This window comes from Rhineura floridana, chromosome 2 (genome assembly GCF_030035675.1).
Source record: "Rhineura floridana isolate rRhiFlo1 chromosome 2, rRhiFlo1.hap2, whole genome shotgun sequence".
Lineage (NCBI taxonomy): Eukaryota > Metazoa > Chordata > Lepidosauria > Squamata > Rhineuridae > Rhineura > Rhineura floridana.
Window position 1 is genome coordinate 140,177,935 of NC_084481.1, and position 68,205 is coordinate 140,246,139.

Genomic DNA, 68,205 nt, shown 5'->3' on the forward strand with positions numbered 1-68,205 from the left:
TTTCAGCGCAGAGGCAGCAACAGCTGGAAGCAGAGCTGTTAGAGGATCCTAATGTGCGGTTTGAACGTTGAGGACCGTTAAACCCAGCTACCCTCCTGCCCGAGTTGCCTCCGCCCTTCCCGGACCATGACTGCGTAGAAGTTTTGCAATCCACCTTGCAGATCAGACCCGATCTGTCTGATGAACCACTACCGGAATCAGATGTCATTCTCTTCATGGACGGCAGTTCCTACTACCAGAATGGGGTAAGATACACAGGTTTTGCAATAACAACACAATGGGATGTCGTAGAGGCGGCAGCGCTCCCAGGACGGTGGGGAGCGCAAGCAGCAGAAATCTACACGCTGGCCAGAGCGTGTCAATTGTCAGCAGGTAAAAAGGTGACCATCTTCACAGATAGCAGGTATGCTTTCGGGGTTATACATTGTCACATTCATTTGTGGAAATACAAATGCAGGGGGTAAACCGATCCAAAATCTGGAACTCGTGCAAAAGTTGTTACAAACTATTCTTGAACCTTTACAGCTAGCAGTGGTGCATTGCAAAGCACACACCAAGGAGCAGGATCCTGTGACACTAGGAAATGCCCTGGCAGACCAAACTGCGCACCAAGCAGCACTGCTTCCTATAAGTATGCCAACTTTGGCGCTGGCAACCACTGCTTTTGTCCCGCCTGTATCTGTTTCAATACCCCCACAGGAACTGAAGCGATGGACTGAGCTAGGAGCGATCCTGAAACAGCAGTTATGGACTATGCCTGACGGTCGAGCATGCCTTCCTAGAGCTTTGTACCACACAGCAGCGAAATGGTTCCACGACCATGGGGGCCATTATGGTAAACATCCGCTAATGGATTCGATAACGCGCTTCTGGTATGCTCCCGGAATTCAACCAGTATGTTGTGCAATAGTGAAAGCATGTCACATTTGCCAAGCAAACGGCCCAGCTTTACCAAACAGGGCCCCGCAAGGGGGCAGACCCGTACCGGCTGCACCATTTTTACATCTTCAAATTGACTTTGTTGATCTCCCTAAAGCAGAAGGAAAGAAACATCTTTTGGTCATGGTATGTCCTTTAACAGCATGGGTAGAGGCATTCCCAACCACAAATGCCACCGCCACAACGGTGGCCAAATTGCTGCTGAAAGAAATAATACCGCGGTTCGGGGTTCCAGAGGTAATAGACTCAGACCGAGGAACACACTTTACAGGACAGATTTTGGCAAAAGTCGAAGAAGGTCTGGGAATCAAACATCTATTTCACACTGTTTATCATCCACAATCATCCGGGGCGACGGAGAGACAGAACCGGGAAATTAAGACGGCATTGGCTAAGTATACTCAGGAAACAGGTTTAAGGTGGCCTCAGGTACTCCCTCTCGTTCTTTTCCATTTGCGCACCCGCCCTACCCGAGCCTTAGGGCTCTCGCCGTTTGAATTGATGTATGGCAGGCCTCCCACAAAAGGGGGGAGCTTGCCAAATGTGGATGTTTCACTATTGGGGGGGGATCACATAACTGTATCCCAGTATCTTTCTCTGCAGAATAGACTCCGTGAACTGTGGAAAGCTGCGGGATCCACCAAGACGGTGCCCCTTGAGGACCAGGTGCATCCATACTGTCCTGGGGACTTTGTCTGGGCAAAGAAATTCGTGAGGGGCGATTCTTTGCAGCCAAGATTTACAGGACCACATCAAGTCCTTTTAACTACACAAGCAGCTATCTTCCTGGAAGGATGGAAGTCGTGGATACATCATTCCCACGTAAAGCCTGCTGTGGTAGCGGCACCTCCACCTCCCCAGGTCCCCAAAATACATTTGCAGAGAAACGAAGAAACCGGTCAGTGGCAGGCGGCTCAACTCCCTTTCCAAGACACAGACATCGAGTAAACAACAACGCAGGAATGCTCCGACACGAATGGAGGATGTCTGCCTATTTGTGGGTCGCGGGTGTTTTGATTCACCATGCCTGGCCCTTATGTTGTCCCCCAAATGTGAAAATATGCAGTGACAATGACTATTATTATCTGAAAGATTTTGGACGAACAATTCCGAAAACCCAGGACTGTCCAGATCCCTTCCTGTATGATGCGGACCAGATAAAGGAAGGGATGGTCAAGGCCGACATTGCGGGACGGTTATGTCATAAAGCAGCTGTTATATTGCAACACAATTATACAGGCAGCTGGGTAGTACATTGTATCCGTGTGGAGATTGAATGGCCCATCAGACTCGCACTTCGGTGCAGACAATATTGCCCTATGCCTAACTATGGTTGTCCCCCTAATGTGGATGTAAAGTCCATAAGAGCAGAGTATAACATGCTTACTTTTCAGACACAAGATAATAGAATTACTTTTCAGCCCAGGACAAAAGAAAAACAGAAGTTTTGTGTGGGTATCGGTATACCATCTTGCTATGCGTGGCTGAATGATAAACTGAGCGCTCAGAAACCCGTACAGAAGCAGGTAACACAGGCTACACATAACATAAAGACATTAGGCGGGTTTAAACAAAGAAATACTAAAATAGGCGATGGGTGGGATGGAAATACGTTTGTTGCCTTAATGGAAGAAACAGCTCCTAAGAAGGGCACTTGTTATGTCTGTGCACACACACCACCACATGGACAGGCTGGAGTCCCCTTGACTAGGGCCCCTTTGCCGTTGAAAGAATATATTTCCTTTGCCTCACATTCCAGCTCACAGGAACTAGAAGGGGGGCTGGTTCTATGCGGGCCCATCGCCAGATCAGTCTGTGTAGGCAGCGGAAGCCAGCCAACGGGTGGGATGATGTGTGATGGCTTGATTTACTCTACAAACCCGGGTAATTGGACATTTTTAAATGGAACACACAGAGCAGAGGGCTTGACTTGGTTATCCATCTGGCAGCATCTGTTGCGGCTGACTTTTGCAGACCATCATCTGGTGCCTTTCCTCGCGGACTTAGTGGACCACCAAACCCCAGCTGGACTCTGGTGGCTTTGTGGACACTCAGCTGTAAGGAAACTACCAGTATCAGGCTCTTGGACCTGCACTCTGGGAAGGGTGGTGCCAGGGCTCCGGGTTTCCCCCACACTGCCCACTCTGCGCTGCCGCAACAAGAGAGGCACAGGGGAGGCAGTGTTGAGAGGATTTTTTCCAATGTATGGCGCAGCCAAAACATACCAGGAACTCATAGAACTTTCTCAAGCCTTTGAGCGTTTTATGAATGATTCGGCTATTTCCTTTTCAGATCTTACAAATGAACAAGGACAAATTAGAACTGTAGTTTTGCAAAACCGGCTCGCCTTGGAATTTTTATTGAGCTCTCACGGGGGGGTCTGTTCGTTAATAGGGAGCGAATGTTGTACCCATATCACGGACAGCAAAGCTGACGTCATCAAACACATTAATGATATCGGAAACATTTATCATGAGGTAGAGCACATTGGGAATTTCTCTTTGTTCTCTGGGCTTTCTGACTGGTTTTCTGCATGGCCTGAGTGGCATAAAATTTTATTTTACATTGTTATGGTACTTGCTTTGTTGATTTCTGTTTGCTGTTGTTTGCAATGTATTCCTAATTTGATGCAATTGGCCTCGGTCTGTTTGGGCAAGCTCACATTGTCCTTTTCCCGAAAACCACAACCGACTTACATGGAAATGGCTTTGAGACCGATTTGGCAACCCAAGCAAGGAAATACAGCTACCTGAGAGACTAGTCAGTCTCTCAGGGCTGAAAGGGGGGACTGTTAGGGATAAATTGAAACCCCCAGTGCTTGTAAAACTATAATTCACTTGTCCTACCTAAACCAGCTTGGGCTTCACGGGAAATAGAACCAAAGTGGCCTTTATTTGACTTTTGATATAAAATGTCGGTTTATTTCCTGGTGACCTGACCCTTACCTACATTCCAGTGGCTCGCATAATAAAAGCCGGTTTAAGCTGGAAACTTCCCTACTATGCATTTCTGTATCACATTTATGCTTATGGCCTTGCTTATTGTTACAAATGAATCTTGCATAGAAATGTCAAACGCTATTCCAATGTCCCACAAACCTTGACTTGTAATACTCCTTTGATATGTAAGCGAAGTAATATCATGTCTGTCTCCAGTTTAGGGGGCGCCCGGTTGCAGCTGGGCCTCCCCTTGAATGTTGCCTTTGTCTGTTTCTGCATAGTGCTTATTTCAAGGACATGCGAAGTATGCAGACATAGAGTCTGGGAGATAGTCTTAATGTTTCCACTCTTGTCCTTCCCCCTGTACCCCTTTACCTCCTTTCATATGCCCCAGAGCTATAACAGTTAGCAATTGCTTCTTTTGTACTTTATGACGTGAACCCGATATTGTAAACTTCGGGGTAAGCCTATATAAACTCTTGGACACCAATAAACGAGGTTCCCATGCTGGCCTGCTTCGGCTTGTAAGTATTGGGTCCCCTTTGCAAAGGTTTTTGTCTCGTGTTACTTGATCTCTGATAGTGGGTTCATTTGCACTCAACTCCGCACTCTTCCCGGGTGTAATAAGCGAGTTGGGGTTGACAGGGCGACTTGCGTGTTGGGTTTGGACCTAACACGTACACGGGGTGGCTTCTGACAGGCAGGCTTATGTTGCAAATGGGTCATTCAGATATTGCCAACAGGTTGTTGGGAACAGAATTTTGCATTTTACTTACAGGAAAGAGTAAATACAGATTAAAGGGGTGGTGGAATACATTTTGAAGCCAACAACATCTTTTGGATGTTGCAAAAAACTTGCATGCATAACGAGCACTGATCCCACCTTAAACACCCATCTGCTAGCACTCATATAACCACCACTGTAACAGTATGGATGGAGATTTGGAGGCAGTGCGTTCTTGGCTACACACAATGGCCTTATTCCAGCAAATAATTAGAAGCTGCTGTTGTGATGGGTCTGCATGTGTGAACTAGCTCACAGAGTACAAAACTGATATTGGGTGCAAAAATATAATTAATGACAACCCTGTCCATGCTGAAACTGGTACAACAGTATCAAACTCAACTACTCTTGATTCTGAAAGTGGCTGAAGATTTACATGCACACCTGCCCTTCCCTATAGTTATGGCAATACACGGAGGTGATGCATTCCAACAATGAAATGCTGCTTTTTACTCAAAAGGAGACAGTGAGCTATTCTCAGAACAAATGGCCCTTGAAAAGGTGTCAGCATGATTGTTAGTACTATCTATTATACCTCATATTGTGAGCCTGGTGTGCTGAGTGTCTTCCCGCCTCCTGTCATTTTAATGGACAACTCTCTATTGTGGCTAAACAAATGTCAGTGCCTTTAGGGGAAACTGTAGCAATCTTTTCAGAATGCTATACACCTGACTGACAGGCTGGGATCCAGGGTGGGGGTAGGGTAGGGAGCCAAACGTACATTCATCTTTGAAAGCAAGACATAAGCATAATTTTCAGTAGATCCAACTTTGTACTCTGCAAAGATGACTTCAAGAAGAAAAATGATTTCTGATGGTACTGAAAGAGATATCGCAAAAACATTTGTCTCCCTTTTTTATTGTGTTGCAGCATGACAATATCCTTAAGAAATCTATTGTTCCTAGGCAAAAATACTGTAGTTACTAACACACAGCAATTCATCTTGATGGGCTCATATGTAATCACTGTGAGTAGCAGCAGCATTGTTCTTTCAGCGCGCAGAATGCAAGCATCCTCTCAAAAGCAGCGCATAGTGCAGGTGGTACCTCACCCATAGGGATCGGATCTTTAATCAATGTTCCATAGCTATACTATATTTAAACAGTCAAGATATGTGGGGCAACCCTTGAAATGTCCAGAAATTGAAATTGTGGCAGCAAAGCTGCTGATAAGAGTCCAATTATATAAACATATTTATCAGCTGCACTGACTCCCAATGCATTTTGGGACTCCCAATCATGTTTCTAGTTCTTACTTGTAAAGCTGTAAATGGCTTGGGAATGTGATGTAAAGGATTGCTTCCACCCACATGAAAATACTCGCACACCAAGATCATCATGGTCTGAAGTGCAAAAAAGGGGGATGTGTAATCTGGCCTTTATATCAGCAGTGACATTATAAAACTAATTACCTCACTACATTTGCTAAAGAACATGTTTGTGTTTTCAACTGGAAGGTGAAGCATGCTTAAATATACAGTATGCTTTGTGATAATGGCTGATGCCTTGCTAGTTGCTGTTTTTGTGCAATTATTATTATTATTATTATTATTATTATTATTATTATTATTATTATTGTATATTGTTTGACTGATTTGTATTAGGCATTTTAATATGATTATAAACTGTCCTAGAAAACCTAGTGAAGATGCCAGCTATATATGAGCTTAATAAATAAATAAATTGTAAGCAGAAAATTAGAAGAGGTCATATCATCTGAAGGTTTTGTTGAGGTACAGACCAATGCATCAGACATACACTTTGAAATCCCAGGAATGGTATTGTGTCATGTTTATGCCTTAGTAAAATAAAGTAAGATGAGACTATAAAGGCTGGAATACCTCCAAATTTACTCAAAGGAAATCTGTCCACCCAGAAATTAGTTCTAGCCTAAATGTATGTTACAGAAATTGTGCTAGGGTACAGCATTGGGCTGTGTGCACACTAGTCACTCCAAAAGCAGCGAGAATGGTTTTTCTGGCTGTGTTTTGAAGCAACTCTGCCCTCAGCTGGCCACACCTCCCTTCCCTACTGCTGTCTTCAGATCTTTCAGGACTGCGCACAGCCAAGTGTTGGGCCAATCAATGTCTCTGCCTGAACCTACAGCAAAGCATTTCCATTGGCCACACCTAGAAGGGCAATGGGTTGATCTACCAATCAGCTGAGAAATTTGTGTGAAGCTGAATTTTTAAAAAATGCACTCAAGCTGTTCTTTAGGGTAAAGGGGGGCAGAGTTTGACTAGTGCCGTGTCCCCGTTTAAAAAAATAGAGGTGGAGACGCCTGAAACCAGCATAATAGTAAGTGTGTGTTTACCCTTAGTCTGATTCACTTACTACAGAAAAAGTTAGAGGACAGTACTACAAAACCTAGTTTTCTAACACTACAAAATTAAACTCTTTTTGCTGAATAAAATCCTCTGAAGTAGGGGGGGGAAGCATCTAAGAAAAGATGCTTACGATCTATTTTAAACATCCTATACCAAACACCTGTAATTATCAGACAGAAATTATTTTCAGTATCTAGTGTTTGTCACTATACAGAATATTTCACTTTACAGAGTATGCACATTGTTTCCACTACAATGACTACCTGTATTACAGGTTTGCCACTATTATTGTTGTTGCTGTTTATTAAGGTTTTCTACATTTTAAACATTTTAACATTAAGATGGAAAACACAGAGAAATCATTGGTAACAAGGGAGAGAACTGGATTTGAGAGCTTAAGGAAACTGGCAATGGACTGGTAAATCTTGAAGGAAGATCTCCACAGTCTGTGCCAAAATAATCACAAAGTATGAAAGTCACCAGTCCAGAAACAAATATATAACTGTGTAGGTTGTCCACAAAGTTTAGGAAATGTCTAACAGTTGTAGCCATTTGTTCAAGGTAAGTTCATGTATGGGTCATAAATATTCTTTCACCTAACTTTCTATTATTCACAAGGTAAAGATCCCACATACTTGTCAATTATAGGCCAATATGGTTCATTAATATTGATGCCATATTCTCATTGCAGATATGGTAAAAGGCATTACTTGATCTGTGTTTGATCCTTTCACTGGTTGATGTAAAACTAGGTTGTAATTGGCAGAACCTATTAGAGAAATGAAAGGGAAATTTAAACCACAAGTAGGGATGCTGAATAATCAACACACTGACTGACCAAGATGAAATAAAAGGAAGATGGAAGCAATACACTGAAGAACTCTATAAAACAGATGTAAGGATGACAGATTCATTCACGGAGGAACCATATGATGAAGAACCAGAAATTTTAGAATGTGAGGTGAAAGCTGCTCTTAAAATTCTTGGAAGAAACAAATCACCAGGAATAGATGGCATACCAATAGAGTTGCTACAACCTACTGAGACTGAATCTGTCCAAATTTTGACAAACATTTGTCAAGAAATATGGAAAACTAAACAATGGCCCAAAGACTGGAAGCGTTCAATATACATCCCACTTCCAAAGAAAGGGGATACCAGAGAATGCAGTAATTATCGAACTATTGCCTTAATATCCCATGCAAGTAAAGTAATGCTCAAGATTCTACAACAAAGGCTCTTACCATATATGGAGCGAGAAATGCCAGACGTCCAAGCTGGATTTACAAAGGGAAGAGGCACCAGAGATCATATCGCAAACATATGTTGGATAATGGAACGGAGCAAGGAATTTCAGAAGAAAATCACCCTGTGCTTTATAGATTACAGCAAAGCCTTTGACTATGTGTAGATCATGAAAAACTATGGAATGCTTTAAAAGAAATGGGGGTGCCACAGCATCTGATTGTCCTGATGCACAGCCTATACTCTGGACAAGAGGCTACTGTAAGGACAGAATATGGAGAAAGCGATTGGTTCCCAATCAGAAAGGGTGTGAGACAGGGGTGTATTTTATCACCCTATTTGTTTAATCTGTACGCAGAACATATCATATGGAAAGTGGGATTGGACCAAGATGAAGGAGGTGTGAAAATTGGAGGGAGAAACATCAATGATTTAAGATATGCAGACGATACCATACTACTAGCAGAAACCAGTAATGATTTGAAACGAATGCTGATGAAAGTTAAAGAGGAAAGCACAAAAGCAGGACTACAGCTGAACGTCAAAAAGACTAAAGTAATGACAACAGAAGATTTATATAACTTTACAGTTGACAATGACAACATTGAACTTGTTAAGAATTATCAATACCTCGGCACAGTCATTAACCAAAATGGAGACAATAGTAAAGAAATAAGGGCCAGATTATCCATTAGGCTTAGTAGGCTGAAGCCTAGGCGCCCGGAGCTCTTGGGGGCCTGCGATCCGCAGAAGCAGGACAGGAGCCGCGGATTGCAGGACAAGAGCTTCCGAACTGCCCACCATCCCCCCACTTCACTTACCTTTTTCTCCGCTGTTTTTGGCGGTTTGCCATCAATCAAGATGGCAGCCGAGGTTTCCCTAAGGGGCTGAAGCCTCTGCTGCCATCTTGGTTGATGGCATGCATGCATGCTACACGTGCGCATTGCTGCCATCAACCAAGATGGCGGCAGAGGCTTCAGCCCCTTAGGGAAACCTGAGCCGCCATCTTGATTGATGACAAACCTGTGCACACAGTGCGAGCAACCACAAAGAAAGCAGAAAGGTAGGTGAAGCGGGGGGATGGGATGGGATGGTGGGCGGCTCAGAATCAGCCTAGGGGCCCTCCTCAGCTTAATCTGGCCCTGCAAGAAATCAGAAGAAGGCTAGGACTGGGGAGAGCAGCTGTGAGAGAACTAGAAAAGGTCCTCAAATGCAAAGATGTATCACTGAACACCAAAGTCAGGATCATTCAGACCATGGTATTCCCGATCTCTATGTATGGATGTGAAAGTTGGACAGTGAAAAAGGCAGATAAGAGAAAAATGAACTCATTTGAAACGTAGTGCTGGAGGAGAGCTTTGCACATACCATGGACTGCAAAAAAGACAAATAATTGGATGTTAGAACAAATTAAACCAGAACTGTCACTAGAAGCTAAAATGATGACACTGAGGTTATCATACTTTGGACACATAATGAGAAGACATGATTCACTAGAAAAGACAATAATGCTGGGAAAAACAGAAGGGAGTAGAAAAAGAGGAAGGCCAAACAAGAGATGGATTGATTCCATAAAGGAAGCCACAGACCTGAACTTACAAGATCTGAACAGGGTGGTTCATGACAGATGCTCTTGGAGGTCACTGATTCATAGGGTTGCCATAAGTTGTAATCGACTTGAAGGCACACAACAACAACAATTGTTATAGATTGAAACTGGCAATAGCTGGCAGCATTGACATGTGGGTAAGAGGCAGAGGTAAGACTGTATCTTGGTCAGGAGATGTTTGATATAATAAATTAAAATTGCCAAGCTTGCTCAAATGAATATGGATGGAAACAAAGTAGGGCCTCAGAGCAAATGACTAGGTGCTGTTTAAGACTTCTACAAGGTGGGCTGGCTTCAGACTTATTTAACTCTGCAAGTTAACTCAGTTGCTTGCAATAATAAACTGAGTCTGGCGATCAAGCTTTCATGGCATGCGTCATAGCAAGGTTCATGACTGAAGTCTGTTACATATTCCCATTCATTATATAGGGAGCAGTTAAAGGCGACATCCTGGACTGTGATGTTACCCAGTGTAAAACATCCTTCCTGCTGGCTCATATAAGCAAACTGTTCTTCACTGAGAACTGCAGCAGCTTGATGATAAAAGCTGTGGTTCTTTCTCCATCTCAAGGGGGAGGGATTGTAGTGTAAGGCAGCATCTCTATATTCAATCAAATCTGCCAGCAGATCAAGCTGAAAAGGGCCAAAATGAAGACTGTGAGACCATCCAGATTTGAACATTGTTCCACCAGGACCATCACTCTAAATCAGCCACTTTATCATGCATATTAATATCACAGTCTACAGTTTGGAAAGAGTTATTTCTCCATCTGTAAAGGGCATCCCAATCCATCCCCAGCTTCTATGCTTGTTCACATGCCCCAGAGTCCAGCAGTGACCAGGACACCAAGGTTAGTGCCACTGAATAAGGAGCCAAACTGGTTTCTGGCTCTGACCCAGATGCTAGTGATCAGGAGCCCACTGAATTGGATGTCAAAGCATCAGGGTCCCATGGAATCAGAGCCAGGAGCCTCACCTTAACCTTCCCCTGAGCCACCAAATGCTTCCCACAGTACCTCACCAGTCCAATGGTACAGGGAGTGCACAAGGCAGAAGGCCATGGAATGCAAAACATTGGCCTTTTAAGAGATTCTAATTCTCCAAAATGTGACAAAGCCTAGAATATGTGGGCTCAAAAAGCCTCACTTCACTGCCAACCCTTGTTGGAGCACATTGCTTACTTGGAGTTTTCCATGGTGCTACAACAACCTATCAGAATTGATGCCCCTCCATAGAAACAGAAACAGATCAGATAGTGAGTTTCTCATCCAAAACTTACTGGCGGGAGCATTCAGCCATGAATTTAGATCCAGTTGAATTTAGATCCACAAGAAGACAGTGTAGTGCATTTATTAGTCATTCTTAGAAGATCCTACAAAATCATGCAGAATTACCTCCATTTGGGTGGCAGACGTTTATTAAGAAACTGAATTTGCAGACACTGAATATGAACCCAGCAACCCCAGTTACTCTGATTAAGTGGGCCGCACACCTGGGCCTACTACTGAGGGTCCTGTTCTAATTTCATACACACACCTTTTAAAAAGAGAAAAAAGCCACTCGTGAGCATATTCTGAGAACAAGCTTTAAAGGATTAAGATGGTCTGCCCCCAGAGACTAATGGAATCCACAGGATTCCTGAATGCCCTTGGGAAGTTCCCAGTAGGTGACCCTCTTGAAGCCCTTCTCACGCTGTGGAACAGCGAGGCGCATCGGGCTCTTGACATGGTTGCCCCTGAGCACCTTCTCCGGCATTGTGGAGCTCGGTTTGCCCCTTGGTACACCAGTAAGCTAAGGGCAATGAAACAGGTTGGACGACAGCTAAAGTGCAAGTGGTGAAATATATGCTGTGAGGCTGATCGGGCACAAGTAAAACATCATAACCGTGACTACTGTGTGGCGGTGAGGGCGGTGAAGAAGGCCCACTTCTCTGCCACCATCGCATCCTCAAGTAGCTGTCCGGTGGAGCTTTTCCATATAGTCAGGGGTCTGTTGACATCAACTCCAGGAAATGGAGTTTTAGACCCTTCAGAGGCCCACTATGAATTGTTTGCAAGGCACTTTGAAGGTAAAGTTGCTCGCCTCCATAGCAGTCTTGATGTCCCCTCCACATCTACTGTAGTCCCCAATGAGGTGTCCAGTGCAACATCTGCTGCAACTTCTTGGGAATGGTTTCAGTTGATGTGGCCTGATGACGTAGACAAGGTGCTTGCAATGATGTGGCCAGCAACGTGTCCTCTTGACCCTTGCCTTCTTGGCTTATTAAAGCTTGCCGAGGGGGTTTGACCAAGTGGATCCAGGGTGTGGTCAACGCATCATTGCGGGAGGGAGTGGTTCCAGCTGCCTTGAAAGAGGCAGTGATCTGACCACTCCTGAAAAAGCCCACCCTGGACCCACTGGTTTGTGACAACTACCGACCGGTTGCAAATACCCCCTTTTTAGGGAAGGTGATTGAGAAGGTTGTGGTGCAACAATTGCAAGTACCCTTGGATAAAACAGATTAATTTGACCCATCCCAGTCTGGGTTGAGGCCTGGTTATGGGACTGAATTGGCCTTGGTCGCCCTGATGGATGACCTTTATCAGGAGAAGGACAGGAGGAGTGCGACCCTGTAATTCTTACTCGATCTCTTAGTGGCTTTTGATACCATTGACCATGGTGCCCTTCTGGGCCGACTTGTTGAGATGGGTATTGGAGGCACTGTTTTACAGTAGTTCCGATCCTATCTCCAGGGTCGCTCTCAGAGAATAGCATTGGGTGACTGTCTTTTGGCCCCCTGGCAGTTGTGCTGTGGGGTGCCGCAGGGTACTATCATGTCCCCCATACTGTTTAACATCTTTATGAAGCCCTTGGGAGCAGTCATCAGGAGATTTGGGGTGAGGTGTCAGCAGTATGCTGATGATACCCAGCTCTACTTCTCCATAACATCTGAATCAGAAGAGGTTGTACAAGCCCTGGACCACTGCCTGGACTTGGTGGTGGGCTGGATGAGGGCCAATAAACTGAGTCTGAATCCTAGCAAGACGGAGGCGCTGTGGGTTGGTGGTTCCCGAGTTTGGATAATTGGTAAGTTGCCTGCCTTGAAGTTGGTCTGGAAGTTGCAGCTGGTGCAAAATGTGGCAGCGAGACTGCTCACTGGGGCAGGGTATCGCCAACATGTCACCCCACTGCTGAAAGAATTGCACTGGCTGCCCATTTGCTACCAGGCCAAGTTCAAGGTTCTAGTTTTGGTATACAAAGCCCTATACAGCTCAGGACCAGGATACCTGAAAGACCGTCTTACCCCTTATATATCCAGTCGATCACTGTGCTCTGCAGGTGAGGGCCTCCCGCAGATACCATCTTATCAGGAGGTTCGTTCTGCACAATATAGGAAACGGACCTATAGTGTGGCAGCACCTACCCTGTGGAATTCCCTCCCTTTGAATATTAGGCAGGCGCCATCTCTGCTATCTTTTTGGTGCCTTTTGAAGACTTTCCTCTTTCAACAAGCTTTTTAAGTTGAGACCTCTCCCAGTCTGCGTCTGTGTTAGAATTGCTTGCTAATATTTTTTTTAGTAATGTTTTTAACCCTTTTAAAAAAGATGTTTCTAAAGCTTTTTTTCTTTAATGTTTTTAACGTTGTTTTGTTTTAATGTATTTTAAGGTCTGTTTTTATGATGTTTTAAAGTGTTTTTAGCACTTTTGTTTTCCGCCCTGGGTTCCTGCTGGGAGGAAGGGCGGGATATAAATCAAATAATAAATAAATAAATAAATGTGTGAAACAAATGAACTGTCAAACATTAGGGAGAAAAGAACTCAAGAAGGAGGAAACAGAACAGATTCAACAGATGAAAGGTCAGTGAAAGATAAAAGGGAAATGTGCCCACAATGTATAAAGCATGAGATGTTAAGAACAAAGTAAGAAAAAAGCACCTTTCAAAAATAAGAAGTGGTAAGAGAGAACAAGACCAGAACAAAATAATCAGATAGCATTTTAATGCTATTGTAATTGCACACTAAGGCTGCAACCCTATACACACAGGGGTCTCACTGAATTCAATAGGACTTTCATCTAAATAGAGGTGCATATAGTTGTGCCATAAGAAATGCTTTCTGGAAGAATGCAACTGGGAATCTAAACATTTCCTGGGTTCATAATTTGGTGCAGCAATTCCTTAAACATCCAATGAGTTACATGAAGGATAATATGGTCATTTGTATGGAAACAGGTAGCATTCTATACTATAAATGAAAAGAAAGATGAATCCAACCCAGAGTTCAGCCATAAATACTGTTAATATTTTCAAGTTCAGAGAGTAATGATTAACAAAAAATTTGCTAATGTAAGCCATTTTGTGAAGATCTTTTGCCTTGAAGAGCAGGCTATAAATATTTAAATAAAGAGAAGGGAAGAACATCAAAAGCACAACTCTTCGAATGTCCTTTGAATATTAGGCAGGCGCCATCTCTTGCTATCTTTTCGGTGCCTTTTGAAAACTTTCCTCTTTCAACAAGCCTTTTAAGTTGAGACCTATCCCAGTCTACATCTATGTCAGAATTGTTTAATATGTTTTTTAATAATGTTTTAAACCTTTTTTAAGGTTGTTTTTTAAAATGTTTTTAATGCTGTTTTGTTTTAATGTATTTTAAGATCTGTTTGTATGATGTTTTAAGTGTTTTTGTGCTTTGTTTGCTGCCTTGGGGTCCTGCTGGAAGGGCGGGATACAAATTAATTAATTAAATAAATAATAAATAACTCTTTCAACGTTTTTGCAAAGTTTTGTATATTGTGCTATTAATGAACATTTGATTCTATTTTTTTCTGTGCACAGTACTCACATTTCCCCCTCAGGGCTCTTTTGGAAATATTTCATTTTATGAACACACAAAATACAGTTTTCATATTTGTGAAAATGCTTCATATCTCTTCTTTCTGATACACTGGAGAGTTGAAGAAAGCTGCCATTGCTTTTTTGGGGGGATGTTATTTTTCTTATTTGGAATTGGGGGAGGAATGGCAGTGCTTTAGGATCAGCACTGCTTACGTGTCTCTTCTTCTGCCAGCTGAATCTGGGTATTTGTAAACAAACAAATATTAAAAACCCAACTCTCCAATATTCTTGTAACTCAAGGAGTGAGCAGCACAAAACAACACAACATAAATATGGCAATTCTGCACTAGAAGAAATGGTGGTCTCTCTAGTGTTCAGGACTCATAGCATTTCAAATACAGAAAATATCAAATTTCTTGGCACCTTGATAACAAAAGATGTCCAAAGCTCTAGTTATTATCATCTGATATCACTCAGACTAGTTCTGCCACTTTCTTTCCCATGTCCAGTCTAATAATGTGAAAATATACCCTCAGCTGGCAGTTGCGGACAAGGATGGGGCTGGCTTGTGCAGCTGTGGCAAGCTGAGCAGGCCCTAGCCAGCTGGGGAGGACTAGCCTCAGAGGGAGGCAATGGTAAACCCCCTCTGAATACCACTTACCATGAAAACCTTATTCATAGGGTCGCCATAAGTCAGAATCGACTTGAAGGCAGTCCATTTCCATTTTTCATACACAGTACAGACTGCAGCATTTATTTATTTATTTATTATACTTGTATACCGCCCCATAGCTGAAGCTCTCTGGGCAGTTTACAGTAACTAAAAACATATACAATTTAAAAATACATCTTTTAAAAAACAATTTAAAACACAATTTAAAATTTAAAACAATATGAAGTGGTTGGTGGTACATGTGATGTTCCTATATTAATGTATACATGGTAAGTGGAGTGAAAGAGGGGGAGTGAATGGGCAGTAGAATGCGAGATGATTGGCTGAGTGTTTAAAATGGCTGAGTGTATAAAAGGAAGAGTGAGAGTGGAATCTGGGGGGAAGAAGAGAACTGAGTGGGTTGCTTGGTGGGGTTTAGAGAGTTGTTTACCAGGAGGGAGGTGGAGTTCGGATTAGTATTGAGTAAAACCATATGCTTATGTGCCTTAAGAAGAAATCTTGTTAATCTTGTTAGCTTTGTTATCTGTAATAAATACTTAATTTGGTTTACCAAAGGCCTGATCCTTGGCTGGGGTTTCACAGACCAGAAGGGAGGGTAAGGTAATGACCAAGGCTGAAGGGGAACTGTAAGAAATGGTGGCAGCGGTGAAGAGAATAACAATACCAGTATCCAGAGTCTCTGGGAATACTAGTATTGGGACGTTACTGGTGGTTGCCTAGCAGGGGGATCTGTTGAGATCTGTGCCAGAGCGGATAGGTAAACCATAAGAGAGTGCGGTCTGGACTGGTGGAGTCCCTGGTGGTGCCTAGAGACAGGCAGTAACCACGAGCAGGTAGGAACCTGACAGGGAGAGCCAGGGAAGGACGCATCACAGTACACATTCTCTTGCTTTTGTTTGTGTCACCTCCTTCGCATTCTCTCAGTGTCTTTCCAGCTGTATGCAGTAACTTTTAATTAGTATTCCCTCAAACAAAGCAAGATCCTATTATTAACCACTGGAGGTGTTAATTTGTTTAGGAATCTGGATTGCCATGATCTGTTTCTCCCTTCTCTCTACCTCCATCCTTCTTGCATAAGCAAAGCTCTGAGACAAATTGATTCAATTGGGGTTTCTTTTTCCCCTTGCAGGATCATGTAACAATTAAAGCAAATAAATGCAATTAAAAGAAAATTGAAATCTGCCCTTTCGACAATACGACTTCTGATTTAATTTTTATCCATGCTAGTGAATAAAACATGAGATTCTTCTCGAACTCTTGAATGAATGAAATACACTGCCTGGTACATCATAGAGCACCACCTGCTGGCAGCTGATCTCTCTCATGTTTGCTTTTGTACTTATCTTCTCTACATTTGAGATGTTCAGTGCCATTAATCACTACTTATTTACCATTACTGAAGTACCTTGAAGCATGTTAGAATTTATTTTCCCAGGACCAAGAGATAAAATAAGAAACTCTATAATGCAGTTTATAATCTGAGTTAAGATGAAACACAATGAGTAGTGATGGGGGAGGGGAAGAGAAGGAAGTGTTAAGAGATAAATGAAGGTAGCAGCAACAAGTCCTGCAGTTACTGAGGTCAAACTTACAGCTGAAGAAGGTGTTCCAACAAAACATATTTATTCAAATATATTTTTTAAAAAACTTCACTGACAAAACCCAGTTCAAGGATGAGAAATCTGTGACTCTCCAAATATTGCTGGATTCCAATTCCCATCAACCCCTGCTAACATGGCCAGGTCAAGGATGATGGGAATTGTGGTTCAACAACAGCCACAGGTTCCCCATTCTTGCCTTAGACCCTTGTATAAACTGCATCAAGTTGTCAGCCCTACCAAATTACTCAGATGGCCCCATAGCAGCACCCCCAAACTTAAACAGGGCTAAAGACTAATACTGAACCTGTATCTGTTCTACAGAAACCTAGGGGGAAAAGGAGACAAATTTCCTGGAATAGATGTATAGCCTACGAGGGACAAGAAATCCTGAGCTAGGCAAGTAGGACAGACCAATCCTGTAATGCAACATGCCAGAGACAATCCAAGTCTGTTTATTACCAAACATAAGGTTTGGTGTGTTGGTTTACAACAAACCAGCAGGCTCTGTGATGTCTCAGAATCTTATAAAGTGACACATATTGAGTCTTCCTCAAGCCTGCACCTGTCATGACTTCTGTGATGCCTTCAGGAGTGGGGGGACCTTTTTGGTGGGATCAAATTACCTGAATTGGAAAGTTCTTGAGGGCCGCATTCCAGTAGTGGGTGGAGCTAGACATGTACACAGTCACACACACTAAGTCACATACATATACTTAACACAGATACATGTAATAACACACACACACATTGTAACACAAGCACGCTGCAGTTCCTCTCTGTGGACTGAGATAGAGGATCTCTGCAGGGAATAATCACTTTTTGTCAAAGACGGCACTATGTTCTCTGCCTGGATCACCAGCTCATTTGGATTCCTCTCTGTGCACTGAGAAACAGGAGCCCTTTTTTAGTTCACTAAGTGGAATTCAAGCAAGCTCACAATCCAAACTGCCCCCTGCCCAGTGGTGCTGAGTGTTGTCTTGGCAGTAGGTCAAATCACAACCTAGGCAACAACTTAATGGGATGCAAAGCCATCTCATCTTGAGTGCTGTTGTGCAGTATGTGGCCTAATTGTGTTGCTGGCCCAATGGGCAATAGGATCAGTGTTTAAATTGCATTTGTCCTTCTGCCCCAAACTATGTATCTAGCTGCAGTAATCTCCAGTTTATATTTGCTTTTTACCATCTTCTTAAGATTAATCAAGCCTAGAATGTGTAGGTGACAGCTTATTTCATTTTGGTGTCATTTGTTAGCAAGGACAAGAGCAAGGGCTCCTTGCTTGCTCTCCCCCCCTGCAGCAAACCTAGCAGGATAGCAAAGCTGCTTCTACTGGCCAGCTGCTATAATTGCAGGCATCTCTAAACAGGAACACTGCCATCAGTGCCAAAGGCCTCTAGAATAAAGATGGTGCACCTTCAGTCTTAATTTGGGACACCAGGCTTCTTCATCGTCTCCTGAGGCTATAGTCCCTTTGTATAGGCCATGTCCATTCCCACCTCCCCACACTGGGCCTCCATGCACCCTTGACCTAAGATCACTCAAAGAAGTCTGCGGCTTACTTAGCAGACTACCTTTAAAAGCTTACTTTAACAAAAAAATAGTTGGTGTTACTTTGTTCCAAGATAAAAGGCAAAGAAAAAACTGCCTAGTACATTGTTCACATTTATAGAAACCTTACCTAATAATTCATTATAAATTTTAAGTTATTTTAAATGTTTCACAATAACATCTAAACCAATTTGTTGTTGTAATTAGCATATGTCTCAACCCAATGATTAAAATATACTTTTCCTAATAAAATAAATGCTTTAAATGTATTTGACTTGTCAATTGAACAAATCTTTTTGGATCAGTCAAATGTCCAACCCTATACATAATTTGGATATCTCATGACTATTTAATGGTGTAGTGGCAACCTTAACACTGTCCTTGTCCACTATATAAGTAAAAAGTTTGCTCCTTCCACACTTCCCTGTCTTTTTAAGACCGTAATCTGATGCACATTTACTTGGAAGTAACCAAGACCCTTTGAACTCATTTCTGAATAAATACACACAGGATCAGATTACACACCACATAGATTGTCACAATCTAAATGCAAGGGCAGTGCAGTAAATTGCATGGGATATTTTATATTAAAATATTAATCAGTACTAGTTTTATTAAGTTTAAACTACTGCAGAAAGATCTAGTTTCTTAATAGTATATAATCTGTCTCCATGCCAGACAGTACTTACCCTATCTCCAAAAAGACCACAAACACGAATTATCTGCTAAGTAAATAATTATTGTCTCACTTTGGTAATAAAAGCACCCGGTTGGTAAAATGGCAAACACATTCCTAGAGATGATAAGAGCCTCCAAGGAAAGGGGAAAATATCTATTTTAGCAGAGTCCACCTTAAAAACCAGATCAGTTTATTCAAGATAGACAGGTTTTCCTGGTGAAAATTTCCAGTAACTTTTTTGCCTGTAGGTAAACAAACTTGTATTAAGGAAGTGTCTGAACAAAGTTTTTTTAAAAAAACTTGTATAGGTTTACCTACATAATGAAACACAAATATCAAGGCTGTAATCCTAAACTTGGAAACAAGGTCCACTGATACAATAAATTAATGTGTGTTTAAGATTTGTGTGACCAGCTGGGATTCCCAAAACAGCTGATTTGTAGCCTTCAAAGCTGGGCATACTTCAGAAACAAATGATCGGAACATTATAATTATTCTAAGGCAATACACCTATAAAATAAACTCCAGAGAATACAGTGGGATGTTTAGGCTGCAATTCTGTGCACATTTACTACAAAGTAGTAAGTACCATTGAACTCAGTGGCTCTTACTCTGAGAAAACATGCTTAGAACTGGTAAGCTGGGGGGTTATGGTGTAGTGACTTCTAAGCCATATTGAGTTAAACAGTGTACATTTCACTGAGTGATCTCTAAATTTGCATTCAGTTCATGCATACAACATTATCAGCCACAAGGTCTCATTAATTACTTAGAATTGGATTGTATTACTAAACAGTCCCTACATTCAAATTCAAGTCTTCTTGTCCCTTCTTGCATGCCTTTTTGGGTTCTATGATATCTAGTATTTATCCCATGCATTGTTTATTCAGAAATTAAGTTCAACTGAGTTAAATGAGATCAAGGTTGCAATCCTAACCCCTCTTATCTAGGAGTAAATCCTATTGAATTCAATCTGTCATAGTTCTGAGTAGACATGGCTAGGATTGTGCTGTGTGTTTAGGATTGCAGTCTAAGAATAGCAATGTCTATCATTTGCAGCAAAAAATGCTGTGTCGAATTAAATCCTTTTTTTTTATATAATACTACAGCATTGTTGGTATTCTTAGGATACTTTCCACACAAATACAACACTTTAGGTAGCAATTTAAATTTGTCAAAATAATATGATTCAGGGACAAACCAAATCAGCCAATCATAAAGCATGCAAACTATAAACCATGTGGAAAAATTCATGAGGAGGATTACAACTCAAGGTCTTAGGCTGAAAACACACTAGTCGCCAGATCAAAGTGTTTCTATTAGCCACACCTGGAGGGTGAACGGGTTGATCTTCCAATCAGTTGTGAAATCTCCTTGAAGCTGAATTTTTAAAAAATATGCACTCAAGCTGTTCCCATCAGGTTTTACAGTAAAAAGGGGTGGGGTTTGACTAGTGTCATGTGCCTCTGTTTTCAGAAGAGAGGTGGAGATGCACTGAAACTGGCAGAACAGTGAGTGTGTTCTACCCTTTTACCAAAATCAGGTATTTTATGAGAATTTAGGCTCAGGGGTAATCTAATATAAAAATTCTTATACCCCTAAAAGACCGGTGAGTATGTCCTGACAATTATCCCAGATGGACAGAGAAAGGAAGGAGATTCCTTATGCCCAGGCATTGAATTATGTATGTGGGAACAAATGCAGGAAAGATTACTTAGAAAATTTTGAGAATATAGGGAACTGCCTTATACTGAGTCAGACCAATGCTCCATTTAGCTCAGTATTTACTACACTGGTTGGCTCTCCAGGTTCAAGAGAGGAATCCTGTCCAGTCCTATACGGGGGGATATCAAGGATTGAACCTGGAATCTTCTGCAATGTACAGAAAGCCTGTGCTTTACCACTGAGCTACAGTCTTTCCCCAACATTGGCAGTCTGCACTAACTTCCATGAAACATAACTTAAGTTGATGTCATGATGATTATATAGAACCAATGCAGTGTTTTCTCTCAAATGTTGGAGAGGTTGTGGGTGAGTGGATGCTGGGGGCAGGGGAGCAGTGGTGATTTTGCAGGACAGACCTGCCCTGTGCCCCCTGGGCTAGCCTGTTACCCTAAGGTAAAGCGCACTTGGAGGAAGCGGATTATCTGGATCCATTTCAATCGGGCTTCAGGCCTGGACATGGGACTGAAACAGCCTTGGTCGCCTTGGTAGATGATATGAGGAGGGCGTGGGATAGGGGCGAATGTACCTTCCTTGTCCTCCTTGATCTCTCAGCGGCTTTTGATACCGTTGACCACGTTATCCTCCTGGACCGCCTGAAGAGGTTAGGCATGGGGGGCACTGTATTGCAGTGGTTCCATTCCTTCCTCTCTGGTAGGTACCAAAGAGTGGCATTGGAGGATGAGGTTTCGGATCCTTGGCCTCTCACTTGTGGGGTGCCACAGGGTTCCATCCTCTCCCCGATGCTGTTCAACATCTATATAAAGCCGCTGGGGACTATCATCAGGAGATTTGGGCTGCAATGTCATCAGTATGCGGATGACACGCAGCTCTATCTCTCATTTAAAACTTCACCGACGTTGGCTGTAGAAACCCTGTCCAAGTGCCTGGAGTCGGTGAGTGGCTGGATGGGAAGGAATAAGCTGAAGCTGAACCCTGACAAAACCGAGGTACTGTTTGTGGGAGACAAGGGAAGGCTGGGGGATGTGGACCTGGTGCTCAATGGGGTACGATTGCCCCTGAAAGACCAGGTCCGCAGCCTGGGGGTCATTCTTGACTCCCAGCTGACCATGGAGGCTCAAGTCTTGGCTGTGAGCCGGGCGGCACTGTATCAACTCCATCTGATACGGAGACTGCGCCCCTACCTTCCCAACCATCTGCTCCCACCGGTAGTACATGCCCTGGTCACCTCTCGCCTAGACTACTGTAATGCGCTCTACGTGGGGTTACCCTTGAAAACGGTCCGGAAGCTGCAACTGGTACAGAATGCGGCGGCTCGTCTGATTAAAGGCAGCCGCCGGCAAGATCATCACTCCAGTGCTGAAGGAGTTGCACTGGCTACCGGTTGTTTACCAGGCCCAATTCAAGGTGTTGGTTTTGACCTTTAAAACCCTATACGGTTTTAGCCCAGTCTATCTGAAGGAGTGCCTCCAGCATCGTCAGGGATGCCACTCAACAAGATCAGCCTCAGAAGACCTTCTCTTGATCCCACTGGTTAAAACAGCTAGACTGGTGAGGACTAGAGAGAGGGCTTTTTCAATAGTGGCTCCCACCCTGTGGAATTCTCTCCCAAATGATCTCCGCCATGCCCCTTCTATGATAAGCTTCCGCCAGGCCTTGAAGACCTGGCTCTTCAGGCAGGCTTTTGGGGTGGGTTAGGTTTTTTACTGTTATGGTTTTAAATTTTAATGTTTTAATGTATTGTTTTATCTTGTACGTCGCCCAGAGTGGCTGGACATCCAGCCAGATGGGCGACTAATAAATTTAATAAATAATAATAAAAATAATAAAAGGTGCAGTAGTGGATGCTGTCCCATCAGCAGTGTTGAAGTAACATTCAACTACCAGTAGGGATGGGGGAGAAATTAGATTAAGTTTGCATTTAAAGGCAAAACTACCTAATTCACACATTCTGAAACAGTATGAGAACGGAAACAGACCCATCATTCACTTATCTGAATTTTGCAATGTACTTCTCCCGCCAAGAAATGTGTACAAAAATGCATATAGTGGGGTAAAATTTGCATAAAAATGCATGAATTAATGAAAATGCATTATATTAGGGAACACTGCTTTGCAAGAAGTGTATTAGGGAAAATTGTATACAAAATGTGTTTATTTGGAGAAATTTGCACTAAAAAGTTGATGAATTTTCATGAGGACTTTTTCTTAATTGCAAACTGATGCAGAAATGTGAAGAACATAACTTAAGCCTGGAAAAATGAGAAACAGAGAAAAACAAAATTCACAAGATTTGGCCATCCTTAACTGCCAGTTTGGCAGGTTTCTGTATATGAAATGGGGTGGGAGGTGCCATCTTGTTAGATAATAAGGTATCTTGTACAGACCCTGCCAGCATATGTAAGATTTTTGGACTGCTTTAAAAAGTGGGGATATATTGAAATCTGCAGTACTTGAAGATCCAGAGTAATTCTTCTGTACATCTAGCACTAGATTGTCCACTGTAATTGCGTAAAGCCTTGCAGCTTATTTTTAGCAGCCAAAAATGTACAGGCATGCAAGTGGGAGTTTTCTATTTCACCCTCTTAGAGGTAGGTTTAACAATTTGAAAGTTAGACTATAGCTCTACTCTAATTTGTGAAAAAAAGAAATGCTGAGAGTTTTGATCCCTTTCTCATTGTCTGGCTCCCCTACTGAAAACACCTTGAGAGAAAAATGAAGCCATCACAATATGAATGTGTACTACATTTGTACTACATTTTTGTTGAGTGTCTTGATTTTATTTATACAGATGGATGTGTATTTTCTTTTTGTTTTAAAATCTGCATGAAATTTTGGGTGTTTAGCACATTTCCCAATAAACATAGTATGTTTATTAAAACAGATTTCCCAATAAACATGTGTGTGTGTGTGTGTGTTTTTAAAATGACTCAACTATGCAATGTTTTTTTAAACTGCACAATGGGAAATCAGAAAAAGTTTGTGCTGATGGACAGCGATCCAGTTCTCTCTTTCTCTCTCCCCTCCCCCCAATGTTATCCTCCAGAGATCAGGCCAGAGTATATGGAGATTATCCCCCCCCCTCTGAAAAAAACTGAGATAGGTTTAGAAAGCATGATTAGCCCAAGGTTAGGGATTTAAAACCAAGACTCACTTGTCTGAATCAGACAGTCTGTTCAACATGTAGAGGTAAAAAGGGTGCAGGGCGGCTGATTAGTTTGTATACTTTGTTCAGCGATCTTATGCAAGTAACGTTGCCATCTCTCATGTTTTTCTCTACTTGAAAAGCTCCTGTACCTTCAAATGCTACGTGACGCCCAACAAACTAAGTACTTATATAAACAAATGCAGTGTACACGCTTTGGAAATACAGCGCGGGAAATGGCACGCTTCACCTGTTGAGTTTCTGCTTGAAATGCAACTGATGTGCCCAGAGGCTCAGTCTGCATCGGCAACTCTACTAACACTGATTTCTGTGAAAGAGAGATGCCAAGTGCTATCATAAGAGTAGCGCCTTAATCCTAAACGTGAGGGAAAAGATAGTACTCTGCACATGCTCAGGGGTACTTTAATTAATTCACAGGCTCCAGGACTACAGCCTCATACAGCAGGGGAAGGTGCGTTCAACACTACGCTGAGAGGTTGACTCCCCCTACCCTCCGCTAGCCAGTCTCCGCTTCCCCATTTCTCGCGCCCGACACTCGCGCCAAACTCCTTCCAACTTCAACCGAGCCAGCTCTCAATTACTCCCCCCCTTTCCTTCCCAGCCGAGGAGGAGGGGAAGAAAGAGCAGTGATTGGTTGGGGTAGAAGAACCTCCGAGACCTGATTGGCTTAGAGTTCACCTCTTTGGCGCTCCTTTCTACGCCCACCTTCTCCACTGTCCGCCGCGGGCCAAATTCAAATCGCTGACACGGGCAGAGACAGCGGGACAGCGGCTTTCAGTGCAGGGAAGGAGGTAGGGAGGAAATGGCGCGCGGTTCGTCTGAACGGTGATACCTACACTACGTCTGTGGTTCTCCACAAGGAGACGGGGGGTGGATGGGAAGTAAGACGAAGGGAAAATACAGCTGGCGGGGCTGGTGGCGCCAAACGTTTCAAACTGGATGACGAGAAGCCTCCGCCCCTTCCGATCAAGAGCCAATCGGAGGTGCCATATGCCGAGCGAGTCATGGAGGAGGGAGGAGCCTAGCCCAAACGAAGTAGCGCGGGTGGAATCCCGGGATTGAAAGAGGGGAAAGTCTTGCGTGAGTGTGTGAGGGAGGTGAGTCAAGGGTAGAGAAGACAGAGGAGGGGAGGGGATGAATCTGAGAAATGAGCTCGTACAGGTGTTTTAAATGTTGGGTGTTGCGGGGCGACACTGAGGTTTAGTTTGCAGTGGGTGACATTTTATGATCTGGTTCATTTTTAAAATACCGTTTAATTATTAAATTGTGTTTGCTGGGTTTTTTAAATGTTAAATGTATGTAAGCTTTATGGATCTTTGATGGGTCTACCTGGACACCATTCAGTGCACGTGCAGAAAGAGAGATCGTTATTACATTTTGAAAATGTACTTTAAGCACAAAGATAGATATCTTGCAGGTAACTGCCTATTTTGTCAGATGTAGCATTCGATGGTGGTTATATCTCAAGCTTGTGCCACAATAAGGTTTGTAGTCTTTAAGGTGTCACAGGAGTCTTTGAGTTGTTTTTGCTACAACAGACTTAACACAGTTTCTATTTCTGTGATTTGTAAGAGAGGTCACTGAATTAGACCTCGGAGGTAGCACAGGGCATGTTGGCCAGACCCAGTTCCTCCTATAACAAACACACCCCTGATAGCTTCTGTACATATCATTTCCACATTTGTTTTCCATCAGGGAAAGCGAAATAATGCCATGTTCCTTTTCCATGGACAGAATTGCCAAATACTCTTTCTTTTAAAGTATTGGTATATTATTTCTGAATTTCACAGCCATACAAGCTAAATAAGTAGTCCTCATTTATTTCACAACACAGGCATCCCATAGAAGAGGTACCTTTGTCACACAGCGTCTTTAAGAATTCCGGGAACTGCATGAACAAGGGGAAAAAGCCACTTAGCTTGATAAACAAGTAGCATTCCTTCATATTTTTTTCCAGTGAAGGAATGCTCACCTTTGGTGATTTCAAAGAGGGTTGTATTCTGGGTGATATAGGCAGCAGTCATCAACGTTCTAAGGATATGGTGCAGATTGGTCGTTTTGAATTCAGTCTGCTGAGTCTGTAACTGCAAGAAGGTGGCACAACTCTGCCACGTTGTGTAATCTGACATGATCCATTCTGCCACTATATGGTGGGGGGAGACAAATGTACCTTGTTAACAAGATATAGGCCAACCTTTGCCAATCTGGCACCCTCAAAATGTTTTGGACAACAACTCCTATCAGCTCCTGCCTGCATGCCAGTAGGCACTGATGACAGATGTGGTCTAACATCTAGAAGGCACCAGAATGGTGAAGTCTGGTATAGACCCTCCTTCAACTGATTTGCACAGAAATCCCACACTGCTCTTCCTGACTGTTGTTCCATCCCTCATCCTTTATTAGTTTTCTTTATTATTTTTAATGCTGACTTGGCAACTTTACAATCTCAACTTGGCTGATGCAAGAAACCTGAAACAGGATTAAATGAAACAGTGATGCTAACCTATTCAGTCTTAATGATGTCTCCCCTCCAGCGAATTACATCAATACCCTTCATAAAGCATATATGAGTGTAGGAATATTTATGAATTGGAAAAACTGAGCCAGTAAATGCAGGTGAAAGAAGGGCCATTGGCAGAGCATATGCATGGCATACAGATGTTCCCAGGTTCAATCCCCAGCATCTCCAGGAAAACTGCTGCCTGTCAGCATAGACAATACTGAGCTGGATGGACTGACTCTGTATAAGGTGGCTAGCTTCCTTGGTTCCTTCCTAAGTTATGCCTATAAGAAAATTAGTATTGTCAAAGTATGGGGGGGGATTAAAACAGAATTGAATAAGACAGTGATGTTCATGTAGACACGCACTCAGCCATGGTGCTGGAAAAACTTTTCACAAATTGTGCAATCCTAGGTATGCTTTCTAGGGAGTAAGACCTTATAAGCAACACTTCCTTCTGAGTAAAAGTTGTGTTGCACGTCCAATGAATGAATGTCCAAAGTTTTTTATTCCAGAGATCTTGCATCAGTATTTCTCCATCAATTTTTTCTCCATTTGCAGTAAAACTATATCCAGATTTTTCTTATTATTATATTTATATCCCACCTTCTTCCATAGAACTCAGTGACATGCATGATTCCTCCCTTCCCATTTTATCATCACAACACCCTGTGAGTAGATTAGGTTGAGAGGTGTTAACTGTCCCAAGGTCATCTAGTGAGCTTCCTGGCTGAATGGGGACTTGAAAGCTGTTGTCTAAGATCCTAGTCCAACACTCTAATTACTACACCACACTGACTCTCATCTATTATGTTCTTTTTAAATTGTATTTTATTTTGTAGTGTATTTTTATTCACCTTTGATAACGCACAAATAAGACACACATTTAACTCTAAGAGAAACAAAGAAAAAAAGAACAATTCATGGATGATACAATAAGACAGCAGCATAAGCATCAACAAAAAAACACCGACAATAGCAATAACTATACAGCAGACAAGTATGCATATATGTCAACTACTTCTGCTTTATCTTTCTTTTTCTTCTCATAGAATGCTATTGAAGTTACCCAACCGGCAAAGCCCTTGTAATATTCAGTTCAAGCAAATATGAATAAGAGAAAAGCTTACAGTGGTAAAATGAATGCTGAAGACAAGGTAAAATATTTGAGACAGTTCGAATTCCCACCTTATCCTCCATAGAACAAGTATTGGCCAAAGATACAGGCATACCCCGCTTTAACCGCAATGGGACTGGAGAGTATACTTTAAGCGAAAATAAACTTTAAGTGAAGCAATTGTCTTCACTTGTACTGCATGCAATCACCACTAGATGGCAGTGGCATCATGCCAATAAAGTGTACGCGATCGCGAAGCACGCAAACGTTAAGCGGGGTATGGGGACGTATAGAGCATGTACTTTATAGCGAAGCAACGTTAAGTGAAGCGACGTTAAGCGGGGTATGCCTGTATCTGCTCAGAAGGCTGTAGTTTTCATTCAGAATTGAAGCAACTCTAGAGTTGATGATTAAGAATTACAAGTTACGTCCAAACAGTCATTGTGAGACTTGAGATTTTCTGGGTTTGGTTTAACGATCTGGTTTTACTTCATTCTTGGCATAACCATAAAACAAGAACAGAAGAGGAGTAACTTCATTAGGGTTCAAGCATTTTGTTCTCTGTGTCCCTATGGTGTGGAAAGTAGTGTGGAAAGTAGTGGCAGATCCAGCAATAAAAACTGCCACTCCTTTGACTTTGGAATGAGCAGATGAGGGAGGAAAAACCTTTTCTTCACTTAGTTTTCTCTGTATTTTTTTCACGTTTGTCAATAAAAAGAGTCTCCTGGGGAAAACCCCACTGTGAGAACAGAATGTTGGTCTAGGTAGCCTGTTGGTTTGACACAACAGGCCCTTTTTATGTTAAGTTGTTATTTTCTTCCTTTGTCAGGAACATATTTACTCTTTCCATTTTGTTTCCAAATAGAAAACATGTAATGAAACTTACATGTGTCATAATGTTATGCATTTTCCTGCCCCCACCATTCAAGTTCTGTGGAATGAAAACAGGGAAATGCATAATGTTGTATCATCAAAACAGCAGTAAGTTGTTCATATTGCATGGTGTGGGGCGGCAGCCTTGTGTTTGCTGTAACATATTTCTATCCTGCCCTTCTACCCTACAATAGGGCACACAGGGCAGCTACAATAAAATAGCACACATATATAATAATATACACAATAAAAACACAAACATTACAGTAAATTAAAATGCATAAAATACAATTAAAATACATAAAATGCATTATGCATACACGTACATACAAACATACATACATGTATGTATGTATGTACATACACATACAAGAGAGTGAGAATAAAAGAACTTAAAAGATAAAAATAAAAGATAAAAAACTTAAAACAGTGTCAGGCTGACCCGTCAGTCCCAACCAAAGGCTCTCCAGAACAAAACAGTTTTTACAAGTTTCCGGAAAACCATCAGGGACGGAGCAAAGTGGGCTTCTTGGGGCAGGGAATTCTAAAGTCTGGGAGCCACAATTGAAAAGGCTCTCTCCCACTCACTCTATATATGTTAAAATTTAAGAAATAGGTCCCCAAGTCCACATTTGAACTAAAATTGGCCCCAGGTCTGAAAACACTGAAGACTACTGTTTTGACAACAGGTACTGTATTGCCTTCAACATTATACTGATGGTTTATTGACAAAAACAGCTTTGATTTAATCTTGTTTTGTGCCTAACGCTGCTGATTTTCAGTCACACTGTTTCATTTCTTTTTGGCTCAGGAAAATCAGTCTTTTGAACCACAAGAAAGCACATTGAAAACTCCTCTGAAACAGGCAACTACCTCCAATTGGTTCTTGGCAGAGATCCAGCCTCCTGCTTCTGGCCATCTGACAACACCACCCAAGCCTCATGAAATCTCTCCTGGAGACCCATGGACACCGACGGCTAACCTTAAAATGCTGATCAGCGCAGCTAGTCCTGAGATTAGAAATCGAGAACAGGAAAAAAGATTGTCAGACAGCAGAAGTGAAATCCTTGAGGCAAAACATTTTTGTTATTGTTATAAATGATCTTGGGAACTACTCAAGCTTAAGTATGCACTTGAAAAGTAGCTAAGCTTTGGTTTGTTCCAATCTCTTGTGTTAGACCTCAAATCTGGAGTGCTAGTTATTTTTAGGGTTTATAGCTTATACATAACAGACGTTGCAGGGTAACACTATTATTTTGAGTCTCACCAGCTGTCACCGAGAAGGCACTTGGTATTACTCATTAATCACAAATGCTGTTACTAAATCTGTCGAAGCTTAATATTTTCATATAAGTCATTACTAATTGGTGTTTATATGTTGTTGTTTTCCTGCAGGACCATTTATCAGGAGATGAATATGAAAAATCACAACCAAGCCGTAAAGAGAAAAGTCTAGGATTGTTGTGCCACAAATTTTTAGCTCGCTATCCTAGTTATCCCAACACTTCTAAAAACAATGAAATTTGCCTTGATGAAGTAGCAGAAGAACTTAGTAAGTCTGGGGCTGAGCTCTGGTGTTTATTACTAGAAAAAGCATGACTTGCTTCACTTCACACTATTAAAAATGATCAGTCATTGGTTAAGGTCTTAGTCATTTTTACCAACAACTTCCTAATTTGGGTCAGTATTAGTATCCCTTTATTGTAGAGGGGAGTTGATGTTCATGAGTTGTGTCTTGTGTGATATTATAGACATTAAAACAGTGGGAAGCAATAAAGCTAACTTTTTTCCTTACATTTTTATCCTGCTTTTCTTTCATCAAGGAAATCAAGGCAGCATACATGTAGTTGTTGGTGGTCTCCTGTCCAGGCACTGACCAGACCCAGGCATGCTTACCTTCAGCAGGGTGGTGGCCTCATGTGCTCTCTAACCATACCCTGGACCTTACCCCGTTTATTTAGTATGTTGCTGCTGTCTTGGCCCTAGAAAGCAAAGGACACAACAGATTGAGACTAATGTATTACTAGATATACAAAGAGGTACTCCACCCCTATTTGTGGGTTACACTAGCACAATTAGAGGTGCACAGATAGCTCCTGTCACACCTGCATAACTCCCAATATTGTCATTTGTTCAAATGTTGATATGGCAGAGTTTTGTTTCTGTAATGCTTAAGTCTAAAAAGTGCTGCAGGGATTTAGAGCCTGTTGCCATACAGACCAGCCTCACCACATTAATAACTAATCACCTCATTATATAGGTAATCAATTGCCTGCCTACAGCTGCCCAGGATTTGGAACAGGGGCTTGGTTACACACAGTATAATGAAAAGGACTATGCAGAAAGGGCCTCCACAAAGCTTTCAGATGGATGAGATCATCATGAGAATATATTTGTAGGCAGCAGCCCTGTTATTCTGGCACAGGGGAGCAAGGGGATCAGTGGTGTCCAGTACCCTATGTAACTGGTAGGGCGGAAAATAGGGAGACTGACAGTAAGTGGAGCCACAGCCAGTGATAGGCAGCATCAGAGTCAATCACAACAGAGCCACCCCTGGCCTGGTTGTAAATAAGAAGGCAGGCAGGCAGGGACTGGCTGAGGGCTGACAGATGTTGGTGGGACAGTGCCCATTGAAGGGAATGAGCCACAGATATGCTTGGTTCACAAATCTTAAGAGGTTCCCAAGGGCTTAAAGGAATCTCAAATGTTAGTCTTTGGCAATGGGTAGTGATTTACATGAACTTGTAGAAATTAAAGAGAACTGACTGATGCTAGAAAGCTCACAGGTTTTTTTTGAACTTCTAGCAATATTTTAGTTTTGAACCTCTTAACTAAAAGGACTATGAAATCATTCTAAAAATAATGGATTGATGGGAAATTAAAGATAGTAATTCAATGGTTGTAGTGCTGTGAAAACCACCTAGACTGCCAGACCTGGGCAGACAAAGGAGGAGGATCTCCTCCTCCTTGATCCTTTAGAGCTCTGAAGAAAGAAGGAGCATTTCTTCCTTTTTTTCCTTTTTCTCTTCCAATTATTTATTTTCCCACCTGCACACAAAGGTCACTGAAGCATGGGGTTGGGTTGTTAGTTATTACATAGATTGGCTCCTGCCTGTAAACTAGATACTTCAATGTGCTTGTCTTGCGTCTTCATCTCTCCTTCGTCTCTTTCCCACAAATAACTTAGATTCAGATTGTGTTGTAAAAAAATTTTAAATAAGAATTTGCACACCCATTAACTCTTCAAATTGTCTTTCTGATCTACTTTTTCTGAGCATAGTATATTTTGAAAACTGATGAGAGATACTGTTCTTTATAACTACTTGAACATTGAGAGAGAATAGAAGTAAACTTTGCCCCTTTAACAAAGAATCAGTAGGAAGTACTATAAACTTCTATGAACAGTTGAATGAACAAACCTTTGTATATATTCTCCATAGCTGCAGAATTCTTACGTTTTATTTGTGTTTTAAAATATTTTAATTCTATCCTGCTTTAGAAATATGATGCAATTAAAAGGCAGGTTGAAAATAACCTAAATTAAATATATATATATATCTTTACAGATGTTGAACGCAGGCGTATATATGACATAGTGAACGTGCTAGAAAGTCTTCACATGGTGAGCCGACTTGCCAAAAACAGGTATTCTTGGCATGGGCGCCATAATCTTAAAAAAACACTACAGATTTTGAAAAAAGTGGCTGAGGAGAACAAGTATGCACAGCAAATCGAGCTGATTAAAAGAAAGCAATATGAACAAGAGCTCTTAGGGGATGACCAGAAGATTGAGTTGGTGGCAAAGCAAGTTAGGCCGAATGACCATACAGACATTTGCTTTGTGGAACTTCCTGGGATGGAGTTTCGAACAGGTACAGCTTTGCTTTCTAGGAGCTATATGCCAGTATTTATTTATTTTATTTATTTGTTAGATTTTTATACCGCCCGACTAGCATAGCTCTCTGGGCAGTGTACAACAAAGTGCAAAATATACAATAAAATTCCATAGTAAAATACAACAACAATGTAAAAGAATAAGGAAACTAAAAGCAATTACAACGCATGTTAAAAACTAAATTAAGTTAGATTAAAATGCCTTAGAAAAGAGGAAGGTTTTGACTTGGCGCCGGAAAGACAGTAACATCGGCGCCAAGCGCACCTCATCAGGGAGACTGTTCCAAAGTTCGGGGGCCACCACTGAGAAGGCCCTAGTTCTAGTTACCACCCTCCGAGCTTCTCTATGAGTCGGAACTCGGAGGAGGGCCTTCGATGTAGAACGTAGTGTACGGGCAGGTTCATATCAGGAGAGGCGTTCCAGCAGGTATTGTGGTCCCGCGCCGTATATGTGTATCTTCTACAGTTTGAATTTGTTTTGTTTCCAGTGCTTAGATCTAGGGCTGCATTGTTTAATTAGTTAATCAATCCTTTAATTGGTTTCTAAGGTACCCTGACGGGGCTGCAATTTCTTTTAATCGCATCATTTTAAGTACAAGTAGCTGTAAAAGTTGCATACAGTAAGCTCCTTTAAGAGCCATTTTCCACTTTCTTTCCAATGGTAGTGAATGCCTTTTCTCAAATCATGCTTGCTCCAACACACGTGTGGATCATCTGAAAATAAAGTATGCATTTTGTGTTTACCCAGGCTAAGCCAGCCTGGAGTTGGCATAGTGATCAGGCCTGGCTCAGTCCCTTCCTGCTCCAGATGCCCTGTTTTGGGGTTTTCCACTGGTGGGGAGAATGGGAAGCTTTATGCAGGCAAAATGAAAGGCGTGGAGACTAGCAGAGCTTTTCTGAGCTGGGTGGATGCATGCACACCCCCTGCACACCAGATCAGTGGTTTGAATAGTGCTGTGCATTTTTTCTTAATTGGGTGATTGCCCTACTTAAATGCAAAAGTTGTGGATGTAGATCCACTAAGGCTTCTGGGCAATCTCAGTGCAGAACAGATGGGGAAATGGGCAATTAAAATTTAAATCTGTATTGTTCACCAGGTTTCGCTTGAATGTCAGTTTGCACAGGATTCATGGAGCATTCAGTGATGTCTAGCTGGATTGGATTGACAAAGTTATTACATGTGCTGACCAAAATCAAGAGGGTGTTGTGATTGTGATACCTACTCAGATTCTACAAACAGTATCTGCCTTGTTTGGAATGATAAAGCTGCCCTTTCGGTCATCCACTTGCACCATTCTGTGCTGTGTTTTCTTGCAGGCTATCTCCAATATAGGAGTTACTGTTTAGATTCTTAGGAGTCCATAATCTTACTTTTTAAAGATTAGTCCTCCAGAAAGCCATGCTTCTGGAAATTATATATGTGTTCTGGACGCATATTTCTGTAATGGCAAAATGATCTCAAGAGGAAGAGTTCCAAGTTGAGTGATGCATTACAAAGATAATTGTTGCTGCTCTCTGTTTTAAATTGTTACACTGTTATATTGGTCTAGATTAGGAATTGTTTTATGCTGGTGGTTTTTGTCCCATTTTTTTAACATACTAGCTTTAAAAATATGTCTATAATACTGATTATAAGCCATTTTAGGAAAACTTCTATTTGGAAGGGCGACATATAAATCTTTTAAATAAATAAATGGAGGCTGCATAGCAGCATTTTAATTTTTTTGGATGACCTGCAGCTGAGGTGAGTTAGGAACAGAATTTCACAGTTATGACTTAAGATTACATTCTCCTGCTGATATCTCTTTGCACAGCTTCAGTAAACAGTCGTAAAGACAAGTCTTTAAGAGTGATGAGTCAGAAATTTGTGATGCTATTTCTTGTTTCAACCCCTCAAGTTGTGAATCTTGAAATTGCTGCTAAAATTTTGATTGGTGAAGACTATGTTGAGTACTTGGATAAAAGCAAGTTTAAAAGTAAGTGAGAGAAACTACTATTTGTGTGTCTTCCCCTATACTGTGTTTGGTCTAAGTGTCTGGTTTTTATTTTAATGCTTCTCTCTGTAACCCATTAATACAGAATTATTTTTTAAAATGAAAAAAACAGAAATAGGCTATTGATAATGTAGCTGTTCTACAACTAAGTACATCCTTTGTTCAAAAGTTCCCAAATGGGCTTAGTCAATAACTCTAGTGGCCAGGTTTGGCCCTCACAATGTTGGCCTATGAAACCATTGTTTACTGGACCAAACACAAATCATGTGAACCCATGCTCCCTCCTCACCCCCCTTCCCTTATCTTTGAAGATATCCTGATTTCTTAAATCACAGTTTCCCATGACATCCGAATCAGAAAGCTGTGGTTTAAGAAACCACAACATCTTCACATAAGCCACACACACAAAGGTATGAATGAGTGGCACAAGCACATACCTGCTTCAGGTCTAATAAACTATGATTTATTGGACCTAGACTGTGACACCTGAGCCAGGTCAGTATCTGATGTTGGTCTTATAGATTCATGGACAGGCCTTCCCAGTGGCTGCATTCAGATGTCATGCTGAACTGTGGTTTAGCAAGTCATTAATGAGCCCAGCCTGCTCCACATGCTCCCTGCCCTCTTCCTCCTGCACAGTCAGGAAAGGTTTGGGAGCCTTCACTTCCACTTGGTTAAGTGCAGTTTGTTGTGTTATCCAAACTGATAAACTGTGGCTAACATAAACTATGTTTAGTTTAAAACAGGAACAGGGAATGGTCAAGGATGATGGGAGCTGTGCTGCAGCAACATCTGGAGGGCCACAGGTTTCTCACCTCAGTTTAAAACAAGCCAACATCAAACCCTGGTTTCTGAAGCTAGATAACGTTAACTACCCAGACATCCATGTTTGGATAACACAGCATGCTGCAGTTAACCAGAAACCAGCAAAAGCTTCCAAATCCTCTTTCTAACTATGCATTGGGAGGGAAGACAGAGCTTATGAGTTTGGGAGGAGGTCAGGCTTCTTCAGATTAAACCATCCTTTCCTCGTCCAGTTTCCATCTAACAAAGCAAGTTGTTCTACAGGTTCAAAAAGTTGTGGGTGTGATGTCAGGATGAAAATGGGATCCCAGGTCTGAAAACCGAATTTAGAATGTTCCTCAGTGGGGACACAATTCTTTGGGCCCCTACCACAGTTTCACACTCTGGAGTTCTCTATATAATCACCCCAACCCTTTGTCCTTTACATCCTGAAAAGCATAAACATTGCATTTAAAGCTATTTATTTATTTATTTAGTATATTTGTATGCCGCTTTTCATCACCAGGTGACCTCAAAGCGGCTTCCATAGCAAGAACAAAATAATATGATAAAACAATTCAGAACATTATAATAATAATAATAAACTACAACAGTATCAATAAATAATACCACAAAATATCATAAAACAGGCTGAAATCTCAAATCAATCTAGTCTACAAAATCTACAGAAAACAAATATATACAGAAAACAAATATATATCACACAGAAAACTGTAAACTAGGGGTGGGGAAACAGGCCTGGGGGCCACATGGAGTCTTCCTGGCCTTTTTATTTGACCCTCGGAACCCACCCCACACAGTCCTGCACTGTTCCCTTCTTGAGCGCTTCTGTCAAGATGGAACGTGTCCTTGCACTGTGATGATGTCTCTGGCTTGCTTATTCAATCTGTGAGATGTTCAGAAAAGCAGGAAAAAGCTACTGAGCATATGATTTGATTGAGGGCCAAAAGTGTAAATACCACACTGACCTGAAGCATAAATGATCTTGTTGCTTTTGTCTTGTATGTTTAAAACAGCATTTGGGAAAGAGACTGACCAAGGCTGTCTGACCTTTTAACAATACTGAACTTTTGCTTAATGATGATGTGGTAGTGCTGCATTTTCATTAGTCTTTTCAACTTGTTTCAGCTAAAATTCGGAGGCTGTATGATATTGCTAATGTTCTCAGTAGTCTTGAGCTCATCAAAAAGGTTCGTGTTACAGAAGAGAAAGGCCGCAAGCCAGCATTTAAATGGACAGGACCAGATGTTTTTTCAGAGATTCAAGGTAGGTGGACTGTTTTCTTCTGTGCTCTAGATTTGAATTAGTTGTAATGTTAGAGCTTTCTTGTTCACTACTCCTGTTTCCTACCCTACCATCAAAAGAAGCCTTTCTTTGAAAGGCAATTATAACTTTTATATAGATGTGATCATTTTCTAAATAGTTCTGCCAAAACAAGTGCTCAGTAACAAGTTTGTGCATGATTGATTTATAGCTACACAGCCTGTATCTACACCCACTGTGATTCCTCTATCTCATCCTGTGGAAGGGAAGTCTTCCAAAGAGCATTGTTCCAAGAACCTCTTCCCTACTAGAAGCAAGCAAGGCTTCACACGGCACCCGTCTTTAATAAAATTGACAAAGAGTATACAGAGTGATCAGAGAAAGATTCGGTCTGCTCCAAGCAGCCCGTTCAAGAAAAATACAAGTATGTAGATGAAATATAAACTCTATTCATTGTCTTTCTGGAGATGCTATTAAAAGATCGAATCGTTCTGCATCATCTCTTAGCACAGGAAAAAACCCACTATATGTATGTCTGGCAAACTAAGACTGTAATCTCCAAGTTGTCTGTCCTGAGCAGCCTTCCTAAGCTTGGCTATGCTTTTTCTGGAAGGTATGTAGTATACCCAGGTTGGAAAGACTGAAACATAAAGGAGATAGGTGCATTCATAGTAGGGCTGTGCACAGACCTCCCAATGCTTGCGGCTCCAATCTGGAAGAGGGGGCATCAGGCCAACTCGCCCTGGGGTGATCTGAGGATCACCTGCCCCAGCTCAGCCACTCCCAAATAAGTTCAAGGGTGGGGCTAATGTTTAATTAGGGTTAAAAAAACTCTAATTAAACATTCAACTGGGAGGGGGTGGGGGAAAGATGTTGTGTCAATTCTGCATGGTATCTCTCCCGTTGCTCAACAGCTGATGAGTGGAGGGAATTGTGTGCGGTGCTGGTTTGCAAGGGGTTTTTCTGCAGGAAAGCCCTTTGCAAACACCCCCCATGAACACACATACACCCAACATCCCTCCCTCAGCTCAACAGCTGATGAGCAGAGGGAGCGACGCAAAACACATGCACACCAGGATTGCTCCCTCTGTTCAACAGCTGATGAGTGGAGTGAGTGATCCTGTGAGTACTGCTCAGGCAGGAAAGAGAGCTGTGCCTGCCTCTTCTTGCTACCTGATGCCCCACCCCCCTGACAGCCCTGGGTCACTCTGGGTCTTCCAATCCAACCTGGAGCAATCTGTAGCTGTCTGAATCTGACTTAGCCAAGGCCCAAAAAGATATGAATGAGCCCGATTTGGCTCAGGACTTGGCCAAATCTGGTGTACAGCCCTAATTCACAGCTTTATTTTTGAAGCTTTGAATTGCAGCAGGCTCAATCTGTTGCATTTCCAGTTGATGATTTTGGGTAGTAAGGCTCTGAAAAACCTTGAGCCCTTGGAGATTCAGTGTCAGATAACCAAAATGGGAATAATGTGCTTAATATAACATCTCTATGTTCCTATGATCCTATGATATTCTCTCTCTGTGGCAATAGTTGTGTGGATCCCTCTAATCCAGACTGCTAGAGTTAAAGTTGTTGATCATTCAAAAGCTGCAAAGTAGTCACAGCTTCACAAACAAACAACAACTCCCAGATCTGTAGGTGAGAGGGTCAGCAAACATACTAACTGGACTAGCACAGAGAGAGCCAAAGATTGATTGAAGCATTTCATTAATTAACAAGAAAAATAGACAAACACCTTCTCACACCCTTCTTACACACCCAGAGCTTAAACATGTACAATGGTAAAGCAGAGTAGAAGACATTTTCACCCTTGCAGGTGAGACCTCACATCAGGATTCTGAAGAGAAGACCCCAGTCGTTTCCCCTGCACATAATTGAACAGCCTTTCCCATTGCCCTCGCCAAGCCCACTGTAGCATCACCAGTGAGGTAAACTTGTGGTCCAGTGCAAATTCACATGTCATCTATGACACCAGTTCCCTGTTCTTGTGTGGGTTTTTATTCATATTCAGGAGTGATCTTGCTTTCCTGTTCTTGTGTCTTACATAATACTGACCCAAACCACACTTAAGTTATGCACACAGGTTCACTTGTGTCCATACAAAGTGTTCCAGACATGAACCATCTCAAAACTAAATGGTTTCCCTTTCCTCAGATCCTAGCATGTCAACTCATCTTCTTCTAACCACAATGCCAGATGTATGTATAGGTAGCTTTAGCCTGTCTTTTTTCATTCTCCATTACTATGAGCCATACCAGGATGTTGCCAGATGTCTAATTTATTTTGGGTTCCTGGTCCTTTCTTTTAAGCCTAGAAATAGCACTTTAGCAAAATCTTTCTCTTGCAAATAAACATTTCTACCCATAATCCTTTGTACAACTGAACAATTCAATCAGACATATATATATATCTTAATCTCAAAACCCCCCAATTCTAATATTCCTAACGTGACTAGGCCATAGACTGCACTATATGAGCAGTACCAGTGATGGACTCTGGAAGGCCATAGCATTAAGCTATGCAAACAATATGATGTTAGTAAAATCTCTTTGTTTATCTCTTCTCCAAAAGGTCAAATTCCATCAAGCTTTCCAAGCAAGATGGCTCAACTTGCAGCAATATGCAAACAGCAGTTGGATGAACAGTCAAGGTATGTTTGTAAAAGAAGTGTGTTGCCATCTAATTGATGCATACCAAACTACATACTGAAGGTGAAACTCACACCTAGCCTGCTTACGCCAGTACCTATCACAGTTACTAAGAGTGCGCCTCAACAATTGGACTTACATTAATGTGTTTGATGTACAAAGAACATTTCTTAATGTTTGGCAACACTTTCTAAATAAGCAGCGCCAATTCTGTTGTGTTCTTTTTTCCTTTGACAAAGCAATTTTGGATGAAAGTATTTTAACACTGGATTTCTTTTTCTTAGGGAATTCAAAAAGAGAAAAATGAAATTGGATTCTGCCTTGCCATGCACTCTGGCTTCACCTCCTGATTGTTTGAAACCTGAATCATTCTTGTTACCTTCTCAGGCTGAGATCCTACCTCTGATGCACAGCTCAGTGTCTCCAGGAATGCTACCTCTCCATTCAAATGTGTCATATGCATTATATTTGCATCCTTCACAAACACAGATAATGACTGCGTACAATCCAAGTTTCATGGTACAACCTGTTCACTGTGTTAATGTGATTGGAATTAAGTCTCCTGTGGAGGATAGTTCACAAATAGTTCCTGGTAAAATATTTACTGAAGACAATGGCAGCAATTTAGAAGAAGGTGTTGCCTGTGCTAAATGCCGAGACCTCTGTCTGGAGAAGGAGCAAGAAGGTACAAAGGATGATGTGATGCCTGAGAAATGTTTTAAGAGGCATAAAACTTCTCTGGAGCACAGTCCAATTAGAAAATATATGAGGGACGAAGAGGCACTGCAACATGTGCTAGTGGTAAGCTGTATTAAAATTATGCTTCTCCCAAACATTACATGGGTGGTAGAGACAGATAAAATGCATTGGATAGGATTCTCAAATTGTGTACTATAAAAATCAGTTCATTACTTAAGGGTTCATATGAGTTAGGTTCATGCATGGAGCCTACCTTTAGCGGTGGCAGTAGCAACTTTTTAAAATCTATTTTGTGCTGCTGATAGCAGCAGTAACAGAGCCCGCTGCTGACTACCTGACCATCACTTTCTTTCTACACAAAGGCCTTAAAACAGTGTTATTTTCCCCAGGTAGCATGCCATCAGGTGGTTATAGTGCCACCTAGCGTCCAAAGGCAGGAATGCACAAGAGTCAAGACTTGAGCTGCTCCTTCTGGTCCTCACTCCTGTCCATTCCTGCCTTTGTCGTAGGTGGATATATCTCAGCCTTAGCTCTCTTCAGCTTTGTGAGTGTGTTACTTTGAAGTGTGTGAGTTGTTTCTTGACAGTTTTTTTTTAAAAAAGATCTTTGGTAAAGCGCATGTCTGTGTTGGTCATCCACCTTCTGGTTTTTTTCCTTGTGGCAGCGGCTTTGGCCCCCTTTCCAAACTTGCTGCCATGGCCTTCCATATTTTATGTTTGTCATCCATTTTTGCTGCTTGAGCCAGATCACAGTAGCTTGTGGCTGCAGCTTCAGCTCCATCCCTTTCTCTGGGTCACCTGTTTCACCATTTTCATCACTTAAGCCAGATTACAGTAGCTCATGGCTGCAGCTTCTCCCTAGGGCTGGTTCCATGGCATTTAGACGCTGCAGATCCATCCTGGCAGTGGTAGCATCTTCCAAGGCCCGGCTGAACTTGCAGCTGTAGAGGTCCTTTTTTCCTCCCGTAGCTGACTTAGGGCCTCAGTTTGGTGTGGGGCTTGTTCGGTGGCCTCCATGGTTCTCTTCCTGTGAGTTCCCTCCTCAGCCTTCTTCCTTGACTGCTTTTCTGCCCTTTTTCAGTCTGGTTGCCATTGTGGTTGCCCCTTCGTTTTTGTCTGTCCACCATCCATCATTTTGGATTCTGTAGTTTTTCCACCCTTTTCCCCTGAGTTTCCATTGCTGATTGTTGCAGTTAAAAGCTAAAAAAAAGGCCATGCTTGAACCTTTGCTCTCTTTTGTGTTACACTTTCCTTTTCCTCTGTTCCTTTCTCCTTATGAGTCTTGGACAAGGAGTTAAAGAAAAAACATACTTCATTGGTTCCATTGTCTGAGGCCTCACTGTACACCTCCACCATGTGCATGTTCCTTATTCTATTCCACCGCACCCCCACTACCTGTGCGTGTGTTGAATTTTGGATACCACACCTCTACCGTGTATGCTTATTTCCTGTGTGTGATAACTGGGTGCCATACCCCTCTACAGTATGTGTGCACAGCATGGCTGACCCAGCCTCCAACTGCGACCTTTAATTACCAGTCCTGCGAGGTGATACTGTCCACTTCTCAGTCTTTGGTTGCTTCAGGCCCTAAGGTAAGTAGCACAAGGCATCCAAGCATATCAAGAAGTCGGTTCTATCCGCAAAGCAAACAGTGGCCAGGCGGTCTCACTATTTTGGCTCCTCTAAACCCCAGAGGGAGGAGAATTTCTCCTCAGAAATTGCATAAGAGCAGCAGTGTTTGTTGCATGAGGTTGCTTGTGGTCAAGAGGCCTTGGCAGCACTTTTTCACTCTGTCCGTGTCTTCCAATGACAAATTTGATGGGTTCACATCTCAGCCTATGGTTCCTTCTCATCACTCGTCGTCATCTGCGCAGCCTCTTCTCCAGTTCCCTGCCTTATCGAGACAACCCAGGCCCCTGTTACAACTCAGCCACTGCAATCCTCAGCTGCAGTTGGTGCTAGTCAGTCAGTAACTGGAAAGGGCACAACTTTTTCCAGAACAGACCGGATATTAACTCTTGGGCAGAGATATGACACAGTCTTCAGCTGAGGAGTTTTCCCACCTTTTTTACTGAAGGCACTAGAATATTCGGTTCAATACTTATTAGAGACTTAGTTCTCTCTCTTCCCCAAGGTCTGAATAGCCAGCAGGCTGTTTCCATGGGCAACAGCACAAGACTGGATGGCCCCTCTAGAGGGCCACAGTCAACTAAAAACATGAATTGCCTCATGAGTATGTAAAGGTTATTTCTAAGGAATGACCCTGTGATATTTTTATTTGGAGGTATTTCCAAGAGCAGCAGTGCAAAGCCCCAGAAGGCTCTCCCGACCAGCTACAGTTCTGATATTTTTATTTGGAAGTTTTTCCGACAGCAGCTCAGAGCTCCAGTTTGCTCTTCTGAACAGCTGCAGTCCTTTATAACTGAATGAGTAAATAATTGGGTTTATCTTATAAATTCTTGAGGCATTTGAAGGGTCCCCTAGAGGATCACCTTATTGTTACCCTGGTGGGTAAACTTAAATGAATAAGATAACATAAATTAAGAGGAGTATGTCTTTTCAAGTTACATAAGGCTTCAGTCTTACCTATTTCAATGGCATAGTTGCTGCTCTTCCTACCAGGGTTTTAATTTATTACCTGAATGAACTCCTGGAAGGTGGTGGTGGTTCAGTTAATTCTCACCCTTCACTAGCAGGTCCCTGGGCAGCTTACAACAGTTTTAAATTCCATATTAAAATAGGTAAAACAAATTAACCTCTGGTAGGGCTTACTTCTCTGTTCAGTTTGTGTTACTGGACTAAAGTTTACGCACATTGGAAGATACATCCCGAGATGACATTCTGCTCTCCTACCTGCCTATAAGCAGTTCAGTAGTTTTTTTAAAAAAAGCTAATTTGACTTTACTCCTTTTTTTTTTTTTTGGACAGGTAGTCCTTCTGGATGGTTTGAAGGATGTTGTCAATAGAATCAGAAGAAATGTAGATGCCTTTTTTCAAAAGGCAGGCTTCTAGGCCTTCTGTTACTCCTTTCTGTTCATTTAAGCTTAAGTTCATTGATGCTCTGCAGGTGTTCATTTCACCGCACTTTTCTGTGATTGCCTGGAGATGTGTGAAATTTCACCTAGCTGGAGCAGCTTCCTTCTCTGGTTACTTCAAAACATTCAGGGGGTTTGGTTGACCTCATTCTCTGGTGACCATTAGTTATTATCTTTTCCTCTGATCACAGGATGCTCAGCAGATATCCTCGTCCCAACGTTCTGGCTGTTGTGCAGCTATTTAGCCAGAACATTTTATCAGATTTTTATTTGAGCAGTTATCTTTATTTCAGCATTCTGGGTATTGTGAAGGTACTTGCCCAGTAAATGTCCCTGGGCATTCATTTCCTTTTCCTCATTGTTTAAGTCTGTGCATCAGCATATAGGGACATAAACAGAGTCTGCTGGATCAGGCCAGTGGCTATCTATTCCAGCATCCTGTTCTCATGGTGACCAGCCATATGCCCATGGGAAGCCTACAAGCAGGATCTGAGTGCAATAGCACATTCATCTCCTGCATTTTCCAGTAACTGGTATCTGGAAGCATACTGCCCTCATCTATGGAGTAGGTATATGTATCATGGCTGGTAACCACTAGTAGCCTTTTCCTGCATGTATTTGTCTAATCCTCCTTTGGCTATGTCTACTGTGTAACTACATGGTAGATTAAGACAATAGTAAAGGCTATCAAGCAAGGGAACTCCCTAGGCTTTATGGATTCCACGGAAGTATAATGCCTTTCTCCTTCTGCCAGAAGCTCCACAAGGAATTCTGTTTGGTTTCTGAAGGCAATTGTCACTGGGACATTCCCTTCATTTAAGGGTTCATCAAGTTCAATGTTTGGAGTTTTTCTGCAAACTCTTATTTTTAATCCAAATCTCCATATGTAGGCAGTGCACTCTAGCCTCTAGCTATCTAATATTGCAACTGATTCCCTCTTTAAACAGGAATATGAATGTTTCCTGATGATGATACCATGCAGTGCTAGTGGGTTCTTAGCAAGGCATGTAGTATTTGTCACGCTCCATGTTGCTTGTTAGGGGTGTAAGTTCTTTCATTGCAAAGGTTTGGATCTTATACAGTTACTGTAGCCTAACATTCCCTGGGTAGACACCATTATGGATCTTGGCCCAGCATTCAACCTAGCTGACAGGTCTTCTGTTCACCTTTCTGCTGGTGCCTCTGCTGTCACAGGGGGTGAAAAAAAAATTAGAACACCCTATAGTGGTATCAGCCCATTCTCACCAAGTTGGCCATGTTTGTTGGAAATAAGTAACTTTGGTTTTACTCCACCATGGCATCTTCCAGTACATCTAATCATGCTGTCCCAAGGCCCCTTTCTGCATCCTAGTCTGGCTTGGCTGAATGTCTCATGGGCAAATGACCTGGTCTGGCTGAGGTTGACAGTCTGGCAAATGAATGATGATTTCTGAAGAAGGCTGGTCTCTCACAGGACATGATTGACACTATCATAGTGTGATTGGCACCACCTTAGCATCCCGTTGGTCTTCCACGAAACGCTTCTACAAGTCTGCTTGACACAGTTTTGTTGCATGGTGTTCTCGAAAGAAAGTTAAGCTGCTTGGAGTAACCATGGTTTCTCAGGGTGGCTTTGGTTGGGTCTCAAACTTAGCACATGGCACAGACATCTGTCTGCTCTCTCATTGATTCTTCCTCATCAGGGGGTACTTGGTCGATGTGTCTTCACGCAGAGACGACTCTTCACCTGGGCCAAGTATCACCTACACTCCTTCAGGGCGGAGCACCTTAGTGGCAAGATGAACATTGAAGTGGTCTGGCTCAGCAGGCAACAAGTGATACCATGGGAATGGAGACTTCATTCTGAGGTCTTCTGCTAGTTGCAACATAGGTTTTGTCTACTGACTGCAGATCTGTTTGCCTCAATTCAGAACGCTCAGCCTTCCTCGCTTCACGAGTTATCACAAGACTAATGCTGATGTAGTCAATGCTCTTCTGGCTCCTTGGCCAAGCGGTCTGGTCTATGCTTTGCCTTCTTTACTCCTGGTGGGACAGACTCTTCAGAAACTATGCCAGGAATGTTCTCAACTGATTTCTGCTGTCCCGTACTGGCTACGCCAGCCATGGTTTTTGGATCGCCTGAGCCTGTCTGTCTTTGTTCCAGACAGATTGCCAATGAGGATGGATCTGTCCTTGGGACCCTTCTGGTGTCCAGAGTCCAAGTGGTTGAGCCGGACAGCCTGGTGTTTGAGTGGTGACAGTCAGATTGTTGGGTTTTTTCCAGGGTGGTCATTGCTACCATCCTGTCCTGGAGGCCTTCCACAATCCGGATCTACCAAAGTTCATAGTCATTTTCCAAGTGGTGTTCTCAGGGGGTTCTTTTCAGGGGGTTCGCCCTTCCAGGGCCACTGTGCAACAGGTCCTTGACTTTATACAGGTTTCAAGATGGGGCTGAAGCCTAACACTCTGCATCAGCAGGTTTTAGCCATCTCTTCTATTTTGTCTGCCAGCACAACCGTCACTGGGTGGGCATCCTTGGTTCTGCTAGTGTTTTGTCCCAATCCATTTCATCCTCTGGAGAAGGTTTGGTGTTCATTAGATGTATGCAGGGCTCTCAAGATTTACCTCACTCGTGCCCAAGTCACTCACTGGACTGAGTCTCCATTTGTCTCCTGTTTGGGGGAAAAGTTTCAAGTTCAACTTTGTCCTGCTGGCTGCAAGCTTGCATTTCTCTGGTATATGAGTCCCTGAAGTTGCCAAGGCCTTGTAACACCATGGTTCACACCACAAGGTTGGCAGCCACCATGGCTGCCCTGACTACTAGTGCTCCACTTGTGGACATTTGTAAGGTCACTGTTTGGTCTACCCCAGCTTGTTTATTTCAGTACTACAAGACAGATTGCTATGCTTCTGCAGATGCCTCTTTTAGAAGGCACATTTTACAACAATTAGTATCTCATGTCTAGGCAGCCTGAGTGGACTGTCCTTTCTGGGACTGCTTTGGTACATCCCACCTGATGGCATGCTACTGGGGTAAATGGACCATTGGTCTCACCTAAAAAGTGGTTTTCCTAGAAATCATGCCATCAGGGCCCTCCGTGTATGGAGGCTGCCTTTATGTTTTCACATTTGCAATTCTATTGCCGTTCCTAACATTTTTATGAGTGAAGATGTATATGTTTTCTGTTGTTGTTTTGGATATTTTTTTGCCATTCCTTCCTTGCTGTCTCCTCCTTGTGGTTTTTGGCCTGTGTGTGATGGTTGAGAAGATATTCTGTGCTGGTATCATCTGGAATGGAGTGAGGACCAGAAGGAGCAGCTCAAGTCTTGACTCCTGTGCATTTCTGCCTTCAGACACTAGGTGGCGCTATAACCATCCGATTGCATGATACCTGGGAAAACCACATTTTAGGTGTGACCAACTGTCTGTTCTCTGGCATAGTGGAAAGGAAAATGGCAGCCCCAACTGGTTAAAAAAAAAGTTGAAAAGATTTTAAACAACTAAAGAAGCTGCTACTAACACTAAAGGTGCTGAATTAATTTCCTCAATCTAAGCCCATCTAATGGAGAAGGCTGCCAGCTGTGTCTGCTCTGGCTCCCTTTTAACTATAATCAGCCTTCATTAGGAGCAGGTAATTTTCCTTTTGTGATATTAGAGGATTCACTTGCTCCTCGTACAGAAACACAGCAGAGATATTCATCCTTGGAAGAAGTTGTCTACTGTGTTTTGGGATGAGTCACTGCTCTGGGCATGCCTACTTCTGATGAGCAGAGACATCCAAAACTGCAGGCACGCTCACTAACATGGGGTAGGTTCTACCAGGGTGGCGGGGGGAGGTACTTGATATTCCATCATCCTTTAAGGCAAACCTCTGCAGATATAGGAGTAAAGTATGGCTTTAGTTGGCTATTAGGGGCTTAGGAAATTCTGCACTAGATGCCACAGAACTGTAGAATGCATTTTTCAGAGTGCTCTAAGTTTTGGGGTAAGCCTGTATTTTCTGCCTAACCAATCCTCAATTTTTAGTTATCACAAAATCAGTCCATTTTGGGTATTGGCTTGCTAAACACTAAGCAGTTGTGCCTCATATACTGGGAAATAGTTGCTGTGTTTATTAAGCTATTCATCTGACCCAGTGGTGTGTGTGCAATGATCTTCAGCCATTAGATGGAACATCAGTAAGCAGAAAGGAATACATAAATCACATTCCATTCCTCAACTGAATGAAGGAGGTCCTTTGTAAATTGGGGCATCTACACCTAGAACAAACTACTGGACTTGGGTGACTGCCTATTTTTCTATCCCTGGTTAAACGTTCTCAAAAATATCAAATGGTATCTTAGAACCCATCAAATATTTACTGTGCATGCTGTGATGACAAAACGAGAAACTAAAGTATCCTTGTACTCACTTCCCCCTTTTGGGCTTTGCTCGGGTTCATCAGCTATTGTCGTTACATGATTCCTTTCCCCTCTCTTGTTTGAGCCTCTTGGACCAAGTTAATCTTGCCTTTTCTGCTATTTCATAGAATAGTAGAGTTGGAAGGGGTCTATAAGGCTATCAAGTCCAACCCCCTGCTCAATGCAGGAATCCAAATCAAAGCATGCCTGACAGATAGCTGTCCAGCTGCCTCTTGAATGCCTCCAGTGTTGGAGAGTCCACTGCCTCTCTAGATAATTGGTTCCATTGTTGTATGGCTCTGACAGTTAGGAAGTTTTTCCTGATGTCCAGTCGAAATCTGGCTTCCTGCAACTTGAGCCCCTTATTCCATGTCTTGCACTCTGGAACAATCGAGAAGAGATCCTGGATCTCCTCTGTGTGACAACCTTTCATGTACTTGAAGAGTGCTAGCATATCTCCTCTCAGTCTTCTCTTCTCCAGGCTAAACATGCCCAGTTCTTTCAGTCTCTCCTCCTCGGGCTTTGTTTCCAGTCCCCTGATCATCTTTGTTGCCCTCCTCTGAACCTGTTCCAGTTTGTCTGCATCCTTCTTGAAGTGCAGAGACCAGAACTGGACACAGTATTCAAGATGAGGCTGTGCTGAATAGAGGGGAACTAATACTTCATGTGATTTGGAAACTATACTTCTGTTAATGCAGCCTAAAATAGCATTTGCCTTTTTTGCAGCCACATCACACTGTTGGCTCATATTCAGCTTGTGACCAACGACAATTCCAAGATCCTTCTCACATGTCGTATCGCTGAGTCAAGTATCTCCCATCTTATAACTGTGCATTTGGTTTCTTTTTCCTAGGTGTAGAACTTTGCATTTATCCCTGTTGAATTTCTTTCTATTTGTTGTTTTCAGCCCAATGCTTCAGCCTATAAAGGTCCCTTTGAATTTTGTTTCTGTCTTCCACAGTATTAGCTATGCCCCCCCAATTTTGTATCATCTGCAAATTTGATAAGCATGCTCTGTACCTCCTCATCCAAGTCATTAATAAAAATGTTGAAGAGCACTGGGCCCAGGACCGAGCCCTGCGGTACCCCACTCGTTAGTTCCGCCCAGTTTGAGAAGGAACCATTGATAAGCACTCTTTGAGTACGATTCTGAAGCCAACTGTGGATCCACCCGATAGTTGTTCCATCCAGCCCACAGTTAGCTAGCTTGCTAATCAGAATATCATGCGGCACTTTGTCAAAAGCTTTGCTGAAGTTGAGATATATTATTTCCACAGATTACAAGGGTGGTTACCCGATCAAAAAACAAGATAAGATTAGTTTGGCAGGATTTGTTCTTCATAAATCCATGTTGGCTTCTAGTAATCACTGCATTGTTTTCAAGGTGCTTACAGATTGACTGTTTCATAATCTGCTCCAAAGTTTTTCCAGGGATTGATGTTAGACTGACTGGTCTGTAGTTCCCCGGTTCCTCCTTTTTGCCCTTTTTGAAGATAGGGACAACATTAGCTCTCCTCCAGTAATCTGACACTTCACCAGTCCTCCATGATTTCACAAAGATAATAGACAGCAGTTCTGAGAGTTCTTCAGCCAGTTCCTTCAATACTCTAGGATGCAGTTTATCGGGCCCTGCTGATTTGAACTCGTTCAAAGTGATTAGGTATTCCTTGACCGTTTGTCTATCGATCTCAAGCTCCAATCCTGCCCCTTCTACTTCATGTTTCCTGGGAGGGTCATAGGCCCTTTTTTGGGAGAAGACTGAGCCAAAGTAGGAATTGAGCACTTCTGCCTTTTCTTTGTCATCTGTTGTCATTTTGCCATCCTCATTGAGTAGCTGTGCCACCATTTCTCTGTCTTTTACTATGGACGTACCTGAAGAAAGCTTTTTTGATGCTTTTAGCATTTCTCACTAACCTCAGCTCATTCTCAGCTTTAGCCTTCCTGATGCCATCCCTGCAATTCCGTGATACCTGCCTGTACTCTTCTTTTATGGCCTGGCCTTCTTTCCACTTCCTGTATGCGTCTTTTTTTGTTTTCAGGTCATCTCTAAGCTTTTTGTGAAGCCATATTGGCTTCTTCTGCTATTTCCCCCCTTTTTTCCTTGTTGGAATTGCTTGCCATTGTGCGTTTAGAATTTCGTTTTTTAGAAACTGCCACCCATCTTGGACTCCTTTTCCCATTAGGGTCACTTGCCATGGAACCGTACTTACAAATGTTTTGCGTTTATTAAAATCAGCTTTCCTGACGTCCAGGGTGTGCGTATGGCTACTCTCAGCTTTTGCTTCTGTTAAAATCAAGAATTCAAGTATGGTGTGTTCACTTTCCCCCAGAGTTCCTGTAACTGCCACTTCATCCACCAAATCATCTCTATTGGTTAGAATCAAGTCCAGGATAGCTGATCCTCTGGTTGCTTCCTCCACTTTCTGTAGGAGAAAGTTATCTCCAACACAAGTCAGAAATTTCTTGGAGGGGCTGTGTTTGGCAGAATTTGTCTCCCAACAGATATCAGGATAATTGAAATCCCCTATTACTACTACATCATGCCTCCTTGAAACATTGGCAATTTGCTTTTCAGAAGTTATATTCTTGTCTTCTCCTTGATTGGGTGGTTGGTAGTAGACTCCAAGCACCACATTCCTTTTATTACTTGCCCCATTAATTTTAATCTAGATACTCTCGGTGGAGCTACCAAGCTCATCTTCCTGTATTCCTGTGTAGGGATATATATTTTTTAACATATAGCGCGACTCCACCTCCCTTTTTATTCCTTCTGTTCTTTTTGAACAAGTTATATCCTTCAATTGCTGTATTCCAGTCATGGGAGTCATCCCACCAAGTTTCAGTTATACCTATCAAGTCTTAATTACCCTCCTGTATTAAGAGTTCAAGTTCCTCCTGCTTGTTTCCCATGCTCTGCACATTAGTATACAGACATCGAAGACCATGTGATTTATGGCTTGGCTTCCTTACTACATTTTTCTGTTACTGGGCCCTATTAGAGCCGATCTCTCTATTCCCATTACTGTGCACAAGCCTTCATCAGTTGTTACCATCAAGTTTACGTCTCCCTCCCCCTTAGGATTCAGTTTAAAGCCCTCCTGATGAACTTCTCCATGCTGTGGCCAAACACATTCTTCCCAGTCCTTGTGAGATGCAACCCATCACTTGCCAGCAGTTCATCTTCCCAGAAGCATAGCCCATTGTCCCAGAATCCAAATCACATTGGCACCACCTTCATAGCCATTCACTCACATGGAGTATTTTTCTTTCCCTTTCTACTCCTCTTCTAAGTACTGGAAGGATGGATGAAAAAACTATCTGGGCCCCAAAGTCCTTGAGTTTCCTTCCCAGAGCTTCAAAGTCTGATGTGATTTTTTCATAGCTCTGATTGGCAGTATCATTTGTTCCCACATGGATGAGGAGAAAGGGATACCTGTCGGTGGGATTGATGAGTGATGGCAACCCTTCTGTTACATCTCTAATCCGTCCTCCTGGTAGACAGCATACCTAGAGAGTCCACGGATCTTCTCAGCATACTTGGGTTTCGATCCCATGCAGTAGGGAGTCTCCCACTACTAGTACTCTTCTCTTCTTCCTGTTGTGGGGTGAGGTTTCATTGGCCCTGCTTGATTGAGCTTCAGCCTCTTGCTCGTTGTCACATGGAGTCTCCTGTAATTCTTCCACCACAGGCTGTGGTCCAGTCTCATCCTCGAGTGGTTGAAAGCGGTTCCATAGTTCCACTGGTGAAGGGTGTCTTCTAGCTCTTCTGCTCCTAACTGTCACCCTTTCCCACAGAGTTTCCTCCACTTCATTGTTACTCTCCAAAGCAGTCTCGTCTTCTGCTGGCACATGCTGTTGCTCCTCCACCTCCACTTCTCTTTGCTGCTGTTGTTCCAGTGGTCTGTCTAAGAACTCTTCATCTTCTCTTATAGTCTTCAGTGTGGCCACCCGCTGTTCCAGGCCTCTCACTTTTTCTTCCAACAGTGCCACGAGCTTGCACTTGTTGCATGTGTATGCCATGTTGTTCTCAGGCAATTTAAACTTCTTAACTTATCCGTCCTACCCCTCTGTCTCGCTGGTTTTTCTGACTGTGCTTGGGATTCTTCTGTATTAACATCTTAGTGTTCTTGGTGCTTGATGATAGTAGCCAGCATTTTTATATTCATTTTGGGGGTGGAGAGGATCTGTTTGCAGTGGGTTGCGCTCCCCACTTTGCCTTAGGTTCTGGCAGAAATATACCCCAAACAGTGTGAACTATGATGAGGAGATGAGATGTATGCTGCTGGCAATAACGGAACCTCTGGCGGTTAGCTAAAAAATAATCAACTTGTAAGTAAGAAGTGGATGGGGATAAATAGTTACAGACAGAGATTTAGGAGATCATGTAACAAATAAATGTCAAAGGGATTTAAGAAAAATGAAATGAGGTGCAGTTAGGAAGGAATACACAAGGCTGACACCTTTTGGGGAGGCATTGCACATCTCACCTGTTTTGCTAAGATGGAGAATACCTTGCATCTGGTTAGGACTAAGGAAGCCAGGAGACCTATATGAGTAGAGTGAATAGCCCCAGTTAAATCCGTGATAGGCATATTTGTTTTCAGGTCTTTCCCCAAGAAGCTCAGAATTAATGTTTCTGCTCAGTATTTCTGTTTTTTTGAGTGATGACAGCCAATTGTTTAGTTTCAAAGACACTGGTTTTATATAGATACAGAATTCTAGGAACTGGATATCTCTCTGTCCTGTTTTGAGCTGCCTTTCTAGGAGTGCATCATGGGGAGGGAAAGGTAGCTGACCTACCTAGCTCCAGATTGGGAGATAGGTTTGGGCGGAGAAAAAAAAATAGCAATTATGTTGGGGGAGACACCTGAAGTGCAGAATGCTGGGGAAATAGGAGAGTAAGATCACTGAGTAGAAGAGAGGGCAAAATTGAGGCATGGGAGTTATTTGGGGACAGGCAAATACTTCACATTAATACCTATCCATGAAATTTCACAGACTTCTGAATATTTCTGATTTTTTTTAAAGTTGAAAAGCTATAAAAATGAAATACAGCAAACTCTGCTTGACTTCCCATACACTTCTAGTTGGCTGCTGAGAACAAGATGATGGACTGAATTGGCTATTGATCTGATCTTACATTAACTCTTTCTCATTAATTGGGCATTTCAAGCTTGGAAAGATGTCTGTTAGTTTTAGCATAAAAGTCAGTTCTGTGATTTGGCATGCTGTATATTCTCTCATAGAATGAATTAGAACCATTGACATATTTGGGGAAATGGATATATTTGGCAATATAATTACATGGTGATGAGAATCAGCCAGCACTCATCCCCGTTGCATCATGTGGGGATAGGGCCTCAACCCTGTAGGTCCTTTGGATGTTTCTTATAGCACTATCTGTCATCCTGGTAGCAATTTGCTAGCAGAAAGTAAAAGCTGGGAAAACTAAACTGTAAATGTGAAAGTTAACACAATAAAAGTGCCTAGCCTTTTGTTATGCTAAAATGCATTTGACTTCAATGACAATGAAGACTTTTCCATGGTAAAAGCAGAATCATATCTTGTAGGATAATTCAAGCACTTATTAACGTGTCTGGTGACATTCTAACTCTGCTTTGATAAAGTAAGCCACTTACGTTGGATTCATCTGTGTGTATAGTCAGCAAAAGGTCAGTTTGCATTAAAGTTTTTAAGGTTGGTGGCTTGACCTGTGTTTTGGAAGACAGATAATTATTCTACAAAACCAGGCAGAGGAGAGAATTAAGAAGATGCTTCAATATTTAAGAAGACCACAGGACTATATGTTGCGGGGGTGGGGGGGAGCAACATGTTTGAATTTGATGCATCAGAGTCTCCCTACAAATGGAAAGCAGGTGTATAAAGGAGAAGACTCCTGAAATGTTACTTATTCAAAAATGTGCTTTCTGTTTAAATATCCAGAGTATACATACAGCTTATCTAAATTCACCTTTGGTTCTTTTACATTTATCTTTCAGGGAGAATCTACTGTGAACCAAAAATCTAAGTCTTCCATAGCTTTACATCTAGACCTGGAAGTCTTCACATCATCAGCAGTGAAACAAATTAAACATGAAAAAGCAGATCAAACCTTGGAATGTCAATCTAAGCAACAGAAGCAGGGGGATGTTTTGGAATACGACAGCATCACCACAGCACAGGAGATGCCTGCAACATTTGCAGTCCCTACGCCCAAGGTATATTTCACATCAAGAGCATTCACTTGATATTTTTGCTCTTCTGAAAGGAGTGGTGATTGTCTTAAAAATAAAGCAGTCATTATAAACATTTATACTTATGCTCCAGCTTGCCAAAATTAGGAAGATGGTATTCAGGACTAATGTAGTATTGGAAAAGCAATTGCAGTCCATGAACACATGCCTTCCCTCCCTCTTTTTTTTTTAAAAAAAGACTGGTGCTGGAGTTTACTATATTGCATTTCAATAACCCTTCCCCCTGCAAGTAATGTGTAATCTTGGGGCAGAGTTGCAGAATACAATAATGGGCATGTCATACAGTCTAGCAAAATTGATAATATAGCAGAAAGTTGTCCATGCTAAAATTATCCACTAGATATAAGACTCTAGGATTAAAAAGAATTCTCTTTATATTTTTCCCCTAAATATTCTTTTGAAAGATCAGGATGAAACATCAATTGCTCAGTTGCCACAATTGGTACAAGCTTGTTGGAGGTTCCTGGAGCACCATCGAAATACAGCTTGTGGAATCATTTTCAGTTGTTGCAGCCTGAAAATGTAGACAGGATGCTTGTGATGATGAGACCAACTATGTGCCGTCTTGATCCCTGCCCATTATAGCTGGTAAAATCTAGTAGGAGGGGATTGACTGGATGGGTCCAGGGAGTTGTCAATGCCTCACTGCAGGAGAGAGTTATGACCACTGCCTTGAAAAAGGTGCTGGTGCAGCCCCACTTGAAGAAGTCCTCCCTGGATCCAGAGCTTTTAGAAAACTACTGTCCAGTCTCTAATATTCCATTTCTGGGCAAGGTGACTGAGAGGGATGGAGCAAGCAGTTTACTTATATTCATTCCAGTCTGGTTTAGATGGGGGCCAATAAACAGGGTGAATCCTGATAAGACTGAAATGCTGTGGGTAGGTGGTTCCTGTATCTGGGAATTAAGTGTACAACCTGTTCTGGGAGGAGTTGTACTCCCCCTGAAGAAACAGGTTTGTAATCTGGAAGTACTCTTAGATTCAAGCTTGTCACTAGAGTCACAAGTGGCTTCTGTGGCTATGAGTTTTTATGACCACCTGAGGCTGATTCACCAACTATGGCATTTGCTGGGGCAGGATAGTCTGGCCTCAGTGGTCCATGCTCTCGTGACGTTTTGTTCGGACTACTGTGATGCTACCCTTGAAGACAGTTTGGAGGCTGCTAGGCTGGTAAGTGGAGATCCTGATGGGACAATGTGTCATTGATCTTGAAAGTGTTGTATTGGCTGCTACCAGGCTCAATTCAAGGTGTTAGTACTAGCATATAAAGCCCTACATGGCTTGGGACCTAAGTATTTATAACAGCCTCCCCCAGTTTCAACAGTCTCAAATCCTACAGTAAGCAGGTGAGGCCTTGGTGGTGGTGTTGCCACCAGGGGCTGCCCGATTGGGGTTGACCCATGACAGGACCTTTTCGATGGAGACTTCCTGTTTGTGAAATGCCCTCCCTGGTAAAGTGTGTCTTTCTCCATCACTGTTAGCTCTTAGGAGGAATTTGAAAACCCACATTACCCAGGCATTTGAGGACTGTTCCTGGCAATCCAGAGATCACTGGATGAAATAATGTTTTTAACTGTAATTGTGTTTTAGAATGTTTTAAACTGTTTTTACAATGCTTTTCTCTTTGTTGTTAAAGTGTTTTGTTGATATGCTTGCTGCCCTGGGCTCCTTAAGGAGAAAGAACAGGATATATAGATTAAATAAATAATAATCATACATTCTGTATGCTTGTGAACACAAACACATATTTGCATTTTTCTTCAAAGCAGAATATTATGTTTATCTCTACCAACCCTAAACCTGTTTAATGTTTGTGACAATTTGGGTCTGCCTTTTGTCTTGTGTTCATGGAGTCTTCTTTAGGGTGCTTGTGGAAAAAGAGGATGAAGGAAAATATGGAAGTGTGGTGGGAACTGAGTATGGGTGGTTCATATCATCAACAATAATTCAGCATTTATTTTATGCAACAGTGATCTCAGTGAACACCAAAGCTTTCCCTAACTATTTAATCCTTTATGGCTTTCTCATTTGATTCTAGATTCCCAATTGTCCTTGCTCTCTGTGTGGGAGTTAATTTAATGAAAGACTATTCTTTATTGAAATGTGGAAATGACACTGTACAAAGTTTTGTATGACAAAAAAAAAGGTAGCATGCTTTGGGCAAAACTAAATGTGACATGGGAAATCCATGACAGGTTTTCCCAATGCCTTTTTATTTTTCCGAAAGCAGCTCCTGAAGGTCCAAAAATTGAATCAGGGCAGTTGTTGGTGGTAATCTCCCCTCCGCCAAAAAACTGCCATTACCCATCCCAGGGCTGGGGGAGACAAGTACAATATAGCAGTATTGTTCACCCTTGGGTCCCCAGATGTTGTTGGATTACAACTCCCATCTTACCCACCAATTTAGCAAATGGTCAGGAATGATGGGAATTGTAGTATAACATCATCATCTGCGGACCCAAGGTTGAAGACTACTGCACTGTAGGAACCTCCCCTATCCTCCCCACGTGGGTAATAGTTCCTGGCAACCTGGAGATCACTGGTTGCTTTGCGGAGAATGGTGATTGTCCATCGTGGAAATGGCCTGGTTGAGTCCCCTAGTGGCACAGCATTTCCCCCCAGTCCTGGTGGCTTCTTTAGTTGTTCAATAAAACATCAAGAGATCCAATCATTGATCTGCCATGTCACATCTCATTTGGCCCATTTTTGTTTGGGAAGAGGTAAACTCTGTGATGGCTGGGCTAAAACTATGAAATGTGTGGTTGTTATTGGTGTGAATATAAATATTTCCCTTTGTTTTTTAAGACTTGGTTCCCTTCAGGTTATCTTATACCTCTTCCACACTGTACCAAGCTTAGTAATGAGACCACTCTTTATAACAAGGATAAAGCTGAGATGTGTGCAGCAGAACAGAAGTCCTACAGTTCTCATATTGCTGGTGAGTATTCATTGATCACACCTCTAGAATATTCCAGACCTATTTATATCTGATGTCTCTTGTCAGCTAAGAACAATGTAGGGCTTTAGGTAAGAAATCTAACTACATCCATCATATGCCTGAGGCCTTGTATCCTCCTTTGGCTCTTGCAATGGTGGCTTGTCCCACATGGCTCCAGTATCAGTGATTTGAGGGAGATGGTTTTACTCATTTTCTCCCCAGTGTTGGCAGAGCTGCCTGTAACCTTAATCTCTTCCTTATTTTTAGCATTAAACTTTGGGGCTCTCTTGGGATATCTCAAAAAATTATTTTGAATTCCAAAATACTCCTCTTTGTAGATCCAAAATCTGAGTAAATCTTTGGATTAAAAAAAACTGTCAGTATCCATTTCCTTCTTTAGATAACTGCGTCTTGATCTTCTTTTTATTTCTTTTTTAAAAAATATATTAATATGTATTGTGAACAGTTCATAACTCATTTACAGAGGGCTTACAAAATTACAAATAAATGCCTAAGAAAAGTATTAGCTTTTAGCAATTCATTAAATAAATGTTGTTGTCTACTATAGTTACTGTTATTCTCATTTCCTTCAAGCACTTCTGTTTCAATGTTTTTGAGGTTTTTAAAAATTCCATTACTGAATATATTTATTTCACTGTACTGGATGAGTCTTTTTTTAGTTGGAGGACCTTTCCAGAATTTCTTATATTTTATGCATTAATATTCTACACCAATGCTTAATTACATTCTTCTAAAGCCTGCTACAGGCAAACTTCTGTATTGTCCTTTGAGATAGTTTGTTCTTTCTCCTTTCTATCAAAGGTGGTATTCCACTGACATCTGAATTTACCACCGTTAATTTCCCTGCTTTTCATATAGCACCTCTGAACTTAATGCTACCACCATCTTCTGTCACTACTGTACCTGTGGTGAATGGTACTACTATAGCGTCAGGCCATGCTGACTCTATCCAAGCCCCAAGCTCTTCAGTTCAGAACTTTACACTACAGCACTTGGGACTGATACAAGCCAGTCTACAACTGTCTGCAGATCAAGTACCTGGAAATGTCCCAGTTTGTCAAGGGCCAGAACTTGTTAATTCAGCCTCAAAAAGTGTAGGCTTGAAACAAGGGAAAGCAGTGTATGGTCATGAGGTACATAGAAAATCAGTTCCAGCGGCTTCTTTACAGCAGGTAAGAGAGCTTTTAAATAACAATCTGTTTAAAATAAGACTGATAGGTGTTAATACATATACTTGCCAGAGCATACAGTAGCCCATTAAACAACCAGGCACCTTACATTCAGTAGTGTAGTGGCAACTTCAGAAGTGCAGAGTTCCTTCATGGTAGTCACAGCCATGCCCCTCCCCCCCTTTTTGCTGCTGGGTTGAGAATGCCTTCTCCCACAACGACATGCGGCCCTAGGAACCAATCAGCATAAAAGGGAAGAGTGTTAGCTACTGAAGAGTCTTCTCAGTGGCTGACTCACCTCCTGTCACTTTGATTGGCTCCAGTCAGCAGGAAAGGACAAGGAAGCATGTTACAAGATTCTTCTCATTGCCTAACATACTCCCCTTTCATGCTGATTGACCCATAGGATACTGGAAGGCTTAGGGACCAAAAAAGTAAGATGTCTAAGACACACACCCCAAGACCCTGGACGACTACACCCCTGCTTACATGATTTGGTTAGTGGACTCTACCATTTCAGACTGCAAATAAGGGATCAAATGTTCAAGTGCTCTCGCAGGTAAAATCTTACCTGTACATAACAACACTTACATGTGTTGGGTAGAATCTTCTCCTTGAGATGTTAATATTACACATGAAGGGGGTTTACCTTTGGTGAGTGTTCAAGTCTGTACAGTCTAGCAATCAGTCATATAGAGTTGTTGATCTTGTGTTTCACCTCAGTATTTGTTATAATTTGTTATATTTATTAATCACTTTTGTAAAAAAACAAACCAAAAAACTTCAAAGTGACTTACAAACATTTCAATAGAACTTGTCTGATAAAAGCATTATCAATGAACAGAAATACTAGGGCAGGAGAAACAGCAAGAAACTTGCAGATTAGGTTAGGTTTATTGAATGTATGTGTTGCTTCCCACAAGAAACCATCCCCAAACAATTTACAACAGGAATAAAATACAGTAATAAAAATACGTAAACATAATAAAAACATGTTGGAATAAAAATATCTGATAATTGGTGCTGCTGAAATCAACAACACAACAACAAAATGCTCTTTGCCAGAAGGATGACAAAGTTGGCACTTGTCAGGCCTCCCTGGAGAGAACATTCCATAGATGGGGAGCTACTACAGAAAAGACCTGTTCTCACACCATCATCCTCCAGACCTCCCTTTAATATTGATACACAGAGAAGGGCCTCACATGACCATCTTGGGGTCCAAGCAGGTTCATATGGGGAAAGACGGTCCTTTAGTATATATTGAAGACTTCTCATGCAGTGTGGTGTAGTGGTTAAGGTGTTGGACTACAACCTGGGAGACCAGGGTTCGAATCCCCACATAGCCATGAAGCTCACTGGGTGACCTTGGGCCAGTCACTGCCTCTCACCCTCATGAAAACCCTAGTCATAGGGTTGCCGTAAGTCGGAATTCTACTTGAAGGCAGTACATACATTGCTGTTTTATGACAATTTGCTTATTGTTCTGGGGTGGATGCTTAGGCAGGCCACATCCACCACTACCTCCAGGCCTTTATGTCTGTGTTAAGAGGCAGTATAAAATTTGGACTGTGGAGGCATCTTATAAGTTGATAAGATTAACAGCAGCTCCAGCAAACCTCAGAAAAATATAAAATTCTGGATACAATTATAGAGAAAGTGGGTTTTAAATAGCAATAAAATAATTCAGTATAATATGTGCATCTTCATACAACACTGTTTGGTGAAAGTTAGCATTACAATTGTATGAAGGAGTTCAAAAAATCCTTATATAACATTAAGAAATCTGGTGTTATATTAGCAGCCCTCTCAATACCAGAAAGCAGCTCTTCTCTCATTTCAAACCATCTGAAAGCATTTTCTTTCTTAACCAATAATAATAATAATTTATATCCTGCTGTTCCTCCCAGAAGGAGCCCAGGGCAGCAATAAAAATTGTTGTATATTAGAAAGTGCAGAGAGCCTGCTGAGTTAGCTGGGTTTCCTTTATTAGCTTAAAGACAAATGCATCGGTTGTGACATGAGCTTTTGAGGGCAAGGGCCTACTTTTCATCAGTTGAACAGTATCTTCAGTGACACAAATATTTACCAGTAGACCAATTGCATTAATAAATCATGCCGAGTCTTATCATCAATGTCCTTTTCAGCTGCTTCTCATTTCCTTCTCCATTGTTCATGTTTTTTCTGCATAGCTACAGTGTTAGAAGCCCTGAACATTATTCCAAAATAGTACTCGACTTTAGTCATATGTACATCCTTCTGGCTGTTGATTTAAAATATTTCAGTCTGAACACTTGTAAATAACTTGGTTTTCCCTTCCATTCAGACCATTGTTCCTGTGGTATCCAGCATTTCTGAGAAAGACGGGGAAAATACCTTCCAAACACCATGTGAAGCAGCGGTAGTTTCTGACTTTTGTTCATCCTCTTGTGAATCAGATAGAATTTCTCAAGAAACATTAGTAATTCCGCAAAGAGAACATGATGTGTCCACAGAAGATAAATTTTGAGTAATAATATATAATTGGACTTTTCCTCAAAACAGTTATGATTGCAGCTCTTTCTTCTGATATTACAAATGTGTACTCTGGAAATAATATTTGATCATAGGGATGGCTTTATGCTGGAAAACCATTTTACAGTTCTTCTACTTGATTGACTTTAGCTCTTTTTTTAAAAAAAGTAAGTACATTCATCATTGCAAAAATACCACTTAAAAAGCAATTTAGAACAATTCCATTAAAAGTCTTATTTCATAATTGTGTGGAATAAGAAAGCTCTTGGTCATTATTTGTATAGAAATGTACTATATATGTACCAGCACATTGCATGTACCAAGCATGTAATATATTGTATTTTTAAAAACTATAAGGGCTCTAGTTACTTTAATTTAAATAACATTTTAATTCAGTGTTTTAATTAATACTGTTGTAAAGTTAAAAAACGTAATCATGTGTATGTAAATTTTAAAGTTTATTTAAGGGAATTGATCCATTTCTTCAAATAAATTCTGAGTCACTTTTTCTAACGTTTACATTTGTGGTTATTTCTTGGCATTGAAATAAAATCAGCAGCAGCAGCAGCAGCCACAACATGTACAGGAACGTGCCATATTTGTATCAGAAAATGAACAAGTAAGAATAAAATCCTATACAATGCATTTGCATGAGATGAGAACACTGTCTCTAAAACAGGAATTGTGAAGGGAGGATGGATCCTATTACAGAACAATCCAACTCCCTTAAACTGGGCTGGGGTTGTGGATTAGGCAGAAGTGTCCTTCTGTCCATTTCTCCTGGTTGAGCCACCCTCTCGCTCACTGCTGCTGATTGAATGACAGGCTGGTTTCAGAAAATCCAGATCTACTCTTGACCACTGCACCCTGTTAAACCATCTTGCCCCTTAGGGAACGGTCTCTACGTGGCCTTTATTGACCTTAAATCGGCCTTTGACTCAATTCCTAGAGATAGGCTCTGGGCAAAGCTTCTCCAAACAACCATCGATAAAAGACTCCTATTCCTTATTTTCCAACTACACCAGCCTTCCACCTTTCGTGTCCGGTGCAAAACTGATGGCTCCATTACCAACCCCATCCCAGTCACCAGGGGGGTGAGACAGGGATGCATATTGGCCCCTACCCTTTTCAACCTCTATTTAAACGACCTTAGTTCATACTGCCATTCCGTTAACTTTCATCCCCCTAAAATAGCAGACCACGCTTGTCCCTTACTACTCTATGCCGATGATACGGCTCTTTTGTCCTTATCTAGAATAGGCCTTAGAAGGCTTCTTTGTACCTATATGGACTACTGTGATTTAAATCTTCTGACCATTAACTTTTCAAAAAAGATCTTGATTTTTTCCTCGCGTCTCACCACCCCAGTCTGGAGAATTAATGGTCAGAGGATCTCCCAGGTTAGGGAGTACAAATACCTAGGGATCACATTTCACTCCTCACTATCCGGGTCTTCCCACATCCGTTCCTCTGTTGCCTCCGCCAGGATCATGGCCAAAGCGTTACTTCGCTACTTCCTCTCCAAAGGTGGAAAATTTATTCCTGCTGCTACCAGAGTCTTCGCCGCTAAGATCGTCCCCCAACTCCTCCATGGAAGCCCAATATGGATTGCGAACTTGTGTTCCAAAATCGAGGCCATTCTTTCCAATTTTCTCCGCTCCATTCTTGGTGTCCCCCGCTGCGTTTCTAATGCAGTTTTAAGACTCGAGGCTGGGATGTCTTCTCTAGAATGCCTGTCCTGGTCCCGAACACTATGCTTCTGGGCCAAGATGGCCTCCCCTAACCCTGCGTTGGGATACCTTACTGACATGCAGTTCGACTGCTTCAATAGCTCCTGGGCCAAAGCGGTGCAACATAAATTTTCTTCCCTCGGCCTTTCATTGGTATCCTTAACCTCATTTGATCCAAGCTCAATTAAAGTGTCCATTATTAGGCGATTAAAGGACATAGATCTGCAGCGGGATACAGCTAAGGCTGCCACAACCTGTTCCCCTCTATACTCTGGTCTGCGGTTTTTTTCCCCCTTTCCCACCCCGTATCTCAAATTCCTTGATCTTCCATGTTATAGATTGGTCTTCACCAGGGCCAGGCTTAATTGTTTAACATCAGCCCTCCTTGAAGGTCGCTTTAGGGGTATCCCGCATGCCAACCGTCTCTGTCCCTGCCGTCTTAACGAAATTGAATCCCTCTTCCACATCCTGTTTACTTGCCCTTTTTATTCTATTGCTCGTGCCAAGTTTCTAAATCCTCTGATCACAAACCTGTCACAATCTGCTACAATCCTGGATAAATTGCAGTTTCTTTTAAGTGGCACTGATAAATTCATATCGCTCGGGGTTGCCAAATTTCTCCACATGGCTCAATCCTTACGCTGTGAAAATACCACTAACCCCGTGTCCTGACAGACATAACTCTTCCCCATACCTTGTTACTTTTATTTTATATGTTTACTTGTTTTAATTTCTTTTAACTGTACATGCTTAACGGGTCTTTGACCGTATAATAAAATTTGATTTGCTGATTGAATGACACACATATCACTGTTGGCGCTGACGTTGCCTTTTGCCCACTGAACATGAGGGAGAGAGACCCACTGGTGGTATCACCACTGGTATGGGCCAGAGGAAAGCCCCAAATGGGGTGCTCCAGGATAGGGAGGGGCAGGGCTAAGCCAATCCCAGATCCACTGATTGCTGCCTGAAGCTGGCACAGTGATGGGGCTCAACTGTCCTGCCTCCCACTTTCTGCCGCGGCTGCTGTGAGCAGCAGGGCTACAGATGCACCCATGGTTCCACTGCTCTGCAAAGCGGGGTGTTGGGGTGTTGAAGTTAGGATTGTGTTCCCTTAAACAAGAATCTGACTAGATCCTTCCTTGTTTGGATTGAAAAGCATACAGCAAGCAGAGTCTTGCTGCCACCTGTCGGTTTGGGTTCAAGCCAGAACGACTCCATTTTTACTAGCTTCACAGTTAGGCTGCTTTTATGCTCTTTTTTTCCTTCTGTTGAATGCTGCCCTAATTTATAAATTGAATTGTTTATGTGTTTATGTATTATTTATGTATTATTTATTTATTACATTTATATACCGCCCCATAGCCGAAGCTCTCTCGGTATACAGCAAACAAGACACTGTATTTAATAAAAGCAAATGGAATCCGTTACACAGGTGCGAAAGAATGAAACCTGCTCCTCACCTAGCTACTGAGATTTATCTTTATATAGATGTCATGCATGAAATCACTTTGACACAATCTACTTTTTGCTATAATTTTTCTACGCAGCCCATTGGTGTGACTATTTCACATCCCAGTATAACCGAGACCTGGGTGGCTGATCAGGGAGGAGTTGCTCTTTCCCAGCTTTGCCCACCCGGGTATTTGGTTCAGCACTGTGGTAGATCTGAGGGCCGGGGAGGGGGGGTCGCTGTGGTCTATAGGAGTTCTTTTCCTCTCACCAAGCACCCTGTCCAGACGGCGACTGGTTTGGAATGTCTCCATCTTGTGTTGGGCCAGGGAGACAGACTAGGAATACTGTTGGTGTACCGTCCACCTTGCTGCCCAACAGCTTCCTTAGCTGAGCTGACAGAGATAGTCTCGGAGGTCCTTTTGAGGTCCCCTAGACTTTTGGTACTGGGGGATTTCAACGTCCATGCCGAGGCTGTCTTATCTGGCGCAGCTCAGGACTTCATTGCCTCCATGACAACAATGGGGCTGTCTCAATTTTCTACTGGCCCAACACATGTGTCGGGACATACTCTCGATTTGATCTTCGCCACTGGACATGGAGATGGTGATCTGATGGTGGGGTGTTTTTCATCTACCCCATTGTCATGGACAGATCACCGCTTGCTGAGATTTAGACTTACAGTGGCTCTTTCCCTCTGCAAAGGTGGAGGATCTATTAAGTTGATCCGCTCCCGGAGCCGGATGGATCCCGTAGGTTTTCAGAGGGCTCTGGGAGATTTTCCGGCTGATAGGACTGGTGCTCCTGTCGAGGCCCTGGTCGCACTGTGGAATACAGAAATGACCCGGGCTATTGACACGATCGCTCCCGCGCGCCCCCTTCGCTGTAGAGCTCATACAGCTCCGTGGTATACCCCGGAGCTGAGAGCGATGAAACATGAGAGGAGGAGGCTGGAGTGCAGATGGAGGAAAACTCCCAGTGGATACAATCATGCCTTGGTAAGTGCCACCAATAAGTTGTATACAAAAGCGGTAAGGACAGCAAAGAAGCTCTATTTTGCTGCCTCTATTAGATCATCTTTAAGCCGCCCAGCGGAGCTTTTTAAAGTCGTGCGAGGGCTCTTACACTCTGGCCCCCACGATACTATGGAAACATCTGAGACCCGCTGTAATGAAATTGCTGGACACTTTCAAGATAAGATTGCATGTATCTGCAGGGACCTTGACTCTGATGTTGTGACAGATGAATCCATTGAAGTGTCCGGAGCACGGCCTTGTCTTTCTTTATTGGATGAGTTTCAGTTGGTGCAGCTCGAGGAAGTGGACAAGGTGCTTGGAATGGTTCAGGCGACCACGTCTGTTCTGGATCCTTGCCCATCTTGGCTAGTGAAAGCTGGCAGGGCTGGAACCACCGGTTGGGCCAAGGAGGTGGTTAATGTCTCCTTGAGGGAGGGAGTGGTCCCTGGTAGCCTCAAGGAGGCAGTAGTGAGACCTCTTTTAAAGAAACCCTCCTTGGACCCAGATAATTTAAACAACTATAGACCGGTGGCGAATGTCCCTTTTTTGGGCAAGGTTTTGGAGCGGGTGGTTGCCAGCCAACTCCAGGCGCTCTTGGATGAAACCGATTATCCAGATCCGTTTCAATCCGGTTTCAGGCCCGGTTTTGGCACCGAAACAGCCTTGGTTGCCCTGTATGATGACCTGTGTCGGGAGAGGGACAGGGGGAGTGTGACTCTGTTGATTCTCCTTGATCTCTCAGCGGCGTTTGATACCATCGACCATGGTATCCTTCTGGGGAGACTCGCGGAGTTGGGCGTCGGGGGCACTGCTTGGCAGTGGTTCCACTCCTACTTCGCGGATCGTCACCAGAAGGTAGTGCTTGGGGAACATCACTCGACACCATGGACTCTCCATTGCGGAGTCCCTCAGGGGTCGGTTTTGTCCCCCATGCTTTTCAACATCTACATGCAGCCGCTGGGTGCAGTCATCAGGAGTTTTGGAGTGCGTTGCCATCAGTATGCTGATGACACGCAGCTCTATTTCTCCTTTTCATCTTCTGCAGGTGAGTCTGTTGATGTGCTGAACCGTTGCCTGACCGCGATAATGGACTGGATGAGAGCTAATAAACTGAGACTCAATCCAGACAAGACCGAGACATTGTTGGTGAATGCCTTCCCTGCTCAGATGGTGGATGTTAACCCTGTTCTGGATGGGGTTACACTCCCCCTGAAGGAACAGGTATGTAGTTTGGGGGTTCTCCTCGACTCTTCCCTGTCTCTCGAGGCCCAAGTGGCCTCGGTGGCACGGAATGCGTTTTACCATCTTCATCTGGTAGCCCAACTACGCCCCTATCTGGACAGGGACGACCTCGCCTCCGTTGTTCACGCTCTGGTAACTTCAAGATTGGATTACTGTAATGCGCTCTACGTAGGGCTGCCCTTGAAGACAATTCGGAAGCTTCAGCTGGTGCAGAACGCAGCTGCCAGACTACTGACGAGGACCAGTCGGTCTTCGCATATAACACCTGTCTTGGCGTGTCTGCACTGGCTTCCTATTTGCTTCCGGGTGAGATTCAAGGTGCTGGTTCTTACCTATAAAGCCTTACACGGCGTGGGACCTCAATACCTTGTGGAACGCCTCTCTCGATACGAACCTACCCGTTCACTTCGTTCAGAATCTAAGGCCCTCCTCCGGGTACCAACCCATCGGGAAGCCCGGAGGGTGGTTACTAGATCTAGGGCCTTTTCTGTGGTGGCCCCTGAGTTGTGGAACAGCCTCCCCGAAGAGGTACGCCTGGCGCCTACACTTCTATCTTTTCGGCGCCAGGTAAAGACCTTTTTATGCTCCCAGGCATTTTAATTTTCTTAACCATTTTAATCTTTTAATCCGTATTTTTTAATTTTTGTCGTATTGTGTTTTTGTAGTGTTTTTTGTTGTTTGTTTGTATATGTTTTTATGTTTTTTATTATGATATATTGTATTTTATCTTGTTTGTTCACCGCCCTGAGAGCTATTCTGCTAAGGGCGGTATATAAATTGAAATAATAATAAATCCCAGTACTAAGTTTGCTTATCTCTAAAGAAGCTGTGTTGCTTTAATTTATTTGCAAATGAGTTTGTTTACAATGATTACATCAGAGTTGACAGAAAACACCAGAAAAATAAATACAAATGAAAGTATTGCAATGGCCTTCATGTCAAATCATGTTTATGTTTTCATTTACTATTTTTCAATATTTGTAACATTAAATTAACCAGAAAAACAAGCTAGGCTTTGAACAGAATAATTAATACCAGAACAAAAACAATGAGTCATTAGATGACGAAGGTATAAGACAAAATCATAACCCCCCTGTACTTTATCACCTCAAAGCATCCACCAGGCGTTCAGTAAAAGTCAACGTTTTAACCTGAGAAACTTGCCCTTTATAGAAAATAACATAATGGAATTAAATGGAAGCCCTCACTATTACCTAATAGCCTCATGGGAACTGGTTTCAAGAACTTTCATTTGTTGAGAGAAAAGAGCCACATAGGTGACTGGCTTATCGATTCATATTTTTGCAGTTTCTTCAGCTGATTGTGAATAACCTCTCCAAATCTCCAGTTTTTTTGTCAGAATGAGAAAATGATTTCAGCCTAAAGGTGATCTATTCTGAATTGTGTTTAGTTCTAAGACCCTGGGTCCTTAAGGTGAAGGGCAGTTAAGAAACTGAAATAATAATACTAAAATAATAATGCCAGCCAAATTAGCCACCTAATAGATCATTAGTTTGTCAAGTATTTTTCTCTACAGTCTCCAATCGTTCCATTGTTTTATTCATTTAAAAGTCTTGCATTTTATCTTGCTGTCCAACTGCAGCCACCTCTTAACTCCTGCAGGTTTTCTTTCAAGATATTTTTATATGGGAGAATGGCTCAATACAACAAGATGTTTATGTTTGGTATTGGAAAAATACAGTACTCTTCTGTTTACTGTTGAGCTGCTGCGGAATCCAGTCTTCCTAACTCTATTAAAAAGAACTTGTTTAAAAGTTACTATTTTGTTTCTTCTTTTTAATATCTTGGAGGTTTTCTGGTTCATGTTTACTTTGCAGACAACTTTCTGTAATTCCTTTCCTATTCGTATCTTCAATACCTTCACTTATCTGCATTTCAGACTTTGTGTTTTTTGCTTGCCTGTCTTAAAATATGTCCTGAGTCACTGGCCGCTTTGAGAAGCTCTCTTTGATCTTAAGTCTGACTTTGTTTTTGATGTGCTGTCTTCAAATATTTGAGCGGCGCTTCATAATCTCTGCACATTCAATTAGTCCAAATAACTCCATCTTGCACTTCCAGTGATTGGGGTGGGGGGGAAATGATTTTTGGAATCAAGTTTTTTTGGGGAAAATTGCTATGGTTCATTTGATGTAGAGCAAGCCTGTATTTTCACTTCGATTGAAATAGATAGTATCTATGGATAAAAGAGATACTTGAGTACCGTTAAAGACTAACAAAATTATTGGACTTCCGGGAAGGGTGACTTAGCCTGTGCCTGCTTTTGAGACGGGCTCCTGCCTCAAAAGAAGCTTATTCAGATATATCAGTCAGATTTTTTTTTTTTTTGACTGATTAAACTTCTCCCGGGTAGGGAGAAACGAAGAGATTAACCTCAAAGCCTATTTTTGTTGGGACGACCAGATCTCATTAATTTATGGGACGAGGTCCAGCCGACGAAGGTGGGACGGATTTTCAACAACAAGCTCTATCTGATAAAGCGAACGTTCATCTTATCTTCTAAGAGAGAACGCACTAACAGGCAAGCACCCTTCTTTCTATATTTTTCTTTTACTTGACTTAAATTGTTGCTGTTTAAAAGAGATTTGCCAGATTGATCGGTTTTTGACATCTCACTGGGGAGCCATAACTTCTCTCT

The 68,205-nt window shown here is 42.3% G+C and overlaps 1 protein-coding gene across 7 annotated transcripts; it reads left to right on the top strand.

The window, feature by feature from the left end:
- Positions 1-20,638: 20,638 nt before the first annotated feature.
- E2F8 (E2F transcription factor 8) lies at positions 20,639-60,572 on the top strand. 7 transcript variants are annotated; one of them, XM_061610658.1, is made up of 14 exons: positions 20,639-20,665; positions 27,556-27,660; positions 29,305-29,565; positions 29,889-30,045; positions 32,060-32,365; positions 34,202-34,363; positions 36,314-36,451; positions 36,660-36,872; positions 39,024-39,102; positions 39,385-39,901; positions 53,213-53,431; positions 56,273-56,405; positions 57,228-57,598; positions 59,922-60,572. In XM_061610658.1, the coding sequence occupies exons 2-14, from the start codon at positions 27,613-27,615 to the stop codon at positions 60,102-60,104; spliced, it is 2,787 nt and encodes a 928-aa protein (XP_061466642.1). In that variant the 5' UTR covers positions 20,639-20,665; positions 27,556-27,612; the 3' UTR covers positions 60,105-60,572. The 7 variants fall into 7 exon arrangements, with proteins under 7 accessions (XP_061466642.1, XP_061466640.1, XP_061466645.1 ...); XM_061610656.1 differs by lacking the exon at positions 20,639-20,665 and adding an exon at positions 24,617-24,794; XM_061610661.1 differs by lacking the exon at positions 20,639-20,665 and adding an exon at positions 24,619-24,794 and having other exon boundaries at positions 34,286-34,363.
- The last annotated feature ends 7,633 nt before the right edge of the window (positions 60,573-68,205 follow it).

Excerpts from the sequence above, each read along its gene's own strand:
- E2F8 (XM_061610658.1), top strand. The coding sequence starts at position 27,613 with ATGAATAAGAGAAAAGCTTACAGTGGTAAAATGAATGCTGAAGACAAG. Across the intron at positions 32,366-34,201 it reads TGGGATGGAGTTTCGAACAG|CTTCAGTAAACAGTCGTAAA; the intron begins GTACAGCTTTGC and ends CTCTTTGCACAG. Across the intron at positions 57,599-59,921 it reads CAGCGGCTTCTTTACAGCAG|ACCATTGTTCCTGTGGTATC; the intron begins GTAAGAGAGCTT and ends CCTTCCATTCAG.